Source organism: Myotis nattereri (assembly GCF_964212035.1).
Source record: "Myotis nattereri genome assembly, contig: HAP1_SCAFFOLD_127, whole genome shotgun sequence".
Classification (NCBI taxonomy): domain Eukaryota; kingdom Metazoa; phylum Chordata; class Mammalia; order Chiroptera; family Vespertilionidae; genus Myotis; species Myotis nattereri.
The window spans coordinates 48,526-120,245 of record NW_027669653.1 but is presented as its reverse complement, the minus strand read 5'-3'; the positions used below and the strand labels follow the sequence as shown (position 1 = coordinate 120,245).

General features: G+C 48.0%; 1 protein-coding gene and 2 pseudogenes across 3 annotated transcripts; all 3 read left to right on the top strand.

The window, feature by feature from the left end:
- Window positions 1-20,977: 20,977 nt before the first annotated feature.
- LOC308512553 (ATP-sensitive inward rectifier potassium channel 12) lies at window positions 20,978-22,315 on the top strand (the record flags this gene model as incomplete). Its single annotated transcript, XM_081115490.1, has 1 exon — window positions 20,978-22,315. The coding sequence occupies exon 1, from the start codon at window positions 21,032-21,034 to the stop codon at window positions 22,313-22,315; it is 1,284 nt and encodes a 427-aa protein (XP_080971616.1). The 5' UTR covers window positions 20,978-21,031.
- Window positions 22,316-41,121: 18,806 nt separating this feature from the next.
- On the top strand, window positions 41,122-49,081 carry LOC308512552 (ceramide synthase 3-like; annotated as a pseudogene). Its single transcript has 2 exons — window positions 41,122-41,155; window positions 47,946-49,081. The product of its transcript is annotated as a ceramide synthase 3-like (transcript).
- A 2,217-nt stretch (window positions 49,082-51,298) lies between these two features.
- Window positions 51,299-52,347, top strand: LOC308512551 (poly(rC)-binding protein 2-like; annotated as a pseudogene). Its single transcript has one exon. The product of its transcript is annotated as a poly(rC)-binding protein 2-like (transcript).
- The last annotated feature ends 19,373 nt before the right edge of the window (window positions 52,348-71,720 follow it).

The window sequence follows — 71,720 nt, the reverse complement described above, 5'->3', positions numbered from 1 at the left end:
TCCAGCTCCCACCCCAGGGCAGTGTCTGCCCCTGAACCTCCACGGTAGCCTCTGCTGTGATGAAGCCCTGGCTGCTCCACCTGCCGCTTCCCTGCAGGGCACATGCCCGCAGCCGGCCGCAGACTCCCAAAGCCACAGGCTGTGCCCAGGCCGTGCGGGGGCCAGTCCCCAAGGAGAGACACAGCTTAGAAGCACCTCATCCTGCCTGTGGGTCCAGACAGCAAGCTGGCTCACCTGCCCTGCCCTCCGACCCCCAGCCACCCCAGGGCTTTGGAGGAGGGGGCGGGGCTAACGGAGTCTCTGGACTTGCCTGGGCTCTGACACAGGGAAGGCTCCTGGGCACCTGGCCGGGTCAGGGAACTCACAACCGTCACTGCAGATACACACTCTCTCAGATGAATGAGCAGGGAGCCAGCCCGTCACTGTGTAAACCTCCCAGGACAGCTGGACAAGGTGTTTCAACGTCAATGAATTGTCCTTGTTCAAGTTTACTTTTTAGTCACTGCAGGTGCCAGATTCCCTGCCCATACATGATCCGCACACGCAGACACGGGCACTCTGACGGTGTCGTGGGAGAGGGCTGTCCCCTCCTTGGCTCTTGTCAGTCTCGTAAGAAAGATTTCAAATCCGTGGCGGACAGACAGACAATAGCATTGTTAAAAATACACCAGGCACAGGGCACAAGTGGGCCACCCTCAGCTTGTCTGAGCAGGTGCCCTCCCCTGTAGGTTTCAAGGCTCCTCTGCCAGGTACCCTGGGTGGCAGACTAGGTGTCAAAGTCCCCTTGTACTTGGGTGTCACTTTTCTTGGGATGTTTGTGCATACGCATGGCATCTTGTTTGGCAAGTCCTAAGATGGTGACTTCCTTGTGTAGTGGGTGAGATAGAACTTGCTCTTTTTCCTTCTCCACCACCCCCCACCCCCCCTTGGTTCCAGGGTGATTTACTCTGTGTCCTCTGGTTAGGGAGGAGCGGTATTAACCCTTTGCCCTCAAGTGTCCTTGGTTGGAGAAGACAAGGTCTTGCAATTCACGAGCTGGCTGCAAGCTCTCCAAACTGTTGGGTCTTGTTTAATGTTCTTGCCTCAGTTTCTCTATTCCACTTGCTTATTGGCCCCGCTCTAAAATGTTTAACGAAATTTCCATCAGACTAAAAGCAGCTCACTTTCCGTGTCCTTTCCATCTTCTTCCCACACCATGTGGCCGGGAAGCCCACCCTTTTGGCTTCTGTTACTCAAAACACAGGCATGTGGTTGATTCTACCTGCTTCATTTTGCAAGTCCAATGAAGGTGACTCATACTGTATTTTAATTTAAATATGTTTTTATTGATTTCAGAGAGGAAGGGAGAGGGAGAGAGAGAAACATCAAAGATGGGAGAATCATTGATCAGCTGCCTCCTGCAGGCCCCACACTTGGGATCAAGCCTGCAACCTGGGCCTGTGCCCTGACTGGGAACTGAACCTGGTTCCTAGGTTGACGCTCAACCACTGTGCCACACCAGCCCGGCCAGACTGCATTTTTAAATCATAGCAGACTTTTCTCTCTTTTTCTGGCACCAATCCAATCAGGGAGCCTTCGTTTTATTTCGTTTTCAATACTCCTGGGATATTTGGCCTCCGTGAACTTTCTGAGCTCACACCTGCTCACAGAGCCCCTCTCAATGGCAGTGAGACTTGGAGATGAGACTTGCAGGGGAGGGAAGCTGTGGAGTCCTATTCAAATGGCTCAGAGGCAAGACCAGCTATTCTTCCCACAAAGCCCCAGGCATAGAGCTCACACCATTGGCAGAGACCGGCCAGCTCCCCAGCCCAACCTCCGCCCAGGCAGAGTCCTTGGGACAGGCCCGGTGTGCAGCCGCTCAGTGAGCTGGTTCTTGTCATAGATGGTTGCTCTGCTGGGCCCTGCAGCACTGGGCCCTCCAGGCAGGAATCAGGATGCCCTGGAGGCTGGGCTGTGGTTGCAGCCATGACAGAGGGAAGCCCAGAGGCTGCAGGGGGCTGAGGGAGGCCCCAGCCCAGCCTGGGGACTGAAGGGCACACTAGAGGACAGCCAGGAGCTGGCCACCCTTTGTGGGGCAGGGTTGGGGGCACAGCCTGGGCAAAGGCATGGGGTGGGAGCAGCCGGGAGGGCAGTGCTGGGCCATGAGAAAATGCCAATTCATTTTCTTCCAGAAACACTTTCCAGGCTCTGCTGGGGCCACAGAAAAGGCGGCGCATGAGGAATCCTGGAGCTGGCAGGCTTGGGCTCTGACTGGGAGCCCGGGCCACTTCCAGCTGAGCTCTAGCGTCTGCACAGAAATGTGAATCGTGCTAATGGCAGTGACAGTGCTAAAGCTGGTAGGGTTTCACTCCGCTGGGTATAGTTCTACACAATTTATGAAGCCACTGATCCTCAACAAGAATCACAGCTTAGCACCCCATGTATAGATGGGGAAACAGGCTCAGAGCAGTGGTGACCTGCCCGACATCTCGCCAGGTCTGAGCTGTAGGCCTGTGCTTGAACCCGCTGGTGCCCGGCAGGCAGTGTGGATTGGCTTGGAGAGAGGGCAGTGTTCTGATTCAGAGTGAGTGGGGGCTACTCCCTGCCCTGCCTGGTCCTGGGCCCCTGCCACCGGCCCGGGACACCCCCCCAGGCTACATTTCTGCTGCTTCTGGGTCCCTGCCAGGCCTGACACAAGGTTACTTTGGGTCCTCAGCTGCCAGAAGTGCCAGCTGCCCTGCCTCAGTCGGGCTGGTGTGAGGGCTGGTCAGCTCTCAGTGCTTATTGAGCGGGAGGCGAGCGCTGTGCACACCCTACAGCGCTCAGCCCACAGGTCAGGAAGCTGAGGCTCCGCGAGGGCTGGCTGGGTGCCTGAGGTATAGAACCAGGTGTCACAGAACTAGGGTTTGAACCCAGAGCCAGCTGCAGCCAAGCCCGTGCAGACTGTACTCAGGCAGGTGTGCTGCCTCGGGCTTTGCAAATGCCATGGACACCAGTCGCAGCAGCCACTGTGGGGCCATCGCTGCCTGCAGACCCTGTCACTGCCACCAAGTCCTCCCACACCCAGCCTGTGCTTGGAGGGGCGTTCAGTGCCCATCCTACAGACGAGGACACTGAGGCCTCAGGATGGGGTTCTAGCGGGCTGTGTTGCCAGGAGTCTGAGAAGAAGCTGGAGTGATTGGATGCCCTGGGGGCTGGTGGGGGGATCCCAGAATACCCAGCCCAGTGTTGATGTGACTGGGCCCCGTCCTGCTGGGTGAGGCCCTTCTCTGTGGCTTGAGGGCCCTTCACACTGTCTCTGTGCAGACAGCTGGGTCCGTGGAGCTGGCATCTGGGCCTCTGAAGCATTGAAGAGGTGGGGTGAGGGGGCCCATGTGCCGTGTCTGCAGGTAACCGTGTGGGGGGTTGGGGGGGCAGGGGGAGACTCACGGCCTGAGCCGTTCTCATCCTCCCAGGGCTGCTCTCTGGACACTTCGTAGGTCACCCAGGCCCTGGGTGGGAGCACATTGTCAGTCAGGCCATCTGTCTGGCTGCAGTTCCTGGCTGTGTAACCCTGGGCCAGGCACTTCGCTTCTCTGAGCCTCAGTTCCCTTATCTGTGAAACGGGTCACAATGGGGCTACCTCAGAGGGTTGCTCTGGGACTCAGCCAGGAGGCCACAAGCTGGGCAGTAAAGGCGCAGGCCCAGGGCCACCTGCACAGCAGTAGTCCCCACCGCAGGCTCTTTTAGGCTGTTGGCTTTGGGTAAGTCACGGCACCTTCCTGAACCTCAGTTTCCTCACCTGGCAAATGGGAATAGCAGCAACTCTCTCCTACAAGACTTTCTCAGGACACCGTGAGGCGCTCAAGGTAAAGCCCTCGTAACGAGGAGCAGAGGGCCTCCCAGGCTCTCCAGCACGGACTCTGCCTGGAAAGCCGGAACCTCGGGGCGCGCAGCAGGCACAGCGCTCTCATCCTCGCGCTCTGTCTGATGACTGTAAACACGCAGTGTTTTCAAGTGAGATGAAGGGGGTGGGTCTGTGGGTCTGGCCCTCCCGGCAGAGGCAGCGCGGCTGATGAGCTGGCCGTGGGGTCGGGGAGATGGGAGCTCGTGAATAAATCATCGCGAGGTCTGGGCTAATGGACTAGCCAGGGGGCAGCATGGGCAATTAGTGCGTTAACTGTCCAGGGAAGGTGACTTCGGGTTACCAGGAGCCTGGTGTGTGGGGTGCCTTTTTCTGGGGCTCAGTGAGTCTGGGAATAGGCCCTCCTGCCGAGTCAGGGAGATGGAGTTGGGGGAGTGTTGGGGGCACCCCAGCCCTGCTTGTTGTCCTCCGAGGTGGATTCTACACTGGGGACACTCAGCCAGTCAGGCCTGTGCCCCAGCTCCCAGCGACCCTCAGCTTGAACAGAAATGGCAGGGGCTGGTGGGGGTCGGGGGGCAGCATGAGCATAGTCAGGGGCTGAGCCTGCCCCGCCCGCCCCGCCCCGCCCTCCAGCACCTTTTCTTTCTCAGCCTCGGTGGGTTCTGGGGTTTGAACCAAAGCCGACCCAGCCTAGCCAGCTCCTGCCTTATTGCCAAGGCGACCAGACCATCTCCACTGCCAGGTTGGGTGAGGGACTGTGGTACATGCACATGCACACAGCCTGGGCACGTGTATTCATGTGCCATACCACATGCGTGTATGCGTGTGCCAAGCTATATACACACACAGGTTGAACATGCACATGCATGTGTGCAAAAGCAGACACACAGACCTGGCCCAGAGTGTCTGGCACCAGGGACTAAGGCAGGTGCAGATCTGTCCTGGTGGACACAGGCTCAGCCCGGGTGCACACGCACATGCCCCATGTGTTTCTACAGGAGCACACAGCTGGCACTTGCTGCACATGCAGACACACACCCACACACCACACATGTGTGATGCCAGGTGGCCACCTCACCCTGCACCCTCATCTCTGCACGGCACCTCCTCCAGCTGCCAGCACTGCCTGCCTTCAGCGGCCCCCGGGCCACCGTGCCCTCCCTAGCACCGTGGCTGCTTCACTCTGAGGGGTAGTGAAGATGCGCAGGTGCGGGCACCAGGGGGCGGGAGGCTCAGTGAGGAGAGGCACTCCCAGCACACCCCGCCTGACTGTCACCGTCCCCTGCCTCAGTCTCCCTGGGGTCACCTCCCAAACGACCTGCTCCCAAATCTTTGACTCCCAAGTCTGTTTCTGGGGAAGTGCACACTGGGGCCAGGTGCACACACACCCCTGGCCCTCCTGGCCGAGCAGGAATCGCACCTCCGCGGCGTGCTCGTGCAAGGACGGTGCACACGTGAGCACCTATTGGGCGCAGGACCTGACCTGGTCACCTTGCATCCGCCACCTCCATTCATTCCCAACAGCACCAGGGAGGCAATGGGATCAAACCCACTGACCAGCGTGACACTGAGGCCTCGGTTAGCAGCACAACTGTGTGCCTCTGCATGGAGGCAGGGCGGGGAGGAGCACACGGAGCCGGGACCCGGTCCAGGAGGCACCACGCCTGCCCCATACCTCCCCGGAGAGGAACCCACGCCTGCCCCATACCTCCCCGGAAAGGAACCCACGCCTGCCCCATACCTCCCCGGAAAGGAACCCACGCCTGCCCCCATACCTCCCCGGAAAGGAACCCACGCCTGCCCCCATACCTCCCCGGAAAGGAACCCACGCCTGCCCCCATACCTCCCCGGAAAGGAACCCACGCCTGCCCCATACCTCCCCGGAGAGGAACCACGCCTGCCCCATACCTCCCCGGAGAGGAACCACGCCTGCCCCATACCTCCCCGGAAAGGAACCCACGCCTGCCCCATACCTCCCCGGAGAGGAACCACGCCTGCCCCATACCTCCCCGGAGAGGAACCACGCCTGCCCCAAACCTCCCCGGAGAGGAACCACGCCTGCCCCATACCTCCCCGGAGAGGAACCACGCCTGCCCCAAACCTCCCCGGAGAGGAACCACGCCTGCCCCCATACCTCCCCGGAGAGGAACCCACGCCTGCCCCCATACCTCCCCGGAAAGGAACCACGCCTGCCCCCATACCTCCCCGGAAAGGAACCCACGCCTGCCCCCATACCTCCCCGCACAGGACCCATGCCTGCCCCCATACCTCCCCGGAAAGGAACCCACGCCTGCCCCCATACCTCCCCGGAAAGGAACCCACGCCTGCCCCCATACCTCCCCGGAAAGGAACCCACGCCTGCCCCCATACCTCCCCGCACAGGACCCATGCCTGCCCCCATACCTCCCCGAAAAGGAACCCACGCCTGCCCCCATACCTCCCCGCACAGGACCCATGCCTGCCCCCATACCTCCCCGAAAAGGAACCCACGCCTGCCCCCATACCTCCCCGCACAGGACCCATGCCTGCCCCCATACCTCCCCGAAAAGGAACCCACGCCTGCCCCCATACCTCCCCGAAAAGGAACCCACGCCTGCCCCCATACCTCCCCGAAAAGGAACCCACGCCTGCCCCCATACCTCCCCGCACAGGACCCATGCCTGCCCCCATACCTCCCCGAAAAGGAACCCACGCCTGCCCCCATACCTCCCCAAAAAGGAACCTACGCCTGCCCCCATACCTCCCCGCACAGGACCCATGCCTGCCCCCATACCTCCCTGCAAAGGAGGAACCCGTTTGCCCCCCTCACACCTCCCTGTCCCTCCACTGGCAGATGTACATGTGCGGGAGGGGGAGGTGGTCCGTGCCCTGCCCACCCCCAGGTTGCCCAGCTTCTTGAGGAGGGTTATCTCTCGACCCTGTCTCTTCCTCTTGGGGCAGGAGGCAGCCTCTCACAGGGTTGTTGGTGCTAAATAAGCGCTGCAGGCTTGAGAAAGGTTTCCGGGGCCTTTCAGCAGTGACCCCAGCTGCCCGGGCCAGAGACCTGCTGCTCAGACCCCTTGTTCCAGACCAGTGACCCCAAACTTACCTTATTCTCCGGGGCACAGGCACAGAGAGTCCTGTGGCTCAAGGCCACACAGCACAGCAAGGACAAACAAGGTCCAAACACCAGGCTGTCGCCCCACCAGCCTGGCCTCTTAGATTCCAAATACAAATTAAGATTTTAATTTGGACAAGAAACCACATTAAAATGACCATGGCACTCTTTTTTCAGTCTGATTTAAAAGAGTACCTTTTATTATTCCAACTTCTTTATAATTTGGCCTTTTTGCACAGGTGAGTCTGTTAACGACGAGTTAAACATTTCAGGATTAGGACATGGAGGTAGAGGGAGCCATGAAGGCCATTCCTCCCATTTTTTCTTTTCTTTCTGCTGCTCTTAAGGAGCGGAGGGTGCAAGGGGAGGAGATTTATCCTCCTTGGCCTCTCTTAAAGGCTGTAGCAAATGTAATACCGTGTTCCACAAGGGAAAACAGTTTTTGGAGGCAAGTTTTTCCCTGCTGCTGACCTTTTTTCAAGTTCTGACTAACTTTTTGGCAAACATTCAAGATCTAATGTACCTTCTTCAAGAAAACAAGGGTTATGTTCTATAACATCAAGCAAAAATTATAAGAGATTACCTTCTGAAGCTTTAACTCTTTAAAGCATGCAAAGCAAAAGTCTATAATAAAGTTTCTTACTTTTTAAGCCGAATCCTGCCCTATTAGCCTGGCTAAGAAAGACGTTCCCACCCTACTTCTGCAGCTGATGATGGGCTTTGCATGCGGTGAAATATCTCCGCACCTTTACACTGAATTCATCCCCACCTTTATGGTGAAACTTTTTTTTTTCACTCTAGGCGAAGCCTTCACTTCCAGATTTTCCGTCGGGCGCCAGATGTTGTAAATGTTTCCCTCCAAGTCCCGCGTGGTTCAGGGTTCAGGATCTGGAAGAGGAGCCGCACACAAATGAAAGAGAAAAGAGATAATTTGGGAATATTGGGGGGCCAGACGGGTAAGTCCAACTCAAGAGGAAGGACTTCCCCTGGTGCTCAGGCCGCACAGACCTTTTAAAGTCAGAGGTAAACAAGGCAGTGGTTACCATAGTTACAGTTCTTGTGAGTTTCACTTGTTTTGACCATAGTTACACTCCCTGCACTTCCCTCAGCCCATTAGCTTCCCAGATAAGATCTAGGGAGTGTTATAGGTCAAGCCTAATTATGCTAAGAGGACTGTGCTCTCTAAGCTGGGACTTGTTTGTGACTTTGCCAACAGGTCAGTCCAAGGCTTAACCCTATATGGGCTCTCCACAACATATATATTTGATTTCAGAGAGAAAAGGGAGAGGGAGGGAGAGAAATATCAATGTTGAGAGAGAACCATTGATCAGCTGCCTCCTGCTTGCCCCCTACTGGGGATCGAGCCCACAACTTGGGCATGTTCGAGGTGGGGTTGAAGGAGCGGAGGAACCTGGGGGAAGGCGAGGAAGAGAGGGCGTTGGGTCCACTGGGAGGCCCTTGACCAGAATCAAACCTGGGACCCTTCAGTCCGCAGGCCGACACTCTATGCACCGAGCCAAACTGGCTAGGGCCTGACCTGGGACACTTAGAAGGGTCACAGGTGAGACCCCATCCTGCCCCTCTCAGACCTCATCTCCCCTGTTTCCTGCTCGCTCTCTCCCCTTGGACACAGCTCCTCCCCGACAGCCTTTGCTGGAGCCGCCTCCTGCTCCAGGCCCGGGCCCTTCCCGCCAGCAGGACCCCACTCCCCCGTGGTCCACATGCCCCTTCAGCCCGCATCTTCTTCATCTTCTCATTTTCTTCTGAATGTCCGTCCTGAGGTGTGGCCAGGAGCCCCTTCGACCTGTCCTGCACCCTGGGCTCCCCAGGACTCCGGGGGGCTCTGAGGTGATGAGCAGTGACTAAGGGAACGAGGTCGTGGACATCCAGTCCCCCAGCCACGGCCTTTTCCCGGTGCAAGTGGAACAGGGCCCAGAGGCGACTCTTGTCAGACAAGGGAGACGGCCCGGGCAGCACGAGGCCCACGACAGGGTGAGCCTGAAGCCGCCTGGGCCGGCCCACAGCCCCTCCACCGCCTCGCAGCCAGGCCGCGGGGCTCTCGGGTCAGAGGGGCAGGATCCTGCGGGTTTCAGACCCGGCCCTGGGCCCTGGGGGAGACTCGCAGGGATAGGTGATTGCTCCCCAGAATGACCTGGCCTAAGACCGGGGCCAGCACAGGATGGGGCTTGGAGGTGGGGTGGAGGGAGCGTAGGAACCTGAGGGAAGAGAGGAAGAGAGGGCGTTGGGCAGGGGCTGGCATCGGGCAAAGCAGGAAGGGGGCGGCGTCTCTTCTGAGTGTGGTGCCTGGTGCACAGCAGGCCCTCCAGCACCTGCTGGCTGTGCGTCCCACCGTCCTCTGGGCTGGCGCTGCTCCCTCACCTGCTCTCCCCTCGCGGGCACCCTCAGCTCCAGCCATTGCTCTTTCTTCAGCTCCTTGAACACAGCGGCATCGCAGCCTCAGCGCCTCCATCCCTGCTGTTCCAGAGGCACTTCCCACATGCCCTCGGGAGCTCTCCTGCCCCCAGAGTCCCTTTGGTTCTTTCCTCCTCAACATGCTTCTGTCCATCTGGCCCCATCGAATATGGGCCCGACACCATGTTCCTATAGAGCGGAGGCTGTTGGGCATCTGCTGAGCGCGTGGCTGAGTGTGGCTCTGGTGAGCAGGTGGAGGCCTTGGCCGTTCTCCCGGGAGCCCTGGGGAGCGATGGGTCACTCTATTTCCTTGGACTCCTCATGGCAGAACTCAGCCTCCTGCCCAAGCAGGTGGGCCCAGGGCCCTCGGAGGCCTGTCAGCTCTCCCAGTGGATTTCCTGGTCCCCAAATGAAGCCAAGTTTACAAAATGAGAAGGAAAGGAACAGGGAACTTGAAACAACTGTCCCTGTGTTCCTTCAGCTGAGCTTCGGGGTCACTGGGGGGCAGAGGCTGGGCCTCAGGCCTGGTCCTGCCTGACCTTGGCCTGGACGGGTCTCCCAGTGGGTCAGGCCCATTATAAAGACACTAGAGACCCAGTGCATGAATTCGTGCACCAGGGGGTTCCTCAGCCTGGCCTCTGGGATCGGGTGGAAACCGGCTCTCCGACATCCCTGGAGGGGTCCCAGATTGTAAGAAAGAACAGGCCAGGCCTAGGGACCCCACCTGTGCACGATTGGGCCCGGGAGGGACAAGGGAGGGACCAGCTGGGGAGGGACCACAGGAGGGCTCCAGGGCATTTCCAGCCTGTCTCACTCAGTCCTGATCAGCGGACCCCAGCAGCAAGCTAAGTGACTGGTCATAGTGTCTGCCCCCTGGTGGTCAGTGCATGTCATAGCGAGTGGTTGAGTGACCTTAGCATATCATGCTTTGATTGGTTGAACGGCTGACCAGAGACCAATTAGCATATTAGCCTAATTAGCATAATAGGCTTTCATTATATAAGATGCAGCCCGAAGGGCAGGGGCTTTTCTTATCAGGGACAAGGCAGGCCTGGCAGGCTCCTTAGGGAGGAGGCAGCTGGAGTGTGGAGGGACCAGAGGTGGGACACCTGGGCAGGGGGAGGCCCTCAGGGGTGGCTCACAGACTGGAGGCCTTGGGGGCACCATTCCATCGCTGTACCTGATTTTCTCCTCTGTTCAAGGTGTTTAGGCCCCCCCTCCCCCACCTCCCTGAAACCCGGGATAATCTCTGATGCAGTGCCAGGTACTCACCGAAGCCAAGCACTGGTTCCAGAGGCCCAAGAAACGTATTGTGGGGACTTAGCAAGGAGTACTGGGGAACCAAGGAAATCCTAGAAGGCTTCATAGAGGAGGCGTCCTTCACGCTTGAAGGATGCATGGAGTTTCAGAAGGCAGAACAAGGCATTTCCGGTGAGGGACTAGCTTACACCGAGGCTCTAAAGCAGGGGTCCTCAAACTTTTTAAACAGGGGGCCAGTTCACTGTCCCTCCGACCGTTGGAGGGCCGGACTATAGTTTAAAAAAAACTATGAACAAATTCCTATGCACACTGCACATATCTTATTTTGAAGTAAAAAAACAAACGGGAACAAATACAGTATTTGTATTTGCGTGTGGCCCGCGGGCCGTGGTTTGAGGACCCCTGCTCTAAAGTGTGGCTGTTCTGAGACGTCGCTGCCTGAGGACACGACCCTCAGTGGGGGGCCCAGCCCTAGCCTCTGTTCATTTCTGCGTGTCCTTTTCCCTCACTGATTTATAAGAACCCTTTGTCTATTAAGTTCATCAATCTTTTTTTTATAACACATCAAACAAACAAAACATTGATACCTTTTATTTTGTTTATGGTGGGTTTTGATAATGATCATTGTTACAGAAGACCGGAGAAAAACCAAGCCACGCTTAGAGAACGGGAGTTACATTTTAATTATGATTCTGTGCAGGCCCAGAGAAAAACATGTCTTTCAAATTCTGGGCCCCCCAACATGGAGGAAACTCTCCGTATTTATACTTTTTCCAGCCCTTTGTCTCCCAAATTTGGAATGAGACTTCCAGGCCTTCTGAGAAAGAAGGCCTGTGAGCTGGGAAGGGGCCGTAAGACCATATCTCAAGGGCTGGCCTGGTGCCAGCACTGGCAACTCTGTCTGGGGCAGAGTTTACGGCCTCTCTGGAATGGGAGTAGTCTTATTTTCTGTATTATTTAAGCAAGCAAGCATTAACAGAAGTCAAAATATCAGGGTTAAAATTTCAAACAGCAGTTTTTATATAAGATGGATGCTTCAACATCATACGTATTTTTATGCTGGCAACTTTTCTAGCCTATTTACTCATGGTCTTTGGTTCAGGACGTTTCTAGTTACTTAATCTCATGTTTTTGCTCTCCCAAGCACATGCTGGGTGCTTAGGAAATGTCTGAGGCTCATATTAGGTTGAAGCTTGAAAAATTGCTACCGTAAGGGAAATAGGAGCCTCGCTGCCTTTGCTCACTGGGTTCCTCCCCTGGAGTCCTCTGTCCATCTGCTCATCCCTTCCTGCCTGGAGGGAGGGTCAGCTGAGGCCTCCAGGGCATGAGCCAGGCTTAGAGATGAGATGATGCGAGGGGGTGGGGGCCAGGAGGTTCCCAGCTGGTCAGCTTCCTGTATTAATTGCTGCAACTCCATCGTCACCTCTGAGATATGTACCATGATTGATCCCATTTTACAGGTAAGAAAACTGGCACTCGGAGAGGCTGTGTGACCTCCCCAGGGTCACACAAGGAAGAGACAGAGACAAGAGGGGACCCCCAGCCATATTGCCCCAGAGCTCACACTTTCAGACTTTCCCTGGGATTAAGTTCAAGCTCATGAACGCATCCAGGGCCTCTTGGAGCCTCAGCTCCTTTCCCTGTCTGTAAGCCTCAGCCCCAGGGCCTGTGCATGCACTCAGTACACCTCCTCCTTCCGTTATCAGGATGGCAGGGTGCCCCCTCTGTGTCTCTAGTCCCTCTCGTCCCCTAGTCCCTTTAAGTCCTGAAATGTTGGACTTGGAAGGGCCATCCCCTCGTTGGCAAATAGGAACAGGACGGCCCAGAGGCGGGGAGACACTGCCACAGCCACTCAGTGGAGAGCACCCAGCAGCTCTGTCCTCTGCTGCTCCCAGAGGCCTGGGGCCAGGGACACCCTGTCTCCCCCTGCCCCGCCCTCAGAGTAGGATGTTCTCAAGATAAAAATACTCCCGGAAACATTCCCTGGTGCCTGGCCCGACCTGCCGCCTGCCCTGGGGCCAGACCTGGCTTCCCCGCAGGACTCAGGGTAGATGTCCACCCTCCTGGCCACGTGGCACAGCCTGTCACTGGGTTCATATGTCCAACCTCGGTCCCCAGACCCCAGACGGTGCAGGGCCCGGGGGTCGTGGGCACTGTGGTTGCGTGGCCCGCACCAGCCCAGGCGCAGGAGCAACTGGCGAGGCGGCCGCTGAGCAGATGGAATTACGGCTCTGGCTTAGCTGCTGCCGTGGCGTTTGGAGAGCATCGCTGGGGCTGGTGGGAGCCAGGCATGTGCCCGCTTCAATTCCGTTGGGAATCCTATTTCTGCTCGGAGCTGCCTGTGCCAGTGTTAGAGCGGAAACCCCTCTCGGGGCACGGAGGCCCTGGCACTCACTCTGGGTCTGCTGCGTGGCACCCCCTAGGACCGGGCCTCGGTTTCCCTCCTTGACAGTCTCCTGAGGTGGGTGGGGCCTCTACATTCTGTAGATGAGGCTGGGGCACAGGGAAAGGCCTACAGGAGCCGGGGCGGGGGGTGGGGTGGGGGGGCTGAGAGAAGGGTGACAGGTCTTGGATTTGGGACAAGGACCCTCTGGCCCCTTGGGCCCCGCCCTCCAAGAAAGGTTGGTGTCGTGATGCTATGATGACAGCTGCCTGTCCTCGAAGCTATGCTGTGCCAGGCCCTATGCCCAGAATACCCGCCCTCCCCCATCGCAGTGAATGGCACGGGTGTCCCCTGGGAGGCCAGTCATCAGCCCATTTTGTGGTGGAGGAAGCTGGGCCTCCAGAAGGGGAAGTGCCTTGCCCTGCCCCCTGGGGTGTCGTCCCAGCCTTGCTGACAGGTTGGTGCTGGCAGGGAGGCACAGGGGCTCCAGGGCCCACCCAGGCCCTGCCCTCACTGCTGAGACGCCAAGAGCCAGTCTGGTCCGTTGTGGCTCAGGCTGCCCTTCTGTTGTCTGCAAGCCTGGTCCCACACCCAGACCACCCTGTGCAGGACGGTGGCCATGACCCAGAGGTGCCAGGAGCTGAGTGCACACACGCAGTGGGCAGGGAAGGCACCAGGCAGGGTGTCCAGAGGCCTGTATTCTGTCTCCAAGCCTCCACTCATTCATTTGCTTTGTGATCTCGGCAAGTCACTTCCCTGTGCCTCAGTTTCACGGTAAGGACAGACCTGATGGACGGGGTTTGTGTGTCTGGAAACTTGAGGAAATGGAGTCAGGAATGGGTTTGAGAGGCAGGTAACCAGTCTGAAGTGGGGAGAGGCAGGCTGTCCATACCTCCACCCTTGTCCCTTCTCCCTGACCTGGACAGACAATCCTGCACAAAGTTCAGGCACTCACTCTGGGTCGGCTGTGTGGCACCCACTGGGGCAGGGCCTCGGTTTACCTCCTTGACAGCCTCCCGAGGTGGGTGGCGTCTCTCCATTCTGCAGACGAGGAGGCTGAGACACAGGAAGAGGACCACAGCGAGCCGCTGGCGGGGTGGGGGTGGGTGGGTGGTGGGGAGCGGGAGGGGACAGGTCTTGAATTTGGAGCAAGGACTCTCTGGCCCCTGGGCCCCCCTCTTTCTCTCCCATTACCTTGTGAGGGACACTTCCTCTGCTCAGAGTCCCCGTTCCAGGTGACCTGGGGCAAGTGGCACCCTCTCAGCCTCAGTGTCTCCCTCTGCTCAGTAGGGAGACTCACCTCTCCTGCAGGGCGGGGCCGCGAAGGTTGGAATAACTAAAGCCAGGAGCTGAGCTCCCAGGGTGGGGCACAGTGTGGGCCCACTTGGGGGGGGGGGGGGTAAGGTTATTTATCTATCCCAACCACCTCATTCATCCATCCACTCATTCACCTAAAAATATATTTACCTACTCACCTCTTCATATTTGCCTACTCATCCACCATTATCAACTTATTTCTACCCACCCACTTATTTATCCATTCACACACTCACATACCCATCCATAATTTATCCATCCATGTACCCATTCATCCATCTACCCATCCATTCACTTATCCATCCACACACCCACATGCCCACCCATAATCTGTCCATCCATTATCTACCCATCCATTTATAATTCATCCATCCATTATCCATCCCTCTTCATCCATCATCCATCCAGCCATCCATCCATCCAGCCATCCTTCCATTCATTTACCTATCCACATACCCACCTAGCCATCCATAATTCATCCATCTATAACAGGGGTGGGCAAACTTTTTGACTTGAGGGCCACAATGGGTTCTTAAACTGGACCGGAGGGCTGGAACAAAAGCATGGATGGAGTGTTTGTATGAACTAACATAAATTCAAAGTAAACATCATTACATAAAAGGGTACGGTCTTTTTTTTTTTTTTAGTTTTATTCATTTCAAACGGGCCGGATCCGGCCCGCGGGCCGTAGTTTGCCCACGGCTGATCTATAATCACCCATCCATCCATTTATACACCCACCTACCCATTTATAATCCACTCCCTTGTCCACCCATCATCCATCCATCTAATCCATCCATCCATTCACCCAACTATTCATCCACTCACCCTCTCATTTATCCATTTACACATGTAGTGATCCATCATCCATCCATTCATAATGCATCCATCCACTCATCACCCATCCATCTACCCATTCAACATCCATCCAGCCATTCAGCCATCTGTCTATTCATCCATCCATCAATACATCCATCTATCCATACATCCATACATACATAACATATCCAGCCATCTATTGGTAGGTCAGCCCTGTGACTGACTTTGGGAAGACCCTTCAGGTGGTGGCTAGGGGCGCAGGCTAGGGACCCGAGCTCCTCTGTGACTTTAGGAGTGTTCCCACATTAACTGCCTCTCAAGTATGGGAACAGCAATAGTGTCCACCTTGGGGGGTTGTTGTGAGGATGACATGAATTGATGTCTGCAAATCACCTACCACAGCGTTGGATGCCATAGACGCTCAACAGTTATCGGCTGTCATTGTGGTGGGACCTGTTCTCTTCTGCCTTCTCTGGTTCTGACAGTTTGTCATGGACAGGCTGACCTTCTGGGAAGGTGTGGGGCACCAGAGGTATGGGAGGCCCCTCCTCCTCCCAGGGGCCCTGGGGGAAGCAAGCAGGAATGTGGGTGCATGTGGAAATTCCTGACTTTGGAGCCTCTCTGGGAAGAGTAGCACCATCTATAGTAAAGTGGCTTTGCTTTGTTACCTTTAGGGTCTTCTAGCCACTGACTCATCTCTAGCTGATGCTGGGGAAATGGCAGCTGCTGCTAATGCGGCCTTGGAGATAGCACGTGTCCACTCAGCACTGTTACTTAGAAGATAGAACCAAGAGGTAAGATTAAGGTCACTGATGTGCACCTGTCCACCTAGTCCTCCCAGCCCAACACTCATCTGTGCACCCACCCATCTATCCATCCATCTCCCTCCTCTCCCCTCCACATACCTGCTCAGCCTCTCATTCCTCCATCATCCATCCACTAGTTCCACATGTCCTCCCTCCATCTGCCATCTACCCACCTATCCACCCAGCCCATCCGGCCATCTTTTTATCCATGTGTTCACCCATCTCCCAACTATTCATTCCCCACCATCCCCCAGCCACTCCTCAACTCGCCCAACCACCCATGTATCCTTTCATCCATTGACTCTTCCACCTATTTCTCCACTCACTAATCTATCCACCCAACCCATTCAATAATTTTCCACCCACCTAACTCCTCCATCTCTCTGGTTACCACTCACCCGCCCATCCACTCATCTGACAATCCCGTTTACCCATCCATATGCCCGGCCACCTGTCTTCTCATTCATTGATCCATCCATCTCCTCATCTGTTTCTCTATTCAGCTGCTTACCCCCTCATTCCTTTGTCTAGTCCCGTGGTCAGCAAACTGTGGCTTGCGAGCCACATGCGGCTCTTTGGCCCCTCGAGTGTGGGTCTTCCACAAAATACCACATGCGAGCGCGCATGTACAGTGCAATTGAAACTTCATGGCCCGTGCACACAAGTCGGTATTTCGTGGAAGACCCACACTCAAGGGGCCAAAGAGCCGCATGTGGCTTGCGAGCCGTGGTTTGCCGACCACTGGTCTAGTCAGTGAGAATTTCTTGGATTCTCTCTCCATGCCGGGCCTGCATCAGCCCCTCTGGGCCTCTGAGATTGGCCAGAGATGGGACCTTCGGACCCTAACAGGAGAGCCAGGGCCAGAGCACTCAGAGGGCTTCATGGAACTAGTAGCTTTCGGCCGAGCACTGGTGGATGGGAAGATTTTAAACATCCCCTTTAGCTGTGGTTTGGGGGTTCGGTGACATGGGGCAGAGGGTGGCTACAAGGAAATCCATCAGGAGCCTGTTGCTGTGTCCTGGCAGGGGTGGCTTGGGCAGGAGGGTGGCCGTGGGCCAGGAGATGGTGGGTGCCTTTGGGAATTCAGGAGGTAAAATACAGAGGACCGACTGGGCGAGGGAGTAGATCTGGGGACTGAAGGAGAGGGAGGAGGCAGGCTTCTGGCTGGGCAATTGGAGAAGGGGTCAGGGTGCCAACGGACCCCCATGTGGAGTGGGAGGAGTAGGGGAAAGGAGAGGGTGAAGAGAGGAGGGGAGTGAAGAAGAGGTGAGGAGGGGAAGAGAAGTGGGAGAGGGAGGAGCGGCGGAGGTTTGGAAGAGGAGAGGAGCTGCGTGGGCCGTTGGTGGTGTGCGGCCTCCTGGAGGGGACACTGCCCGAAGCCTGCGAGGGAGAGCCCAGGGACCAGGTCCGTGCAGGTGGCTTAGTGGCCGGGGACCCTAAGAAGCACCCGAGGGGAGTAAGGCAGTGAGACCGGGAAGGGCAGGAGTCATTCGGGATGTGTTTTGACCAAGTCATGGCTGGTGCAGGGGGAGCTCAGCCTGGCTGAGGAGCCAGTGTGCGTGGAGGCAGGGAGCTGCCTGCCAGTTGATGGAAGGCTGTTCCGGGGCATGCCTTCCCACCTGCTGAGAGCTGTTGGGCAGAAAGACTGGTGGAGGTTGGCTGTTGGGCAGTGGCCCTGGAATGGTGAGGCCCAGGAAGTGGGTGGAGCCTGGCCCCCCAGCCTCCGCGTATGCAGCTCCACGTTGCTCCTCCTCTCCTTGGGCACCAGGCCTCGGCCCAGGAAGCCTGCACTATGCTCACCTGCACATCTGCAGGACGTGGGGGCGCACGGCGGGCGGGCATGTGGCTGCAGAGGTGCTTCTGTGCAAGGGCTCATCGTCTCCCAGATGTGAGGATGGGAATGCCCCCTCCAGCCTCTGTCCCCTCCAGGCCCGCTCCTGGCCATCCCCAGCCTCCTCACGGCCCCCTGAGTGGCCAGCATGTCCCTGCCTGCCCCTTCTCCCACCTGGAATGCCCTCCCTGCCTCTGCACCCCCAGCTCCCAGTGCCTGTGGTGCACCCGTTGGCCTCACTTCCTGTGTGACTGGGAAAGGGAGCCTCTCTCAGAGCCTCAGTCTCTCCGTCTTCAAATGGAAGGTTGGATTTTTTAAGCTCTTGGGCCAACTCTGATACCCATTGAATGGACCAGCAGAGTCTGAAGTTGCTCCAGGACCCTGAGAGGTCTGCGACGGATTGGTGATGTACAGGCTGGAGAGGTGGTGTGTGAGCCACACTCTGGCTTTCCCTGAACTCAGTGGCCTCTAAGGGTTCCTCCAGTTGTAGGACTTGAGGCTGTGAGTGCCCCATCCCCGGACACTCTCAGGGCTGCATGGCTGGGGGTGGGGGTGGGGGGCTGGTGTGGGCCTCCCTGCTGGTCAGTGCTGAGCTTTGGGCTGTCTGTGTGTCTCATCCACATGGGATTTCAAGGGAGCACTCTGTGTGAAGGCTGTAACCCTGGGCAAGTGGATTCATCTTTCTGAGTTTCGGTATCCTCACCTGGGAAATGGGGTGATAGTCATAATGTTGCTGTAGGGATTAGCCCTCTCAGAGCAGTGCCTGGTGGGTAGTAAACACTGGGTAAGCATTGATGACTCTGCCTGCACCTCTGAAGGGGCCCTGAGGGTGGGGACCTTGAGCCTGCCCCCTGAGGGCCTCCTCCATTGGTCCTTACAGTCACTGCTTTCTTGGCATCTGAGAGTGTGGGCCCAGGCCTTGTCCTGGTCTCCTCCTGGCTGCCATCTAACCTGAGGGAGGTGTCTGGAGCCTCAGGGGATGAGGCGTGGCCTGATCTGCTCTGTCCAGAGGCCCCTCCCAGTGACTCTCGGGCCCCTCCCATGGGTTGTGGTAGCTGCCTCTCTAAAACCCCAGCTCAGGCCAGAGCAGTAGGTTGAGTGTGCTGGGTGCTCAGAGGCTGTGTTCTGATGCTGACCCTGCTGGGGCCTCACCTCCTCAGGGCTCTGGGCTCGTGTCCTGCACTGCCCACTCTCTGCCGGCTAAGCTCGCTTCACTGCTGTCTCTGGTGTGGAAGTCACCCCACCTTTTCTGGTCCAGGTATCACACCCCAGTGTCTCGCCCCCATTTTCTCCCAGCAATGCCCTGACCCTCACTGACCAACCTGGGCATCTGCCGACAATGGCTCTGGTCCTGTTCTCTTTACCATCTCATCCCAGTCTGTAAGTTGCTTTGTGACTTGGGGTGAGTCTCAGCCTCAGTTTCCCCATCTGTAAAATGGGAAGCTGGCTTCCTTGTTTGCCAAGGCCTTTTCCAACAAAACACATATAATTCCATTTCTTATCTGGTTTAACTAGGTGCCCCCGCTGAGCCAGTGCCCACAGGCCTGCATGCCCGGGCGAGGACCGCCTCCTACATTTCGTTTTGTTTTGGTTAATCCTCACCCAGGGTAATTTTTCCATTGATTTTTTTTAGAGAGTGGCAGGGAGGGGGAGAGACAGAGAGAAACATCGATGTGAGAAAGACACATTGATTGGTTGCCTCCCACACACAGCCCAGTGTGGGCCAGGGATGGAGCCTGCAACTGCAGTACGTGCCCTTGACTGGAATCGAACCTGAGACCCTTCAGCCGAGGGCTGATGCTCTAACCACTGCTCAGCTGGCCAGGGGATCATCCCACATGTCTTTTTTTTTTTTTTTTAAATATATTTTATTGATTTTTTACAGAGAGGAAGGGAGAGGGATAGAAAGTTAGAAACATCGATGAGAGAGAGACATCGATCAGCTGCCTCCTGCGCACCCCCTACTGGGGATGTGCCCGCATTCAGGGTACATGTCCTTGACTTGAATCGAACCTGGGACCCTTGAGTCCGCAGGCTGACGCTCTATCTACTGAGCCAAACCAGTCAGGGCAATCCCACATGTCTTGAATGGAGTCCCTAACGACCACAGCATGGCCCAGCCTTCTTGCCAAGCCAGTGTCTGTGTATGAGGAGTGCCCTTGGGCCGTTGGGCAAGTGTGTGGTGCTGGGTTCTCTTCCTAGGTCCTCTTCTGGGGCTTTGTGTGCTTGTTTACTGAGAGCCTGTGAGGGGCTCCCCGCTGAGCATCTCACACACGTGTGCTCCTGTGCACACACACGGCACCAAGAGGGCAGGGAGGCTGAGGACCGGACTGGACTCCGGGATTCCATGCTGTCTCTGTTCCTTAGTGTCAGGGTGACTTTGGACAGCTCTGAAAGGGGGGTGGGTGTGAACAGGTTTTCTCTGTATGGTTTTAGGAGGAGCGTCAGCAGGTGAGGGTTACCAGGCCTGTGTGGCATGGCTGAGGTGGGTCCCAGGTGCCCACCTGCCTGGGCGCAGGCCAGGTGTGAGGCCGCTCAGTAGCCAGGAGCAGCGCCAGGCCAGGCTCTCTGGCCTTTGTTCTTGTGATTCCGTCCCACCTCAGAGCCCCAGGTGGAGTCGCCATGACCCCCTGCACGTCCTTCAAAGTCTCTGGGCCACAAAAACACCCCCCCAGCGATCTGGTAGCCTCCTGCTGGAATCTGTGTACCCTGACCCTGGCACTCCCCCTGGTGTCCCCACCCCCGGCTTCCTGCCTCCTGGCCCAGACAGAAGCAGCACCTACCATTGTGGCCTCTGGCCGCAGCTCCTCAGACCCATGTGAGGTGGCGGGTGGAGCACCTGGGTGGGGGGTGGGGGAGAGGAGATGAGGCCCCAGCAGAACCTGGGCCCGTGACGGGAGGCCCTGCGTTAGACAAGAGTGGTTTGAACCTCAGCTCTCCTGCTTATTGGCTGCGTGGCTTAGGGGAGGCCAGGCGGCCTCTGAATCTCCATCAGAGGGAACAGCTGCTCCTGGGGCTGTTGACTGGATGACTGGGAGCATCTGCTGAGCGTGAGGCCTGCCCTCCCTGTGTGTGAGGAGTGGCTCGCGCAGGCAGTGAGCACCGTGAGCGCCTTGCATGTGCCAGCTCAGGCGGGGTCCAGCAACACCTGGGGACCGAGTGGGGCGGGGGAGGTGGTAGGTTCCTGGGCCCATGTGGAACGTCCTCTGTCCTCTCTGTTGCAGGAGCCGCCCCTCTGGGAGCGGGCGTGGGGCCGAGGAGCCAGGACCTCCCCCCGCCCGGGATGACCGCAGCTGGCCGGGCCACCCCCTACAGCATCGTGTCATTGTCGGAGGACGGGCTGCACCTGGTCACAATGTCGGGCACCAATGGCTTCGGCAACGGCAAGGTGCACACGCGGCGCAGGTGCCGGAACCGCTTCGTCAAGAAGAATGGCCAGTGCAACATCGAGTTTGCCAACATGGACGAGAAGTCACAGCGCTACCTGGCTGACATGTTCACCACCTGCGTGGACATCCGCTGGCGCTACATGCTGCTGCTCTTCTCGCTGGCCTTCCTCGCCTCCTGGCTGCTCTTTGGCGTCATCTTCTGGGTCATCGCCGTGGCGCACGGCGACCTGGAGCCGGCGGAGGCCCGCGGCCGCCCGCCCTGCGTGCTGCAAGTCCACGGCTTCATGGCCGCCTTCCTCTTCTCCATCGAGACACAGACCACCATCGGCTACGGGCTGCGCTGTGTGACGGAGGAGTGCCCCGTGGCCGTCTTCATGGTGGTGGCGCAGTCCATCGTGGGCTGCATCATCGACTCCTTCATGATCGGCGCCATCATGGCCAAGATGGCCCGGCCCAAGAAGCGGGCGCAGACGCTGCTGTTCAGCCACCACGCGGTGGTGGCGCTGCGGGACGGCCGGCTCTGCCTCATGTGGCGCGTGGGCAACCTGCGCAAGAGCCACATAGTGGAGGCCCACGTGCGGGCCCAGCTCATCAAGCCCCGGGTCACGCAGGAGGGCGAGTACATCCCGCTGGACCAGCTGGACATGGACGTGGGCTTCGACAAGGGCCTGGACCGCATCTTCCTGGTGTCGCCCATCACCATCCTGCACGAGATCGACGAGGCCAGCCCGTTGTTCGGCATCAGCCGGCAGGACCTGGAGGCGGACGACTTCGAGATCGTGGTGATCCTGGAGGGCATGGTGGAGGCCACGGCCATGACCACGCAGGCCCGCAGCTCCTACCTGGCCAGCGAGATCCTCTGGGGCCACCGCTTCGAGCCCGTCCTCTTTGAGGAGAAGAACCAGTACAAGATCGACTACTCGCGCTTCCACAAGACCTACGAGGTGCCCGCCACGCCCCGCTGCAGCGCCAGGGACCTGGCGGAGAACAAGTTCCTGCTGCCCGGCACCAGCTCCTTCTGCTACGAGAACGAGCTGGCCTTCCTGAGCCCTGACGAGGAGGACGCGGCCGAGGACGACCCGGCTGGCGGCCCTCAGGCCAGGCTCGGCCTCGCCAGGCCCCCGGCCAGCAGCAGTGCTCTGGAGCCGCGGCCCTACCGGCGGGAGTCGGAGATATGAGTGGCCGTGGCCACGGGCAGCTCTGAAAGGTGGCCAACGCAGCCGCATGTTAGACGCTTCAGCTTCGCAGTGGTCTTGGGAGGCAGGCAGGAGCGTGGGTGGCGGGAGCGGATGCCCCTGGCCTCAGAGGCCCACGCAGGCTCGGGGCCGCGCCGCAGGGGCTGGTGCGTCTGCCTGAGGGAAGGGCTGCAGGCCGCCCCCACCGGCTCCACAGCCGCCCCCCTCGGTGCAGGCCGCTGGCTGCAGGCTCTCACTTGTCTTATCTCGGGGAGAAATCAGGGGTCTCCACTTTCTCAGTCTCAGTTTGAGGAAGACTCTTTACAAAAGAATTAACATGGGATTAAACCTTTTTTTAATTCATGGGCTACAAAAAAGGACACATAGAATTCCACTGTTTGCCAGGATGCGGGCAGTGGGCGGAGGCTCCGCAAGGCTCCCCGGGGCTGGAGGGCCAGGGCCGCTTCCGGCCAGTGCAGCCCTCGCTGTGGCCCCGTGCGCACGGCTGGGTTAGGTCCCTTTCGTGGTGGAAAAACCAGGGCCGTGTTAATGCTCACGAGGCCCCTGGGTCATGGAGGCGGCGCTGGGACAGAACAACTGGTTTCTGGAGTTTGACTTTGCACTTAGAGGCGCCCCTCAGGGTCGGATGTGAGCCCCGCCTGCCACGGAGGGTCCCCTCCCCCAGCGCCCCGGGGTGCCCTTGTTTGCTGCTCTCTCCTTTGCTGCCCGTGGCTCCCACCCTCCACAGAGAGGGGCCGCTGCAAACATGCAGGAGTGGGTGCTCCTGGGGAGGGCACCTGGCAGCCCCACCCTGTGAGGCCCAGAGGAGTGGTGCCTTATAGACTCTGTGGGTCTGGCTCAGTTCCTCATGGTCTAGGACTCCCCTGTACCCCTCCCATGCAGTCCCCACAGCCCCTCTGTCTGCAGAGGCCAGGCTGATGGTGCTCCCCCTGACTCTGGGCAGCAGGGTGGAGCCCATGAGTGGCAGCCAGGCTGCGCCCTGCCTGAACAGAGAGGACCAGTGTTCAGAGAGGTGCGACCTCTCGCTGAGTCAGGAGCGGCACACACACCCCGGGAGGGTTTGGGCTGTGGGCTCTGCTGGCCCAGAAGCAGCACCAAGACCAGCAGCTGCCCAGTGCAGGCTGCTTCTTGGCGGAGAAGCCAGCTGGGCTAGGGGGGTGGTGGGGAGGGCAGAGCAGCCTGGACCCCGGGGCAGCCAGGTGCCTTCCCAGGACAGCTCAGTGCGCTGCCCTCCAAGTGCCCGGGCCCGTGAGGAAGTCCGTATTAGAGAGCCAGAGGCTCTTGGGCTTGCCTGCCCTGGCTGCTCCAACCTGTGCCCCCACGACAGCTCAGCCTGAAGGCACCAGGGACTCGGGCCCAAGTGGGAAACTGAGGCAGCGTGCAAGGTCATGCAAGTAGGGAGTGGGACTCTGGAGACAGGGAGAAGCCTGGGCCTGGGTAGGCCAGCCTTCCATTCACTCCATCCAGCGCCGAGCCCAGAGGCTCTGGAATCCAGGCCCTGGTGGTTTGGGGTGACCAGGTGCACTCTGCTCAGCTGTGACCTCAGGGGCCCATGGCAGGCAGCTTAGCTCAAGACCCTGCAGGGAGCAGCCCCTCACAGCCTGTCGTGTCTTGCCAAAGGCAGAGGCTGTGTTTTTACTCGTCTGCCCTCTCCTCCCTGCCCTGTATTTATTTACTTATCGCTTGTGCTGAAGACCAAAATAGTCTCCCTCTAATGCACTTGAGGATGGAGGGTGGCTGGGTGGGGCTATGGTATGTGCAGAGCACGGTTCACATGACTCCTGGGAGAGTGCGAGGGGGTGTGCTCACTCTTGGTGTGTGGAGAGCATGTTAACCCACTGAACGTTCCGCACACAGGTGAGTGGGGGTGTTTGTGCACATGTGAGTGCATGTGGCGTGTGGCAAGTGTGTGTGCGTGCATGCATGTGTGTGTACTTGGTGTGTGGTCTGTGCTGAGCAGGTGTGTGTTCCAAACTGCTCCTACCCTCGCCCTCCCAGGCAGTGGGATTTCCAAGAATTTTCTCAGTAGCCTGGACCAGGAGGCCCAGAGTTGGGGGTGGCTGAAGACTTGGCCTCGGGCCTCCCGTGGGAAGGCCACGCCGGCAGGAGTGTGTGTGGCTGAGAGAGTGGGCGTCAAGTGTGTGGGTTCATGTGGGATGTCTCATCTGTGTTCAAATGAGACACGCAGCGATTGCTTTGCCGGTAAGTGCATGAACGTGTGGGTGCATTATACACGGCGCTGTTGTACAGATGTGTGCATAGGACAATCTGTGTGTGGATCTGGGATGATAACATAGATACATGGTATGTATGTGTGCAGGCATATACACACACGCACATAGTTGTGTGTGTGCTTACCTGTAGGGGAGTATTTGTGTGTTTTATATGAGGGCGTTGGTTTGAATGTTCACCAGGCTGTATGGCTGGGCACAGTGCTCAAGATGGACCCCAGCCAGCAACGTCAGCAAGCTGGCTCAGGAGTCCCGTGGACCCTCAGCTCAGACCGTGTCCACGTGGAGTGTGTGTGGGTGAGGCTTCCGGGTGCCTGGGTGTGAAATGATGTCTACACACGTATGTGAGTCCTTGACCTCCAGCAGTGAGTGATTGTGTGTGCGAGGCCACGTGTGTATTTGTCCCTCTGAACATGTACATGCATGTGGTACGTTTGTGTGGCAGCTGTGCCAGGCTCTGAGCAGGGCTGGGGCCTGCCTGCTGGGGTGGTATGTATGTGTGTGCATGTGTCAGGAATGATGCGTCCATGCGTGTGCCTTGCATGCAGTTCTCTGCCCCACGGTGCCGTGCCACCCAGTTCCTGCCTGCACGGGGTCCCGGGGGGTTGGGGCCTGGTAGGAAGGAGCCCCCCTGTGTAGGGGTGTCTGCCCTTTGTAAGATAAAAAAATGTCAAATATATTTTAAGTGGCAAATTTCCGTGATTTTCAATACCGAGCGGTGTCTGAAGACATGGGCCTGGGGACTAGCCCTCATTAAATGCGTTTTGGCCTCCTTGAGTGCCACCCTGTGGAGACGTGTGTTTGAAGGACCTGCTCGGCTCCCCACGTGCGCTGTTCTGTGCTCCTTCAGCCCTGTGTCTGCAGCAGTGGGGCTCCCGGGGCCGTCCAGGAGGAGGTGAGTGGACAAGGCAGCAGCTTGTGGACAGAGGATAGACAGCCTCCTCGCAGCCTGGTGCGTCCTTCCAACAGCCCCTCCCCTCCCCCAGACCCTCTCCCATGTGGGCCTAGGAGCCAGACCATCCACCTCAGACTATGCCACCCTCCCCCGCTGGGCGACCTTGCCATGCCCTTGTCCCCTCTGGGCCTGGGCCTGCCACCTCTCCTTCCTTCTGCAAAGATGTGATGTGCACGTCCTGCAGAGAGCAGAGGCTCACTCGAACCCACAGCCCTGGGAGGCCCCAGTGAGACTGCAGTCTTGTTTTTGCCGATGTGACGAGAGGAAGCTGGGACCGACGGGGACTGGATGCCCCTGCTGCGGCCGAGTGGGAGTGTAGGACAGACGAGGCTGCTGGCAGGGCCCCCATGAGCGGGAGGAAGACGTGGAGGCCCAGTGGTGGGAGAGACTCATCTACACCAGGGCTCAGCCTCCAGCTTTCAAGGCCACGGGGAGAGAACCCTCGCTCACACTGTCCCCACAGCTGGAGAGCTGTGTCAGCAAAGAGCCTGGGTGTTGCCTTGGGTTGTACCTCGGCCCTTACCCCAGGATTTGTCCCTGGAGGCTGCTCTGGCAAACAGTTCGGCTGGAAAAAAGGAGCAAGTGAATGACGGGGCACCTAGTCCATCCTTCCTGACTGTCAGCCGCAGCCCTGCCCTGGCCTCTGTTCCCCATGTGCAGTCTGGCATGAGAAGTGATACTCTTCGAGGGCCGAGTGCTGGGCAGGTTTGCGGGTCCAGGTGTTAGAGAGCCTCCCCTCCCCTCCCCTCTCCTCCTCTCCCCTCCCCTCCCTTCCCTTCCTCTTCCTGGCTGAGGTGGTGCTTACCCCCGAGGAAGCCTGGGACAGGGTGAGCCCACTCAGGGCCCAGGCAAGGCTCTGGGCAGTGCAGGGGCCCTGACTGTGTACTGTACCACCAGGGGGCCCTCACCATCCACCCCATCATGACAGCAATGGTGACCTCACAGCTCAGGCCTCTGGAGAAGAGCTGCCCAGCCTCAGTGGGAAGGGGCTCCCATGCAGGTGTAGGAGGCGCAGATGGGGCCGTGTCAACAGACACCCACAACTTCTTGTGAACCCACTGATGGGCCAGGACAGTGGTCGGCAAACGGCAGCTCGCGAGCCAAATGTGGCTCTTTGGCCCCTTGAGTGTGGCCACGAAGTTTCAATTGCACTGTACGTGCGCGCCCACACGTGGTATTTTGTGGAAGAGCCACATTCAAGGGGTCTCAGTTTGCCGACCACTGGGCCAGGACAACGAAAGGGCTGTGTGCCTCATACTAATAGACACACAGCATGTACACAAACACACATGCACCTCAAGTGCACACACACAACATTGTATAGAACACTGTTCGGCCACGAAAAAGAATGCAGGCAACACTGGGAGAATCTCACAGCCACAATGTTGAATGAGAGGGTCCCGACACCGAGGGCCCTGCCGGGCAGCTTTGAAGAGTTGCCTGGAGTTCATGCCCCACGGGGAGTCCAGAGCAGATGCCCTGTTGAGGACAGAGGCTGCCTGGGGGAGCAGGTTGGCCCGAGGCTGGATGTCCCGGGACAGACTGTCCCGTTCGAGCAGGGAGCTGGGTGTGGGCTCAGAGAACAGGCAGCTCTTGGCCCGGGAGGGAGGCCTGACGGGGGGAGGGCCTGAGGACAGTCTCCACAGGAGAGTCCAGGCTGGGCTGGGCCCGGGCAGACTGACTCCAGGTGTGTGGGAGCAAGAAAGACCTGGGGAAATGGTGGGCTTCTGATGGTCACTCCGGCTGCTGTGAGGATGGGCACGGTGAGGCCTGGGTGGTGACCAGGAGGAGAGGGGGGACTTGGGCCTGACAGGCAAGTAGGGGGTTGAGCCCTGTCCAGGCAAGAGTGGGTTTCACAGCTGAAGTTCAGAGGGGAGTGACTTGCCCAAGGCCACAACACCCTGCCCTTGTAGCTGGCCACCCTGAGGTCCATCGCCTGCAGGCAGAACCCTAGGGGGGCAGCATAGAGGGCAGAGAGGCTGGGTGGCTGGGAAGGAGGATGGTGAACTGGTGACAGGAGGGGAGATGGGAGGCACTGGAGGGTGGTGGGGCCCTCACTGAGGACGGTGGCAGGCAAGGGGCACGTGACAGATGTCAAGCCCCTCGCTGTTTGGACACTCTGAGGCTGCTGGCTGCAGGCTCTGGGCCCCCCACCTGAGCCCCTCAGACTCAGGCCCCACATGCCCCCCCCCGCCCCCCATTTGCCTGTCTGGCCCACCTTGGGCCAGGCGGGAGGCTGAGTACACAGCTGGGCTGAGGGGTGCCGTGACAGCCGGGTGGGTGGGGGACCAGAGCCTGCCCTCTGTGCCTGCCTCAGAGGGCTCTGCCTGCAGGGAGCTGAGTCCCAAAGGGCAGCCAAAGGGCGGGCAGTGTGGCCTGGGTCAGAGGCCGACAAGGGACACTCCCCTATGGAAGTCAGTGTGGCAGTTTCTTGTGACGTTAAAACGCTCCCCATAGGCTCAGGCCAGTGCACGCCTCCATGCTGCTCCAGAGAAACGGAAACTCCTGTCTCACACAGGACCCTGGAGGTGGGTGTCTGGGGCAGCTTAGGTGCCATTGCTCCAAACCGGAGGCGGCCCCGTATTCCTCACCGTCCGTGGGCGGCCTGCCCGCGAGGGAGTGTGAGCAGCGGGCGGGGCTGGAGCTGCGGACTGACCGTGGATCCCACCGACATGGCACCGAGCAAGGTCGCGGGCTGGGAAGCCTCGCATTGCCCGGCTCCGAAAGGCCTGCGCGCGGGTGGGGCATCGTCAGGGCCCGTGGGGAGGGTAACACAGCGTCCTGCCCATGAGGACTGTCGCCCAGACAGCACCCAGATGGTGCCCGCGTAGAGGCGCCCGGGACTCCGCCACAGAGATAAACAGGCCATCGTCCCTTACCTTTTACCAAGGTGGGAGGGGTGTTGCCATCACCGTGCACGTGCAGGGTCCAGGGGTCCAGGTTTGGGGAAGCGCCAGGTCCGAAGGCCAAGGCTCTGAGTCGCTGGGGCCAATGGGCAGAACGTGGGAGGGAGCTGATGGTCTCACCCACGATGGGCTTCTGCCGACAGAGGGCGCACCGAGGCGCCAGGTGACCACCAAGCAGCAGCTCCCGGGCTGCCTCCCCATCTGGAGGCAACATTTCAGGGGAAATGGGTCCAGCAGCCTCAGCCCCGGCCAGGGCCCTCCAGGCCCCCCGGCTTCTGGGGGAGAGGCTGAAGGAGGCCCCGCTCTGGCCCGCCCCCCGCAGAGTCCCCAGGACCCTGGAAAGTGGCTTAAAGACAAGGGTGGCCTGTGATTTCCAGCCCAGTCCCCTGTGCAGCGGAAGGAGCAGGGTTAATACTAACTCCATGGGAAATGGGGTACAGGGGCCCTGGCAGGCCAGCGGGATCCCGTGAGAGGCCGCTCGGTGGGAGTGAGGCTCTCGCCACTGCCCTGAACACACCGCTCTCGTCTGATTCCTGTAGCTGAGCAGGGCCAGCCTGGCTAGTGGTCGGATGGAGACCACCTGGGCACACCGGGTGCTGTAGGCTTTGTGCCCCAGAGACGGGCAGTCCTGGGTCCTGGGGTGCTGCTGCAGGCCATCTTGCTGCCCCTTCCTGTCCTCTGATACTCCCCCACCCCCACCCCTACCACCAATGCCGGTGAGCGTCCTGCCTGTACTCTCCTCTGCGTGGAGGTGTGGAGTGAACCCCAGGAACGACTCTTGCAACAGGTGAGCCACTCCCCAACAATGGCCCCCAATCAGGAAACTGTTGCCATCTTACAGAGGGCCCCCCTCGATTAGAGAGGTGACTCTCATCCAGGTGGAAGCCCCCAGCGTGCCTCTGGGGACCCAATACCCCAAAATAGGGGGAATTGAAGAAACCTTGGTGCTGAGGAGGGACCAGAGGAGGCAGGGTGGGAGGAGGGGGAGCACGAGCTCAGCAAGAGGCCAGGGCAGTGGGCCACACCACCCTGAACGCGCCAGAACTGCGCTGATTTGGGAGGCTAAGCAGGGTCGGGCTTGGCTAGCACTTAAATAAGAGACCACCTGGGCACACCGGGTGCTGTAGGCTTTGTGCCCCAGAGATGGCCGCCTGCAGCCCGCCAGAAGCACATAAGCCCACACACCTGGTGGCTGGGTCAAACATCCTTCCCTCGGAATTTTTCCATGCCTCCCACCACCCCACCGGCTGTGGGCCACTTCCAGGAACACTCTGGTGCACTGTTGCCCACCACCTGCCTGCCCCTTCCTGCCCCTTCCTGTGACACTCCTTCTGCCCCCTAACCCCCCGCTCCCAGTGAGTGCCCCATCTCTCCCCTCCTCCCCTGGGAGGTGTGGAGGGAACCCAAAGGCTGCTCTGGGAACCCAGCCCCTGTGGGCTGCCTGGCAACCACCACCCATCATCAGGAGAGTATGTCACCTGCCTGGCAGAGGACATCCCATGATCACAAGGGGGACAGTGTCCTGAGCCTGCCTCCTGTGAGCTTTCCTTAGAGGCTCAGACCTCACACTGGTTCCACGCCCTGCACAGCTCATTGAAAAGTTACAGCAAACCTCTCTCCACAGATTCTGCTGGCGGCATTTACAGACAGCATTTATGGAGGGAGCATGTTAGCACACTCTTTCCACACCTAGGAGGAGCTTCCTTTAATAGAGTCTTTGCTAAAACTGCTTGCCAAGTCCCACGTGGTATGAATGAATTCTGAGAGTGATCCCTCCTCCATTGCAGGTTCTACACCAGGGGTGGGCAAACTTTTTGACTCGAGGGCCACAGTGGGTTCTTAAACTGGACTCAGAAGAAGGAGCTGCGGCCGTATTTCCCGACGTTGCCATGTTAACACTGCTGCTGGTGAAGGAGCGGAGGGGAGAGCAAGAGCACCCTCCGTTCTTTCGGCTCCGCGGGCCGGATAGAACAGCCGAACGGCCGGATCCGGCCCGCGGGCCGTAGTGTGCCCACGGCTGCTCTGCACAGTGTTCAGCCCTGTGAACGCTAAGACTGACTGTTCCGGGGGAGCTGGCTAGTAACGTTTGCACGTGTGTTGGTTGTATTGTCTGTCACAGAAGAATACATGCGTGACCTGCAGAAGCATGTCTCACCCCTTGGAGGAGACAAAGGTGAACGGGTGTGTGGAATGCTGTTGCCTTCCATTGGGCATCATATAATAATATTTCACCAATGATTTTGGCAAACTGTTTCAGCTCAGGCTTTCATTGCTAAATGAGGTTCCTGCTCACTATGTACTGAATGTTCCAACATGATCCATGCAAATGGCATGACATTATAATATTTTACAGAAAGCAGCAGTGTGTATTCTTTTCAAAGAGTGGAACAAATCCTATATAATAAAAGGCTAATATGCAAATCAACTGCACAGTGGGACGACTGGTCACTGTGACACGCACTGACCACCAGGGGGCAGACGCTCAATGCAGGAGCTGCCCCCTGGTGGTTAGTGTGCTCCACAGGAGGAGTGCTGCTCAGCCACAAGCCAGGCTCATGGCTAGTGAGTGTGGTGGCGGTGGGGGGAGCCTCTCCTGCCTCCACGGCAGTGCTAAGGATGTCCAACTGATGGCTTTAGTGGGGAGTGGGCCTAAGCCCTCAGTCAGACATCCCTTGAGGGCGGAGGCAGGGCTGAGCGACCCTCCCAATCCAGTGCACGAATTTCGTGCACCAAGCCTCTAGTTTTAAATATTTAATGCATGCCTTTGTCTATGACATCGTGTATAATCAATAAAGCTGTAAATGTTACAAGCACACTCTGCCCAGAATAGTCACCCTGTAGTTTTCCAATAAGCTGCGGATTTTGGAAAACCTGTAGAAAAGTGTTTTACCCCTCCTAGAATGTATATGTACCAAATGCAATTTTGGCAAACTATCCTTAGCACAATATCATGACTACAAGAAATTTCTTCTAATATGTAATGAATGTTCCAAAATGCTCCCCCCGGAAATGGAATGATAAGATTCCACAAAGGATACCAGCATTCCACATGCGAGGTTCGCCTTTGTAATTGACCTGAGACTGAGACATAGTCCCAATAGGTAATGTAAGTGTGAAGCTGGGGCCTAATGTACACACAGCATGCACACGTGGTTTTTGACCACGGATTATAATTCTTAAATGGAACTCCTACTAAGGAAATGATGAATCCTCTGCAAATAAAAAGCCCTCTAAGGTCCAGAGCCCCTAGGTGTGTGTGGACCTGCCCCTCTAGGAGCTGGCCTTGATCCTGAAAGTCATGCAGCAGAGGGTAGAAGCCCTGACGGACAGGGGAGCAATCTGAGGAACATGGAGACCCAGGGGGAGTGAGCGCTTCCTACTGGAACTCTGCCCGCAGCCAGCAGCACCACAGAGGAGCGTTTCTGGTAGGTTTTGATGTCCTAATAACAACTGCTGAAAGCGATGGAGCCCTTGCCTGGGGACATCGAAGTCATCAGACCCAGTGTTGTAAAACACCCTCTGACCCAGGAAGCAGAGGAGTGTGAAGGGATTGGCCCGGTCCCACTTGAAGAAAAACTGTTCCATAGAGAAGACAAAATGAGTATTCTCCAGATCTTAGCCTTCTACTCAGTCTCTGACTTTTGAGCATCATGGATGAATAATCTACAAGCCTGACCTTTACATAAAAGTGTGTCAGGTGCCATGGAAGGTTCTGGCCATTTTTAGCTCTTGACCCCTTTTGCTGGGAGAGGTGGGAGTGGCCTTCTTGGAGCCACTGTGGAATCTGCCTGGTACCAGCATGTTCTGGATTTTGTGAAATTAAATGTAATTATTTTCCCTACCACACTAACACCATTTTGAAGAGCAAGATGTATAAAGCTATCTTGGATTGTGAGCTAATCATTCATACTATATAACCATTCCAAGTAAACTGTCACTCAGATTGTACAGGAAAGGGGCTACACCACCGCACAGAAGATACAGCTGAAGCACACGGGAGTCCCTAGCGTAGTTGGGAAAGGGTGAAACCTTTCCCAATGAGTCTGTAGCAGAACAGGGAAACCAAAGGTGTAAATGCTACTAGGAAACTGTCCAGAAGAGCCCCTTTTACTGTTTCAGGGAGCCGCACAGGGTGCACAAGTTTTTGTCATTAGTGGGAGTTGCCTTTGCCAGTAATAGTCTGTGATAGAAGCAGTTTGCCAAAACCCTGCTCAGTGTGAATTCACGCACGGCAGTGATCACACACTGCCCCGTGGCCACACAGTGCGCAGAGAATGGAGACGCTAGGAGCAGACAGTTTGCTGGTAGGATTTATAAATACGCTAATTATACCATAAGTCAAAACTAGTGTGCATTAAAGTTTGAGACCAGGTTTCATTCTTTAAAGGAATACACAGGGGAATTCATTGATGTCTCCTGTCCAATGTTATAATGCCACCTACTGGGGAACATGTTCGAACATTCATGCACAATTAGCAGGAGTTACTTTTAGTAAAGGTGGTAAGTGTGGAAAATAGTTGAATAAAATCCTACTTGCTATGATTTAATTCCGAGAGTTTTCAAACACTTTGCTAAAGTCTTACAGAACACACACAGGTCACTGAAACACTCCCTCTGGACGATGTTAGCAAGTTCTGCAAGTGGACATTTAGAAGTGATGTCACAGCCCAAAATATGCAACCGATTTGGGAATATGTTTCATTCTTTGAAGGAATACACACTTAAATCGAGTGTGTGGCATGCTGGTAACCTCTTTGGAATATTGCCATGTAATACCATTTCCTTGAGGAGCATGTTGGAAAATGTATTACATAAGAGGCAGGGTTTTCCTTTAGGAATGATACCCTGTGCTGAACACGGTTGGTCAAAATGCAGCGTTGTATGACTTAAATCTAAGGGACCAAACCCTTCCCTACAGCATTTACACAATGCACAGCTCATTGAAATACTAATAATAGACAACTCTAGACACAGCGTGCTAGTAATGTTCACAAATACAATATTGATTATATGTTGTCAGAGGGAAATACATGCTTTATCTATTGGTCAATATGGTTCACACTTTGAAGGAATACACAGGTGAAACCAGAGTGTGGACCCATGTTAATCTCCATGCGATACTATTATACTACAATGCCATTCACTTGGGGAGCATGTTGGAACATTCATGACACAATTAGTAGATGTATCACTTAATAATGATAATCTGTTGTTATTAGGAGCAGTTTGCTGAAATCCAACTGGGGAGGAATTAATTCCGAGGAGAATCACAGTTTTTCCACCATGCACAGCTCCTGAAAACATGAGCACCAGACTCTTTCAGAGAGTTTGCTAGTAGCATTGACAGTAATTGGATTATGTCTTATGTCATAGATGAAATCCTGCATGGCCTATGGGGAATATGTTTCATATTCTGAAGAAATACATAAGTGAACCTAGTTTGTTTAATACTGATATGAATGTTATTACATTTCATGTTGTCCCAAAGTTCCCTTAGACTCTCCCCTTGCTTTTTAGTTTTTTTTTTTTCTCCCCATTTGCTGCTCTGAATGGATGTTTTGTTTTTCTATCTTGCCTTCCAATTCGTTGATTCGGTCCTCAGCTTCTTCTACTCTACTGTTGAATCATTCCAGGGTGCTCTTTACTTCAGCTATGTCATTGTTCATTTCTGATTTGTTCTTATTTACGGTTTCAATCATACTTTTTATGCTGGTGTAGTTCTCATTAAAACCCCTATAATTCTCATTGGGTTGCTTGTAGTTCTCACTGAGTTATTTGACCACTCATTACCATGGCTTGGACTTATTTATCTGACAAGTTGCTTGCCTTAATTTCATTTAGTTTCTTTTCTGGCAATTCCTCATTTTCTTTCATTTGGGGGTTGTTTGTCTCCATATTTTTGCTGCTACTTTGTATTTGTTTCTATGTATTAGATAACAATCCTATGCCGCCCAGACTTTGTGGCATGTTCTTAAGTTGTAGGTGTTTTATGGGATGCAGTGGTGCAGTCTTTTAGATCTCCTGAGCTGTGTGCTCTACAGATGCTCCCTTTTTGTGTGTTATTTGGTTTCTCCTGTTTTAATTGGGTCTTGAATAATGTTGTTGTCCAGTCCATGAATTGAATCTGTGAGGCTGTCTGACGATGTGGCTCAGCCCCAACCACATCATGTGAGCCTTTGTGGAGTTGCTGATAGAGCAGGACAAAATTAAACACAATAAAATATGAAACAAAAATAAGGCATACAAAGACCCCTGCAGCAACAAAAGCAACCAAAAGAGAAGAATGAATTAGGGAAGATTAAAGAAAGCAAGAATGATAGAAGAAAAGGATGATTGGAAAAATACAAGAAGAAAGGAAAACAAAACAAACAAACAAAACAAAAATGGGTGGGCAGAGATGAAATAAAGAAAATAAAATAGAGGAGAAAGCAGAGAGACCCCAAAAATAAAAGGAATAAAGATGAGTAAGCAGTAGAAAAAGAGAAGAAAAAAATTTGAAGAGGAAAATTGAAAAGTCAAATAAGATATATGAATGAAACAATAGAGACTAAAATAATAACAAATCAATAAAGCAGAAAGCTAAAGAAAATAAAGAAATTAAGGAAATAGAAAGGGAAGAGAAGAAAAGAAAAAAGAAGACAAAAAGTAAAGTGGCGTTCATTTCCGAGAGTTTAATGCCTCCTGGGAGCGTCCCTGAAATCTTGCTCTTTTCATGACTGTGGCTGAGTGTTCTGTCTGCCAATTCTGAGCTTCCCAGGAGGTGCCAGGTGCTAAGACCCATCCTCCTTTGTCTTTCAGAAATTGTCTGAAGCTTCACACGATCCACAGTTTGGGTCTGCCTCCACAGGACCAGGCTCTACTCAGGAGGACACAACCTGACCTCTAAAGCAGGTTTGTTAGCAGCCTGGTCCTAGGGCTGGGCCAGCTAACTTCCCCAGGGTTGCAAGGTCCCAGGGTGCCTTTGCCTGCCACCCAGCTGTCAATTTTAATCACTCAAAAGTCTGTTTCTGAAAGGGACTTAGGCAGAATCAGGAGTTGAGAACTCCGGGCCTACCATGAGGGGAGCAAGTCTAAGCTGTCAGTTGGACATCCCCCAAGGGATCCTGGTCTGCAAGAAGGCGCAGGCCAGGCTGAAGGACCCCCACATCCAAGTGCATGAATTTTCATGTACTGGGCCTCTAGTTTGTTAATAAAGAACTGTAATTTTTTCATATAACTTTTACATGTTTAGCTTTATTTAAACACTAGAGGCCTGGTGCACAAAAATTTGTGCACTCGATGGGGTCCCTCAGCCTGCTCTATGCCCTCTTGCAGTGTGGGACCCCTTGGAGGATGTCCACCTGCTGGCTTAGGCCTGCACCCTGGGGGATTGGGCCCAAGCTTGCAGTCAAACATCCCTCTGGCAGCCTGGCAGCCTTTGGGGGATGTCCACTTGCCAGCGGGGAGCAGACCTAAGCTGCAGTCGGACATCCTTAGCGCTGCTGAGGAGGCGGGAGAGGCTCCCACAACCACCGCTGTGCTGGCAGCCATCAGCCTGGCTTGTGGCTGAGCAGAGCTCCCTCTGTGGGAGCTCACTGACCACCAGGGGACAGCTCCTGCATTGAGCATGGTGGTCAGTGTGAGTCATAGTGACCAGTCATTCCTAATTGTTCTGCTGTTAGGGTCAATTTGCATATTACCATTTTATTATATAGGATAGAGGCCTGGTGCACAGGTGGGGGCTGGCTGGTTTGCCCTGAAGGGTGTCCCAGATCAGGGTGGGGGTCCCCCTGGGGTGCCTGGCCAGCCTGGGTGAGGGGCTGATGGGTGTTTGCAGGCTGGTCACACCCTCTTCAGGGTGGGGATCCCCACTGGGGTGCTTGGCCAGCCTGGGTGAGGGGCTGATGGCTGTTTGCAGCTCGTCACACCCCCTTCAGGGTGGGGGTCTCCCCGGGATGCCTGGCTAGCCTGGGTGAGGGGCTGATGGCTGTTTTCAGGCTGGCCACACCCCCTTTAGGGTCAGGGGTCCCTACTGGGGTACCTGGCCAGTCTGGGTGAGGGGCTGAGGGCTGTTTTCAGGCTGGCCAAGCCCCCCGGCAACGTAAGCTCCCAGCCTCTCCTTTTTTTCTTTCTTTTTTTATTCAGGGATTTATTTACCTTCTATAATTGAAACTTTGTTGCCTTGAGTGGAGCTCAGAGCCAGCCGCAGCAGGCAAGAAGCTTGGCTTCCTCCACCACTGGAGCAACCAAGCCTCCTGCTTGCTCCAGCTCCGTGGCTGCTGGCTGCCATCTTGGTTGGGTTAAGTCTACCAGACATGAGGCCCTGAACCTAACTGTCCCCTATACCTGGGCTCCTGAGCATTAAAGAGAAAAAAACCAACATGATATAGAAAAATGTTAGTTACATGCAAACAAGTGGTTAGAATAAGATGGAACTTGGAGACATTGTAGAAAATAGGTCTACCTTTCATCTACTGCCAATATTCCACCTTTGTGTGCCAATCCACCCAGCAGGATGAGCCTTGTTTCACACAGAGGTACTTCTTGCAAAGTGAGCACCAGATGTTGCTCTTCACCTTCTTGCATGGATTGTCTTTGTAAGACACTCCAGGATTTTGCTTGTTGTACCTGGAGTGCTTTTCCATGCACACAACACAGATATGATTAAATGATGTCCCAGGGGGAATCTCTGGAAAATGATTGCCTGGGGTCATCCTTTGAGGGCAGGGTTCCTTTTGTGGGTGGCGGTGGGCTGCTGTCCTGTATCCACCAATAAGTTGCAGGCACAGTTTCTGAATAAACTGAAAAGCCAGTGAAATAAACTGGTTTTTTTGAAGCAGCTTGCTGCTTTGAAGCATACAAGATATAAGAATTATAACTGGCCCACATAAAAAATTTTATGAAAAGCTGCCAGGGCCAGCGGTAATGACAACGAGACCAGTGAAGGCGGGTCATCTGGTAATTTTTGTCACAGCCACCCATATATTTATTATAGTCCTTTACCAGCTGTGGCATCTGTATTTCTTGCACACTGCCATCTTTATTTCTTCTGTTTATTGCTACATTTTGGGCTGGATCGTGGTAGTTCGAAATAAATGTGATGGGCTTTCTATCCTGCCAAACTAAGCATGTTAGTTACACTTTCTTGACATAGATAGTGACTGTCACCCTTAGCAAGTTTTTTTTTACACTTTTCAGAAACTTAGGAAACTGCTTCCTGTTTTGCTGTAGGGTTCCCACAATTCCTGTGTGTAATTCTGACAGTGCATATTTAGCAAGGGTTACAGAGTTGTAGAACCGGTCCATGACAAGCACATGAGATTTATTTTCTTTTGCACATGAGGTCAGGAGACGAAAGACTGTATTTCCTCCTGCGCCCAAGTCTTTTATAGGCATTGGTGCAGCACCAGTGTAGATTTCTGCATTCAAAATGTAGCCAGTCTCACCTTCACAGAGAAGGAAAGGCTTGATGCACCACTTTGTGGGCTTATCCTTGATATACTGCTTAATGGCCAAGCGGTTTTTTGTCGGGATCATCCCCTCATCTAGGCTCAAATGTTGCTTTGGCAGATAGAAGGGGAGAAACTTGGGGAGCAGACACTCCAAGAAAGGCCTAACTTTATATATTCTATCTGTCTTATCGATATCTGTGTCTTCCTCATCAATTATGTGTAAAAAGAATCTGTCTCGAGTCATAACATTTCGAAATCCGGGAGTAAACCCAACAAAGTCAGAGCCCTCATTTGTCCAATAATCCCGATAGCTGGACTTTATACATAAGTATTCCATATAGTTCCTCAGTCCAAGAAAAGCCTTCATTTCTTCCACTGTGGCATCCTTGAAATTTTTGGCATTGTAGGAGTTGGGCTTTGCTATATGCAATTGGTGGGCCCGGAGGTTGGTTTTTTCTGTCAAATTTTGCCAGAAAGTATCATCCAAAAACAAGGATAAAAAGTCAATCCGTTCACTCTCCTCTGTGATAGATCCAGGAATGTTCACTGGGCCTTTTCCATCCTCAGTGAAATTCAGATCTGAATTTGGTGATACAAACTTCCTTGTCCAACCTTCATCACCACCTAGATCTGCCCCATCAGCTGTTTGAGGGATACGCCCCCTTCTCTTACTATCGATCTAGCTCTATATCTATAAGGTTCAAGATTCTCCTCATCACTCGAGCTCTCACTGTCTGTGTCACTTGAACTGGAAACGTATTCTTGATGAAATTCTGACTCCTTCGAGTCTGAATCAACCAAAGTAGCAATCACTTGTTGGACTGTGATAAGCTTAGACCTACTTCGCTTTCCTGTTGAAGCTTGGTTCATCAGCTGCTCGTTTCATTGTGAATTTTCAGAATTTTTTCACGTCAAACCACTCAAAGGCAATTCAAACACATGGGGGCAGACATTTGCAATGGCTAACCATGAGGTTTGACCACGATTGGTTGGTTATTTTTAGTTTGCGACGCATTTTTTTCACGTACTAGGCAAAGTACCGAAAATTAGGTACAGTGGTATAGCGGCAGATTCAGAAATTACCAAAAAATTGGTACAGCAGTCTGGTAGGGTTAATTTGCATATAGTTGCTCTGATTGGCTGGTGGGCGTGGCTTAAGGCATAGCAAAGGTATGGTCAATTTGCATGTTTGTCTCTTATTAGTGTAGATTACATTATGTGTTTTTTTTTTGAGTAATTTTTAATTATATTTTCAGAATAGAAATTGCTGGGTTGAAACTGCCATCACCAGTTACATTTTATTTTGTAGGTTAATTTTTGTATATTTTTATTGTTGATAGTATTGCAGATGTCTTCCATTTACTCCCCTTTACTCCCCTCCTCCCAGCCCCTACCCACCCCACCCCAAGATCTGCACCACCCTATTGCCCATGTCCATGGGCTATTCATATCTATACTAATAAAAGGGTAATATGATAATTAGACTGGGTCGACCGGCCATCTTCTGGACATCCGACTTCCTTCCGGATGTCTGACTTCCTTCTGGACAAAGTCATGGTGGTGGGCGCTGAGGCAGAGAGGGCAGTTGGGGACAAAATCAGGCTGTCAGGGGAGGGCCATTGGGGGTGAGATCAGGCCTGCAGGGGAGGGCAGTTGGGGGCAAGATCAGGCCAGCAGGGGAGGGCAGTTAGGGGTGATCAGGCAAGCAGAGGCAGTTAGGGGTGATCAGGTCAGCAGGGGAGGGCAGTTAGGGGCAACCAGGCAGGTAGGCAGGTGAGCGGTTAGGAGCCAGCGGTCCCATATTGCGAGAGGGATGTTCCCAATTGGAGGGTACAGGCTGGGCTGAGGGAACCTCCCCCCCTCGTGTATGAATTTCATGCACCAGGCCACTAGTAAGTATATAAGTTCTTTGGTTTAATTCTTCTCATCCCCTCTACCCACACATGGAGGTATGCAGTCTGTTCCATGCCTCCATGCTTCGGGTCTTATTGTATTGGTCAAATAATTTTGTTCATTAGAGCTCACAAATAAGTGAAATCAGGTGATATTTATCTTTCTCAGATTGGGTTATTTCACTGAGCATAATAGTCTCCCAGTTGATCCATGCTGTCCCAAAGGTTAAGAGATCCCTCCTTTTTATAGCTGCATATATTCCATAGTATAAATGTCCCACAGCTTTTTTATCCACTTGTCTACTAATGGGCACTTGGGTTGTTTCCAAATATTAGCAATTGTAAGTAGCACTGCTATGAACATAGGAGTGCATATATTCTTTCTGATTAATGTTTCAGGATTTTTAGGATATAGTCCCAGAAGTGGGGTCACTGGGTCAAATGGCAGCTCTATATTTAATTTTTGGAGGAAACTCCATACTATTTTCCACAGTGGCTGCACCAGTCTGCATTCCCACCAGCAGTGCAAGAGAGTCCCTTTTCTCCACATCCTCAACAGCACTTGTCAGTTGTTGATTTGTTGATGGTAGCCATTCTGACCATTGTGAGGTGATGCCTCATTGTTTTAATTTGCATCTCTCTGATGATCAGGGATTGAGCATTTTTTCATTGTCCCTTGGCCATCTGTATGTCCACTTTGGAGAAGTGTCTAGTCAGATCTTCTGCCCACTTTTTAATTGAATTGGTAGTCTTCCTTCTCTTGAGTTCTATGAGTTTCTTATATATTTTGGATATTAACCCCTTATCAGATATATCATTGCCAAATATGTTCTCTCATATGGTGGATTCCCTTTTTATTTTGATGTAGTCCCATTTATTTATTTTCTTCTTAGTTTCCTTTGTCCTAGGAAATGTATTAGCCTCCTGCACCACCAGGTCCCTCCAGGCTCCCACCACTGCTGCCTCCACCTGGGGCCCCACCAAACCTTGGGAGCTTCCTGAGGGCTCTCACTTCACACCTCACTCTCTAGTCCAGCCCACCAGCGACTGCAGCAAGCTAACCTACAGGTTGGAGCTTCTGCCCCCTGGTGGTCAGTGCACATCATAGCGACTGCTTGAGCAGTCGAACTCCCAGCTGAACTCCGGTAGAGGGGACAATTTGCATATTAGGCTTTTATTATATAGGAATAACCTGGTTACCCCTGAAAATTTAATAATGAAATAATTTTACAGATAAATTTTGTCAGCCCCGTGCTTGTTCAAGAAATGAAGAGATATTTTTCTATGTTTGAATAATATGAGCACATTTTTGTTTACCTATAAGTTAGTCAATAAAAATCAGGTGAATAATCTGTTGAGACTGGGCAGTAGACATGGTGCTGGAGGGCATTAGCCATCAGCCAGTGAGTGAGGAACGGTGTCTTTGAAATGGAAAGAAAGTCAAGGGTTAAGTTACAAAACCCAGTTTTGATTCCAGGCCCCGGCCATGCAAGGCAGTTTCTAGACATGGGGCTGCAGCGTCACTAGATGGAGGTGTGAGGACTGCTGTGGGAACCCAGTGGAGTTCCTGCATCCAATTCCCATGTCTCTGGTGATGGCACACAATCTGAAATAATTCTGAGTGTTCCCTTCAGCACACATGGACATGCATCTTATCATCACTTGAGATCACCTGCTGAGCTCATGTCCAGGCTCTAGATGCAGCTGGAGGAGCTTCAGGACATGAGCAGATTCTTTCCCCATGCTAGCCAGATGTGAAAAAATTGGAAAGTTTCCCGGTAGAGTTGTGAATGACATGGGAGGAAATTTGAATACTTCAGGGTTTTTCACGGACTGGAAAAAAGCACTGACAAAGAAGAGACACACAAGGGTGATAACGGTGGTGCCCTCTCCTGTGGCGGTTGCTACCATGACTAGATGCAAATCACAGCAGGACACAAAAGATGAAGGACAAAGTGTGACCCTTGAAAATGTGTGCTGCTCTTTAGAAGAACTATGTGAGTTCTATAATATCCACAAGCAGAAAAACATAAAATATAGGTGTAAATAATTAATGGCGGGGGACAATGTTCAAAGAAAAATACATTTGGATGACAGGGAATTTATTAATCTTGGCCACCAGACAGAGATTCTTCTGCATTCATATCTGCAGCATGGGTCATTAGAAAGGCTCTAAAAGGTTATTGGGATGGTTTCCTGACAAGTGCATCCAACAGTGGCCCAATAAGTGCTACCTGGAAATGCCTGCTTTTTCTTGTTTTAATAAAGAAGAAGCAGTTAAAAAGGGAGGTAAGAATGTTGGAGTAGATTGGTTCATGCGAGTCCCATTCCCCACTCTGGGAGTGTCCACATGGCATACCTTGATCAATTACATGCAGAAATATATTGATGGGAGACAGCATATCTGTTGAGCTGCTTGATGACTCTTCTCTGAAGGCCAAACCTTAGGAAGTGAAGATCTCAATGGGGAATTCTCAATGTGGTTGGAGACATTTATCCCCAGGTGGCAGGGCCAATGGGCCTTGTCCTTTCACTATGCACATGGTAGATCTAATCACCCAAAAGACAGAAAGTCCAAGTGGAATCTAGTGAGTCTGTCTGGCACTGACTAGAGTGTTGGCTAATCCATCGTGCTGTTCCTAGAAGTGAAGAGAGAAAGCCCACTACCTACTTCTTCCATCTCCTGAAGCAAAACTGTCCAAGCGCGTGCCATGGCCTTAGCAGCCTAGGCCAGCGGCTATCTCTCCAAGAGTCAGAGGGAGGCTTGGCTTCCTAACACAGGCCAATTATATGAAATTCACACTCTATTGTCCACAGATAGGTATTGATTCCAATAGAGCCACCTCTATTTGTTTGCATATAGTCTATGCTGTCAAACTATGAGGAGAGAATGGAGTTTCAACAAGACCGTAAGCCACTGGCTCTCTGACTTTTACAAAAAAGCTTGCTGACCTCTAACCCAAGATCTTGGATACCTTTATAATCTATGCAGGGCTGTTTAAGACATTTGGAGAAGTCTGTTTCAGTAAAGACGATCTTTTCCATGACAGGTAGCCATTATTTTTACATTCTGGTTATAGAAACACTATGGAATGTCCCAAAATATGTTTTTATACTTCTGTGTGAAGTTGGTGTTCACTCAAATGGAACTAGTCCGTGGCAGTTGTGCTCTGTAAAGGCCATGATGGAACTCAGCAGCATTGGGTAGTGGGGGTGGAATGAGTGTCTATTCCCTGCAGGCCAGTCTAGTGTTCAGACACTTTAGACTAATTGTAAGTTGCCACTGCCAACACATGAACAAAGCCTGGGAATTGTCAATGTGCAGCATGACATCATTAAAGACTGATGCTAGTGCCAGGCCGGTGTGGCTCAGTGGTTGAGCATAGACCTATGAACCAGGAGATCACAATTCGATTCCTGGTCAGGGCATGTGCCTGGGTTGCGGGCTTAATTCCCAGTGTGGGGCATGCAGGAGGCAGCTGATTAATGATTCTCATTATTGATGTCTCTCTCTCTCCCTCTCTTTCTCTCCCCCTTCCTCTCTGAAATCAATAAAAAAATATATATATTTTAAAAAGACCGATGCTAGTCTCAGAATCTAGCCTAGCCTCAAAGCCTCAGAGACTTGGAAATCCTAGCCTAGACCTAAAGAGCTGGGCCTGGCCATGAAGTGCTGAATTCTGCCCCAAACATTGCAGCCTTGCCTTAAAGAGCCTGGCCTCTCTCTGAGACTCCTAGTGAGGCCCAAAGCTCTGGTGGCCCAGGCCCTGTTCCCATTGCTCAGAGAGTCCACCTGAGCCCTGAGATACAGGCAGCCTGGGCCTGGGCTTCTAGGTCAGAGTCCAAAATGTCTTGCAGCCAACATATGTCAATTATAGGAAATTCACATGTTGGGTCCACAAAATAGGTTTATTCAAATGCACCTGCAGCTGTGTGTGCATATTGTCTATGACGCTGTCAAACTGATTAGAAATTGGAGTTTGAACAGAGACTGTAAGCCATTTACTCTCTGACTGTTTCAGAAAAGGCCGCTGACCTGTGATCTAGCATCTTGAATACATTTTATCATCTTTGCATCACTGTTTAAGAGCTTTTGAGAGGTCTGTTTCACTATGCTAATCAGCATTCTTCAGACATTCCTGATTATGGGAACACGATGGAATGTCTTTACACATGTTGTATGTTTCGGTGTGAAACATACAACTTCACGACGAAACCAGTCCACGGCAGCTGCTGCTCAAAAGGAATGACGCGGAGAAGGGTTGGAGAGAGTGTGTTCCTGCAGGTTGGTCTGGTGCTCAGACCCATTAGACACATTGTAGGTGCCTCTGCCAACACGCAAAAAGCCTGTGACTTGCCCTAACGGTTAGGGGCCTCACCAGTTTGGCTCAGTGGATAGAGCATTGGCCTGTGGACTGAAAGGTCCCAGGTTCGATTCCAGTCAAGGGCATGTACCTTAGTTGCAGGCACGTCCCCAGTAGTAGATATGCAGGAGGCAGCTGATTGATGTTTCTCTCTCATCGATGTTTCCAACTCTCTATCCCTCTCCCTACCACTGTTTAAAAACTAATTATATATATATATATATATATATATATATATATATATATATATTAAAAAGCCTGTGACTTATCTGTGTGCAGTGCGACATCACTGAAGACTCAGAATTTAGCCCAGACTCGGAGCTTGTGAGCCAAGTCTGGGAGCTCCAGAGAGCTGAGCCTACCCGGGAAAGTTGAGTCCCGCTACAAAGAGCTGAGCCTCTGCCTGGTAGAGTCCAAGTGAGGCCCAGGGCCCTGAGTCCAATAGATGCCTTGAGCATAGTTCATGTCAATTATATGACATTTAAACTCGGGTGTCCACAAATGCAGTTTTATTTGAATAGAGCTCTACCTATTGCTCATGTATTGACTTTGGATGCTGTCAAACTATGAGGAGACACTTCATAGTTTCAACAGAGACCTTAAGCCATTGACTCTCTGGCTGCTACAGAAAAGGTTGCTGACCTCTGCTGTGGGATCTCTGATGTCCTTTCTAATCTTTGCAGACCTGCAGGAGAACTCTGGAGTGGTCTGTTTCACCAAAGGTCATCTTGTCCATGCTAATTAGCCATTCTTTCCCCTTTATTGATTATAGGAACACTCTGGATCATCTGTAAATATGATTGATAATTTCATGTGATGTTGGTGTACACTCAAATAAGCCAGTCCATGGCAGCTGCTGCTCTATGACAGGCTCATGATGAGGATAAAACTTTAGAATACAAAATGATAGACCCTGGAGTTTTTTAAGCACCCTGCATAAAAGCCTTAAGAATGCAAGCATTTAGAGCTCAGAACGCTATGTTCAAACACTGACAACTGACATTCAAACACCTGTGAAATGACGAGTATACTGCTTACATTTATAATTCCGGTTAAAGGAGTTGGCGTTTTTTAAGGAATCTGCTTAAAACCCTTAAGAATTCAAGCCTATAGAGCTCAGAACACTATGTAAGTTAGATGAAAACTTTTAGAAGTCAAAATGATAGAACCTGGAATTGTATAGGAATGTATCTGAAATGCTAGGAATACATGTAAATAGAGCCTTACTGTCTGTGGGCCGTGTTCAAACACTGAAAACTCACGTTGAAACAGATGTGAAGTGATGAGGATACAGATTACATTTCTATTTCTGGTTTAATGAGTTGGAATTTTTAAAGGACCCTGCATAAAAGCCTTCAGGAATACATGTAAATAGAGCTTTAATGTTTATGGGGCTGTGTTCAAACAATGAAAAGTGACATCCAAACAGCTGTGAAATGACGAGTACACTGTTTACATTTATAATTCCGGATCAATGAGTTGGCTTTTTTAAAGGAACCTGCTTAAAAGCCTTAAGAATTCATGTCTATAGAGCTCAGAACACAATGTTAGTTAGATTGAAACTCTTAGAAGTCAAAATGATAGAACCTGGAATTGTATAGGAATGTATCTGAAATGCTAGGAATACATATAAATAGAGCCTTACTGTCTGTAGGGTCGTGTTCAAACACTGAAATCTCACGTTGAAACAGCTGTGAAGTGACGAGGATACAGATTACATTTCTATTTCTGGTTTAAAGAGTTGGCGTTTTATAAGGACCCTGCATAAAAGCCTTAAGAATTAAAGTCTATAGAGCTCAGAACGCTATGTTAGTTAGATTAAAACTTTCAGAAGTCAAAATGATAGAACCTAGAATTGTATAGAAATGTATCTGAAATGCTAGGAATACATGTAAGTAGAGCCTTACTGTCTTTAGGGGCGTGTTCAAACACTGAAAACTGACTTTCAAACAGCTGAGAAATGATGAGAATACATGTAAATGGAGCCTTAATGTTCATGGGGCTGTGTTCAAACACTGAAAACTGACGTCCAAACAGCTGTGAAGTGATGAGGATACTTATTACATTTCTATTTCTGGTTTAAAGAGTTGGCATTTTTTAAGGACCCTGCATAAAAGCCTTAATAATTCAAGTGTATAGAACTCAGAAGACTATGTAGTTAGATTGAAACTCTTGGAAGTCAAAATGATAGAACCTGGAATTGCATAGGAATGTATCTGAAATGCTAGGAATACATATAAATAGAGCCTTACTGTCTGTAGGGTCGTGTTCAAACACTGAAATCTCACGTTGAAACAGCTGTGAAGTGACGAGGATACAGATTACATTTCTATTTCCGGTTCAAGGAGTTGGCGTTTTTAAAAAACCCTGCATAAAAGCCTTAAGAATTCAAGTGTATAGAACTCAGAACACTATGTTAGTTAGATTAAAACTCTTATAAGTCAAAATGATAGAACCTGGAATTATAAAGGAATGTATCTGAAACGCTAGGAATACATGTAAATAGTGGCTTACTCTCTGTGGGGCCGTGTTCAAACACTGAAAACTGACTTTCAAACAGCTGTGAAATGGTGAGTATACTGTTTACATGTATAATTCTGGTTCAATCAGTTGGCTTTATTAAAGGAACCCACTTAAAACACATAAAAATTCAAGTCTATAGAGCTCAGAACACTATGTTAGTTTGATTAAAACTTTTCCAAATCAAAATGATAGAACCTGGAATTGTAGAGGAACGTATCAGAAACGCTAGGAATACATGTATATAGAGCGTTACTGTCTGAGGGGCCATGTTCAAACACTATACACTCATGTTGAAACAGATGTGAAGTGATGAGGATACTGAATACATTTCTTTTTCTGGTTCAAGGAGTTGGCGTTTTTAAAAAACCCTGCATAAAAGCCATAAGAATTCCAGTCTATAGAGCTGAGAACACTCTGTTAGTTAGATTAAAGCTCTTAGAAGTCAAAATGATAAAACCTGGAATTGTATAGGAACGTGTCCGAAATGCTAGGAATACATGTAAATAGTGGCTTACTCTCTGTGGGGCCATGTTCAAACACTGAAAACTGACTTTCAAACAGCTGTGAAATGACGAGTATACTGTTTACATTTATAATTCCAGTTCAATCAGTTGGCTTTTTTAAAGGAACCTACTTAAAACCCTTAAAAATTCAAATTTATAGAGCTCAGAACACTGTTAGTTAGATTAAAACTCTTAGAAGTCAAAATAATAGAACCTTGAATCATATAGGAACATATCAGAAATGCTAGGAATACATGGAAATAGAGCCTTAATGTATGAGGGCCATGTTCAAACACTGAAAACTCATGTTGAAACAGCTGTGATGTGGCAAGGATACTGATTACATTTCTATATCCGATTTAAGAAGTTGGCATTTTAAAAAACCCTTCATTAGTTGAAGGAATGAACATCCCATGGAAGGAGGAAGAGCAGCTGCACAAGTGGTGAGACAGGAAAGGACATCCCGTCTGGAAGAACCTGCAGGTGCCATCCAGTCACTCTGCCTCACGTCACGGATCGCTCTCAGTCAGAAATCTTGACTTGCAACTTTGGAGGGTGGGTCCCTGCAGGAATACCAGTGCACGCAGCGATGAGGAGCGCCGCCCTGTGGTAGGAGGTGCAGGGCTGGAACTTGGGCAGTCGGCTGGGTGGCTAAGGCTGGGGGCGCCTTCTGTGGACTGAAGCTCCAGACAGGGATGCTGTGACACTTTGATATATATACACACACACACACACACATACATATATTTATACTGTACCTGAGTTCGTTGGAAGTGAGCTATCATATACACTCAAGAATTTTTCAAGACTGGTTTTGGTTGAAAAGATTCTGGCTCCCTCCAGCAATAAAGTGGTCAGACCTTCGAAGATCACAATGGACTCGTCTTTGTAAAACCCTCTCATCTGTACATGACCATCCCATATGCCTTTGGATTGCTGATTATCCAGCATTTCTTTGAAAAATTTATCACCACACCTCTAGCAAAGACTTTTGGTATTAAAGAGGAAGTTTGGAAGATTATACCAAACACTGTCTTAGAGAGTTTTTACAAACACTCTACAAGCAAACCATCTGAAGATGTTTATGGCCTGGCAAAGAAGTGCAACCTGACAGAGCGCCAGGTTGAAAGATGGTTTCAAAGTTGGTGGAATCAGGACAGGCCTTGCAGGATGAAGAAATTCCAGGAGGCTTGCTGGTGATTTGCATTTTACTTAGCGATTACTGTGGCTGGGATCGCGTTTCTTTATGATAAACCTTGGGTATATGACCTCGGGGAGGTGTGGAATGGCTATCCCAGACAGCCCTTGCTGCCATCCCAGTACTGGTACTACATCCTGGAGATGAGTTTTTATTGTTCTCTCTTACTTAGCCTGGGCTCTCATGTGAAGAGGAAGGATTTTTTTGCTCATGTTATCCACCACCTGGCTGCTCTCAGCTTGATGAGCTTCTCCTGGTGTGCTAACTACATATGCAGTGGGACCTTGGTGATGATTGTGCCCAATGTGGCCGACATTGGGCTGGAGTCTGAGAAGATGTTTTCTTACGCTGGATGGAAGCAAACTTGCAATACCCTGTTCTTCATCTTTTCTGCCATATTTTTCATCAGCTGCCTCATCATTTTCCCTTCTGGATTTTGTATTGCACACTGGTGATCCCAATGCTCTACCTCGAGCCCTTCTTTTCCTACATCTTCCTCAACCTGCAGATCATGATCCTGCAAATCCTTCACCTTTACTGGGGTTACTTTGTCCTGAAGATGCTCAAGAGATGTATATTCACGAAGAACATCCAGGATGTGAGGAGTGATGATGAGAAGGAGTACGAGGAAGAGGAAGAGGAAGAGAAGAAGGAAGAGGCCACTGAAGACAAAGAGAGAGGCTGTTTGAAGAACGGACTCGGGCCCGACAGGAGCCTTCTTCCCAATGGTCAGCATGGCCCTTAGTGGGAAGCCCACGTGGGTCCTCAGGCCAGTGTGACCAGGGCCACAGAAGCCAGGCTGCCCTCTATCACTGCAACCCAGGACCCACAGGGACCCCAGACCCGCCCTCCCTCTTCCCAGTGCCCCCTCCAGATGTATCTAACAAAAACGTTGGAATGTGTTAAAATGTTAAATATAAGCGTTCCCATGGATTTACTGCAGTTAGGACTGAGACTAGTCAGAGATTTCAAAGATTTCTCCAGGGAACCATGTTGGTTCTCATTGTCATTACACCACCCGCCTCGCCCATCCCTAGCGAGTGCCAGCAGTGCTGTTAACCCACTGTCTCCGCTGGGCTTGGCCACAGAGAGAGCTCCTGCCCAGGAACGACTGAGAGGTAGCGATGGGACAGAGGCTTGTTTTAAACCTCCCAAGCCTTGTCGCTCTGTCTGTCCAGGGGAAGAATGCCTGCCCCTCCTACCTCACAGGCTTGAAGGAAGGATCCAGCAAGAGAAGGCAACTCTGGTGTTATTGTCACTGAACCTCGTCCCCTGTGATTCCAGCTCCGTTTGGGAGAGAGAACCTGGCTAAGCTGGGCATTGCATGGGCCTGAAGGAGAGACACTAGCCTAAAAACTTCCCCATTCAGCCTGCCTGGAGATAGCTGGAAATGCAAATACCCAGCAGGCCCTTTCCATTTACCCTGAAACTATTTATTTGTTAGTTTCCCAAGGGTAATTTCTGAATTCCCTGGGAATTCTCCTCTCTCAGGCCCAGTGGCCACTGGGAGGGAGTTTAGGTCCCATTCAGTCTTGCTGTGCTGGTCTGTCCTCCTTTTCTTCTCTGAAAGGCCAGCAGAGCTACCCAGCAGGCCCTGGGGGAGTGGGACAGGTCAGGCTGCTCCCTGAGCCACTATCACCTGGGAAACCGGGCCTCTGGGCATGATATGCATGTGAGCTCCTGACCCAGAGAAGACCTGAGGAGGGTGTTACCCATTCATCTCCCCTGCAACCAGTCAGACTTCCAAATAGCCAAACAGAACAAAAGGCAGCCTGGCAAACACCCCAGGTGGTCCAAGCACAGGTGCTAGCTCAGCGACAGCTCCCGGACCAACTGCGTCTCTGGGAGGATGGAGGGGGCTGGGGGCTCAGGGGCTGCTCTTGGTCCCCACAGGGGCATGTCTCATGAGCCCAGCATGCAGGAAAGGCCCGGGGTGTCTTAGATGATTGCTGGCTGAGGAGAGACCACTCCTAGCAGAAGGAAAACTGGGCACCATGTGCACCCCCACCCCACCCCTGTCTCTCGGACAGTTTTGGTCACACTGTGCACCTTTGTCTCATTTCACTCAGGGCCCGTATTTAAGCCAAGGGACAGCTAGGACTGTGGGCATTGTTCACGCGTCCACATAGGCCCCACCGACCGGGCCGGGAACAGAACGGCTCTGTGCACAGGACAGGTACCTGAATTGTGTTTTACTTAAAAGATGTTTTTGTTGTTGTCTTTTTAAAAAAATTTAGTTCTTTTTAACTAAAAAGATGTTTTTAAAACCTTCAGGTTAAACCAAAACCAAAACCATTCAGAATTCTTCCCCCAATGGAATCTCCTTTTGAGAATTCATTAGGACAATAGAAAAGCATGGGGCACGTGTTCTCTGCACAGTCATGTTTGCCACTACGAGTACCATGTATTGTCTGTATAATGTTATATTATAACCCAAAGTGCCCACACTCCCTTACAGGCACAGCTGGGGAACTATTATTACTATTATATTATTATTGTTTTGGTGGAAGAAGAGCTTGCTGAGATATTGTTTTTTAATGTTTCTAGCTGGCAGAGTACTTTTTCTTTGTTTTATTTTGGTGTTGTCTCTATACCAAGTATCTCCTTGCTTACAGTAAAAAATTGTTTATTGGCCGCCCTCAAAAAAAGAAAAGACCACCAGAGGCAGCAGCTGGAGCAGCTGCAGCCTGCGCCCTCTCCAGCCCACCTGCCTGCCTGCCCTCTGCTGCCCTCCACCTGCTCCAGGGTCTCTTTCCCCCTTCCTCCTCCACCCCCACTTCCTCCTCCACCCGCCCTCGGGAGGGCCCCTTGCCTTCCTGCCCGCCCCTATTGTTCCGACCCCGGCCTCCAGCCCTTCGCCTTCCCCTTCCCGCCTGCTTCCCTTTTCCCCTCAGTCACCTGGCGCCTGCAGTGACCAAAGACTTGACCACTCAAAGTACAGCTCCCCAGAATACTGCTTGACATGGACACCGGTGTGATTGAAGGTGGATTAAACGTCACTCTCACCATCCGGCTACTTATGCATGGAAAGGAAGTTGGCAGTATCATCGGAAATAAAGGAGAATCAGTTAAGAAGATGCATGAGGAGAGTGGTGCACATATCAACATCTCAGAAGGGAATTATCCTGAGAGAATTATCACTTTGGCTGGACCTACTAATGCCATCTTCAAAGCTTGCTCTATGATCATTGACAAACTGGAAGAGGACATCAGCAGCTCTATGACCAATAGCACAGCTGCCAGTATACCCTCAATCACCCTGCGGCTGGTGGCACCTGCTAGTCAGTGTGGCTTTCTCATTGGGAAAGGTGGTTGCAAGATCAAGGAAATAAGAGAGAGTACAGGAGCTCAAGTCCAGGTGGCAGGGGATATGCTCCCCAACTCAACTGAGCAGGCCATCACCATTGCTGGCATTCCGCAATCCATCATTGAGTGTGTGAAACAGATCTGCGTGTTCATGTTGGAGTCCCCCCCGAAGGGCGTGACCATCCCAGACCGGCCCAAGCCGTCCAGTTCACCAGTCATCTTTGCAGGTGGTCAGGACAGGTACAGCACAGGCAGCGACAGTGCGTGCTTTCCCCACACCACCCTGTCCATGTGCCTCAACCCTGACCTGGAGAGACCACCTCTGGAGGCCTATACCATTCAAGGACAGTATGCCATTCCATAGTCAGATTTGATCAAGCTGCACCAGTTGGCAATGCAACAGTCTCATTTTCCCATGATGCATGGCAACACCGGATTCAGTGCACGTTTGGATGCATCTGCTCAGACTACTTCTCATGAACTCACCATTCCAAATGATTTGATTGGATGAATAATCTGGCGTCAGGGCGCCAAAATCAATGAGATCCATCAGATGTCTGGGGCGCACATCAAAATTGCAAACCCAGTGGAAGGATCTACTGATAGGCAGGTTACCATCACAGGATCTGCTACCAGCATTAGCCTGGCTCAATATCTAATCAATGTCAGCTTTTTTTGGAGACGGGTGGCATGGGGAGCAGCTAGAACAATGCAGATTCATCCATAATCCCTTTCTGCTGTTCACCACCACCCATGATCCATCTGTGTAGTTTCTGAACAGTCAGCGATTCCAGGTTTTAAATAGTTTCAAAAATTTTCAGTTTCTACACACTTTATCATCCACTCGTGATTTTTTAATTAAAGCGTTTTAACTCCTTTCTCTGTTCAGGTGTTAATGCTGAGATCCATATTTAGTTTTATCAGCTTCTCCCTGTTTTTTTTGTGTGTTTTTTTTGGCTCATGAATTTTTGTTTGTTTGTCATGGAAATGTAAGAGTGGAATATTAATACATTTCAGTTTACTTCTGTACTGTCAGGGATTTTTCAAAAAAATTAAAAGATGGACTGGAACTTTTCCTTTGTGAATAGAAAAAAAAAGAATTCAAGTCTATAGAGCTGAGAACACTACGTTAGTTAGATTAAAACTCTTAGAACTAAATGGTAGAACCTGGAATTGTATGGGAACGTATCAGAAATGCTAGGAATACATGTACATAGAGCCTTACTGTCTGTGGGCCGTGTTCAAACACTGAAAACTCAGGTTGAAACAGCTGTGAAGTGATGAGGATACTGAATACATTTCTATTTCCGGTTCAAGGAGTTGGCGTTTTTAAAAAACCCTGCATAAAAGCCTTAAGAATTCAAGTGTATAGAACTCAGAACACTATGTTAGTTAGATCAAAACTCTTTGAAGTCAAAATGATAGAACCTGGAGTTATAAAGGAACGTATCTGAAACGCTAGGAATACATGTAAATAGTGGCTTACTCTCTGTGGGGCCGTGTTCAAACACTGAAAACTGACTTTCAAACAGCTGTGAAATGGTGAGTATACTGTTTACATGTATAATTCTGGTTCAATCAGTTGGCTTTATTAAAGGAACCTACTTAAAACACATAAAAATTCAAGTCTATAGAGCTCAGAACACTATGTTAGTTTGATTAAAACTTTTCCAAATCAAAATGATAGAACCTGGAATTGTAGAGGAACGTATCAGAAACGCTAGGAATACATGTATATAGAGCATTACTTTATGAGGAGGCCGTGTTCAAACACTGAAAACTCAGGTTGAAACAGATGTGAAGTGATGAGGATACTGAATACATTTCTTTTTCTGGTTCAAGGAGTTGGCGTTTTTAAAAAACCCTGCATAAAAGCCATAAGACTTCCAGTCCATAGAGCTCAGAACACTCTGTTAGTTAGATTAAAGCTCTTAGAAGTCAAAATGATAAAACCTGGAATTGTATGGGAATGTATCTGAAAAGCTAGGAATATATGTAAGTAGAGGCTTAATCTTTGTGGGGCCATGTTCAAACACTGACAACTGACATTCAAACAGCTGGGAAATGACGAGTATTGTTTACATATATAATTCCGGTTCAATCAGTTGGCTTTTTAAAATGAACCTACTTAATACCCTTAATAATTCAAGTCTATAGACCTGAGAACACTATGTTAGTTACATTGAAACTCAGAAGTCAAAATGATAGAACCTGTAATTGTATAGGAACGTATCAGAAATGCTAGGAATACATGTAAATAGATCCTTACTGTCTGTGGGTCTGTGTTCAAACACTCAAAACTCACGTTGAAACTGCTTTGAAGTGATGAGGACACTGAATACATTTCTATTTTGGTCCAATGAGTTGGCATTTTTAAAGGACCCCCCCATAAAAGCTGTAAGTAATCAAGTCTATAGAGCTCAGAACACTATGTTAACTAGAAGTAAAAAAGATAGAACCTAGAATTGTATAGGAATGTATTAGTTGTCTTTCCTTCTAGTTGTAGACTTTACACTCAGCCACCTTCCTGTAGTTCTGGATGATGTCCGTATTGTATTTTCATTGTATTTCTGAAGTAGTTGTAGGAGGCAGCAATTTCTGGTGTTTACCTATGCCGCCAACTTGGTTTCTCCTATAAAGGCTTTAAATGATGAGAATACTTTTTATATGTAAAATTGAGGCTTAATTGGTTGTCGTTTTTTGAAAAAAATAGTTTAAATTCTGAAGATTCAAGTATATACTGCAAAGAAAATTGTCTAATTGTGGTAAAACTCTTAAAATACACAATGATAGTCCCTGGAAATGACTAGGAACGTGTAAAAAATGCTTGAAATACAAGTAAATAGAGCCATAATATATCTATGGCTGTGTTCAACACCTAGATTACAGGTAGAAAGCTGTGAAATAACGAGAATACTGATAATATTTACAATTCCAGCTACATTAGTTGGCGTTTTCAGAAGAACGTGCTTTCAAACGTTAAGAATTCCTGTTTACAGAGCTCAGAATTTGTGTATAAAGCCTTTAAATGATGAGAATACTGTACAGTGGGGCATTGACTTATGAGTGTCCCGACAAAAGAGTTTTTTGAGATACCAGCTGTCTCTCGGCCAATTTTTTGCATTGAGTTGACAGAATAATTTGAGTTACCGAGCTCCTTAACGAGCTCGGTCTTGGGATGAATTAATCTCATGAGTAAAGGCCACCCTGTATATATTTAAAATTGAGGCTTAATTGGTTGGCATTTTTTGAATAAAGTAGTTCAAATCCTGAAAATTCATGTATATACAGCTAAGAAAACTGTCTAATTGTGGGAAGACTATAAAAATACATAATGCTGGCCCTGGGAAATTATAACAAACGTGTAAGAAACACTTGAAATACAAGTAAATTGAGCGGTAATATCTCTATGGCTGTGTTCAATCACCGAGACTACAGGTAGAAATTTGTGAAATGAAGAGAACACTGATAATATTTACAATTCTGGCTACTATATTTGACGTTGTCTGAAGAAAGTGCTTTCAAACATTAAGAATGCTTTTTTATAGAGCTCAGAATTTGTGTATAAAGCCTATAATGCAAGAATACAGTTTATATTTACAATTGAAGCTTAATAGGTTGGCGTTTTTTGAATAAAATCCTGAAAATTCATGTATATACAGCTAAGAAAGCTGTCTAATTGTGGTAAAACTCTAAAAATACACAATGCTGCTCCTGGGAAATGATTAGGAACGTGTAAGAAACACTTGAGATACAAGTAACTAGAGCCATAATATCAGTATGGCTGTGTTCATTCTCTGAGATTACAGGTAGGAAGCTGTGAAATGATGAGAATACAGATAATATTTACAATTCCGGCTATATTAGTTGGCAATTTCAAAAGAACGTGCTTTCAAATATTAAGAATACCTGTTTATAGAGCTCAGAATTCATGTACAAAGCCTTTACATGACAAGAATACTGTTTATATTTACAATTTAGGCTTAATTGGTTGGCGTTTTTTTGAATAAAATAGTTTAAATCCTGAAGATTCATATATATACAGATAAGACACATGTCTAATTTGGTAAAACTCTTACAATACACAATGAAAGTCCCAGGACATAATTAGGAATGTGTAAGAAACACATGAAATACAAGTAAATAGAGTGGTAATATCTCTAAGGCCATGTTCAATCACCAAGATTTCAAGTAAAAAGCTGTGAAATGACAAGAATACAGATAAGATATACAATCCCAGATACATTAGTTGGTGTTTTCAGAAGAATGTGCGTTCAAACATTAAGAATTCCTGTTTATAGAGCTCCAATTACATGTATTAAGCCTTTAAATGACGAGAATACTACTTACACACTTGAGATTTAATTGGTTGGCGTTTTTTGATAGAATAGTTTAAATCCTAAAGATTCATGTATATACAGCTAAGAAATCTGTCTAAGTGTGGTATAACTCTTAAAATACAGAATGGTAGCCCCGGGAAATGATTAAGAACGTGTAAGAAACACTTGAAATACCAGTAAATAGAGTGGTAATATCTCTATGGCCGTGCTCAATCACCAAGATTACAGGTAGAAAGCTCTGAAATGATGAGAATACAGATAATATTTACAATTCCAGCTATATTAGTTGGCGATTTCAGAAGAACGTGCTTTCAAACATTAAGAATTCCTGTTTATAGAGCTCAGAATTCGTGTACAAAACCTTTACATGACGAGAATACTTTTTATATTTACAATTGAGGCTTAAGTGGTTGGCATTTTTTGAATAAAAGACAACATTTAAGTTGTCTTTAAGTCCTGAAGATTCATGTATATACAGCTAAGAAATCTGTCTAATTGTGGTAAAACTCTTTTTAATTTTTTTATTGTTTAAAGTATTACAAAGGGTATTACATATGTCACCTTTTTTCCCTCACCCTTGACAATCCCCTGGCCTCCCCTACCTCCCAGTGTCTTATGTCCATTGGTTATGCTTATATGCATGCATATAAGTTCTTCAGTTGATCTCTTACCCCCCCCTCTTCTGACCCCCTGCCCTCCCTGGCCTTCCCGCTTCAGTTTGACAGTCTGTTTGAGGCAGCTCTGCCTCTGTATCTATTTTTGTTCATAAGTTTATAATGGTCTCTATTATCCATGAATGAGTGAGATCATGTGGTATTTTTCCTTCATTGACTGGCTTATTTCACTTAGCATAAGGCTCTCCAGTTCCATCCATGCCATTGCAAATGGTAAGAGTTCCTTATTTTTTACAGCAGCACAGTATTCCATCGTGTAGATGTACCACAGTTTTCTAATCCATTCATCTGCTGATGGGCACTTAGGCTGCTTCCAGATCTTAGCTATGGTGAATTGTGCTGCTATGAACATATGGGTACATATATCCTTTCTGATTGGTGTTTCTGGTTTCTTGGGATATATTCCTAGAAGTGGGATCACAGGGTCAAATGGGAGTTCCATTTTAGTTTTTTGAGGAAGCTCCATACTGTCTTCCATAGTGGCTGCACCAGTCTGCATTCCCACCAGCAGTGCATGAGTGTTCCTTTTTCTCCACATCCTTTCCAGCACTTGTCGTTTGTTGATTTGTTGATGATAGCCATTCTGACAGGTGTGAGATGGTACCTCATTGTTGTTTTGATTTGCATCTCTCGGATGATTAGTGACTTTGAGCATGTTTTCATATGTCTCTTGGCTTTCTGAATGTCCTCTTTTGAAAGGTGTCTATTTAGGTCCTTTGCCCATTTTTTGATTGGATTGTTTATCTTCCTTTTGTTAAGTTGTATGAGTTCCCTATAAATTTTGGAGATTAGGCCCTTATCAGATATGACATTGGCAAATATGTTTTCCCATGCAGTGGGCTTTCTTGTTGTTTTGTGGATGGTTTCTTTTGCTGTGCAGATGCTTTTTATTTTGATGTAGTCCCATTTGTTCATTTTCTCTTTAGTTTCAAGTGCCCTAGGAGCTGTATCAGTGAAGAAATTGCTTCGGCATATGTCTGAGATTTTGTTGCCTTTGGATTCTTCTAGAATTTTTATGGTTTCTCAGCATACATTTAAGTCCTTTATCCATTTTGAGTTTATTTTTGTGTATGGTGTAAGTTGGCGGTCTAGTTTCATTTTCTTGCATATAGCTGTCCAATTTTCCCAACACCATTTATTGAAGAGACTTGACTCCATTGTATGTTCTTGCCTCCTTTGTCAAATATTAATTGAGCATATTGGTTCGGGCAGATTTTTGGGCTCTCTATTGTATTCCATTGATGTATATGTCTGTTCTTGTGCCAGTACCAGGCAGTTTTGAGAACAGTGGCTTTTTAATACAGCTTGATATCTGGTATTGAGACCCCACCGACTTTGTTCTTTCTCAAGATTGCTGAAGCTATTCGAGGTCTTTTTTTTTCCAGATGAATTTTTGGAGAGTTCATTCTAGATCTGTGAAATATGCCGTTGGTATTTTAACGGGAAGTGCATTGAGTTTATAGATTGCTTTGGGTAGTACGGACATTTTAATGATGTTGATTCTACCAATCCATGAACACGGTATGTTCTTCCATCTGTTTATGTCTTCCTCTATCTTTTTTCAACATCCTGTAGTTTTCTGAGTAGAGGTCTTTTACCTCTTTAGTTAAGTTTATTTTTAGGTAGCTTAATTTTTTTGGTGCGAGGGTAAATGGGATTGTTTTTTTAGTCTCTCTTTCTGAAAGTTCACTATTGGTGTTAAGAAATGCCATCGATTTTTTGGGGTTAATTTTGTATCCTGCTACATTGCCAAATTCATGTATTAAGTCTAGTAGTTTTTTGATTGAGTCCTTAGGGTTTTTTATGTATAATATCATGTCATTTGTGAATAAGGACAGTTTCACTTCCTCTCTTCCAATTTGGATGCCTTTTATTTCTTCTTCTTGTCTAATTGCAATGGCTAATACTTCCAGTTACTATGTTGAACAGAAGTGGTGAGAGTGGGCATCACTGTCTTGTTCCTGTTCTTAGGGGATATGGTGTTAGTTTTTGTCCATTGAGTATTATGTTGGCTGTGGGCTTGCCATATATGGCTTTTATTATGTTGAGGTATGATCCTTCTACTCCCACCTTGCTGAGAGTTTTTATAAAAAATGGTGTTGGATTTTGTCAAATGATTTTCTGCTTCAATTGATATGACTATGTGGTTTTTTTCTCTCAATTTGTTTATGTGATGTATCACGTTTATTGATTTTTGGATATTGTACCACCCTTGCATCCCTGGGATAAATCCTACTTGGTCATGGTGTATGATCTTTCTGATGTACTGCTGGATCCAATTTGCTAAGATTTTGTTGAGGATTTTGGCATCTATGTTCATGGCGGATATTGGCCTGTAATTCTCTTTCATTGTGTTGTCTTTACCTGGTTTTGGTATTAGGGTGATGCTGGCTTCATAGAATGAGCTTGGAAGTGTTCCTTCCTCTTGAATTTTTTGTAGTAGTCTGATGAGGATAGGTTTTAGTTATTCCTTGACTGTTTGGTAAAACTCCCCTGTGAAGCCGTCTGGTCCTGGGCTTTTGTTTGCTGGAAGCTTTTTGATGACTGCTTCAATTTCTTCCATAGTTATTCACCTATTAAGATTTTTAGTTTCTTCCTGATTGAGTTTTGGAATGTTGTATTTTTCTAGGAATTTGTCCATTTGCTCCAGGTTGTCTTGTTTGTTGGTGTAGAGTTGTCCATAGTATTTTTTAACAATCATTTGTATTTCTGTGGGGTCTGTTGTTATTTCGCCTCTGTCATTTCTGATTTTGTTTATTTGGGTCCTCTCTCTTTGCTTCTTGGTGAGCCTGGCTAGAGGTTCTTCAATCTTATTTATCCTTTCAAAGAACCAGCTCTTGGTTTCATTGATTTTATGTATTGTGTTTTTGGTCTCTATGTCATTTATTTCTGCTCTAATCTTTATTATCTCCTTCCTTCTGCTCACCCTGGGGTTTTCTTGTTGCTCTCTTTCTAATTCTTTGAGATGTAGAGTTAGATGACTTACTACCATTTTTTCTTGTTTGTTGAGATAGGCCTGTGGAGCTATAACCTTCCCTCTCAGGACTGCTTTCATTGCGTCCCATAGGTTTTGGATTGTTGTGTTTTCATTGTCATTAGCTTCCAGGATGTTTTTAATTTCTTCTTTGATCTCATTGGTAACCCAATCAATATTTAATAACATGCTATTCAGCTTCCAAATGTTTGAGTATTTTGGGTTGTTTTTATTGTAGTTTATTTCTAATATTATGCCATCGTGGTCTGAGAAGATGCTTGGTATGAATTCAGTCTTCTTGAATTTGGGGAGACTTTGTTTGTGACCCAATATGTGGTCTGTTTTTGAATATGTCTTATGAGCACTTGAGTAGAATGTATATTCCGTGGCTTTGGGGAGAAGTGTTCTGAAGATGTCAATTAAGTCCATTTGATCTAGTGAGTCATTTAGGATTGCTGTTTCTTTGCTGATTTTTTGTCTAGAGGACTTATCCTGTGATGTCAGTGGTGTATTAAAGTCCCCTACTATGATTGTATTGTTGTTCTCTCCTTTGATATCTTCCAGGAGTTTTTTTATGTATTTGGGTGCTCCTGCAATGGGTGCATATATGTTTACCAGGGTTATATCTTCTTGTTGTATTGATCCCTTTAGTATTATGAAGTGGCCTTCCTTATCTCTTGTTATGGCCTTCACTTTGAGGTCTATTTTGTCTGATATAAGTATTGCTACCCCAGCTTTCTTTTCATTTCCATTTGCCTGAAAGATATTTTTCCATCCCTTCACTTTCAGTCTGTGTGAGTCCCTTCTTCTGAGGTGGGTCTCTTGTAGACAGCAAATGTATGGGTCATGTTTTTTTATCCATTCAGCCACTCGATGTCTTTCGGTTACAGCATTTAGTCCATTTACCTTTTAAGTTATTATTGAAAGGTATTCGTTTGTAGCCATTTCTTTTTTTGTGTGGCTGTTTTCTTTCTGCGCTTTTTATTTCTTCTTTTTACGCAAGTCCCTTTAGCATTTCTTTGCATTGCTGACTTGGTGGTGATAAACTCCCTTTGCCTTTATTTGTCTGTGAAGCTTCTTATTTCCCCTTAATTTTGAATGATAGCCTTGCTGTACAGAGTATTCTTGGATTCAGTCCTTTGCTTTGCATCACTTTGTAAATTTCCATCCATTCTTTTCTGGCCTGATGTGTTTCTGTTGAGAAATCAATTGATAATCTAATGGGAGATCCCTTGTATGTAACTTTCCATCTCTCTCTTGCATCCTGTAAGATTCTCTCTTTGTCCTGAACATTTGCCATGGTAATTATGATGTGTCTTGGTGTTGGTCTTTTGGGTTCACCTTGTTTGGGACTCTCTGTGTTTGTGTGACTTTTTTCTTCCCTACCTCAGGGAAGTTTTCTGATATTATTTCTTCGACTAGGTTTTCTAATTCTTGTACCTCTTTCTGTTGTTCTGGCACCCCTATTATTTGTATGTTGTTTCAGTTCATGTTGTCCCAAAGATTCCTTAGGCTCTCCTCCTGTCTTTTAATTTTTTTCTCCTATTGCAGTACAGTTTGGGTGTGTTTTGCTTCCTTGTCTTCCAATTCATTAATTCGGTCCTCCGCTTCTCCTAGTCTACTGTTGAGACTTTCAATGGTGTTTCTTATTGCAGCTATATTGCTCTTCATTTCTTCTTGGGTCTTACATAATTTATTGATTTTTTCATCTGTTTCTTCTTGCTTCTTGCATAAGTTGTTGATTTTTTCCTCCATCCAGTTTATGCACTCTAGGACCCTTATTCTGAATTCTTTTTCTTTCATGTTGCATGCCTCTGTATCACTTAGCTGCTTTTCTGGTGAGTCCTCCTATTCTTTCCTTTGGGTATTTCTTTGTCTATCCATGTTTGATCTCACTGTCATATCTAGATGTTGAGTCATTCAGTGGCTGCTCCCTGGGTAGCAGTGGCTCCTCTGGCTGTGGTTGCTCCTCGGGTGGTTGCGGTAGCAGCTGGTCCTCTGGTGGGTGCTGTTCACAGCTGTGGTGGCTCTTCTGGCTGGTTGGGGGAGGCTTCACGTACAGCTTCTGATCCTCAGAAAGAGGGTGTGGTGATCAGGAGGCTGCTGTTTCTTGGACCTGATTTCCATGAGAAGCAGGACTCCACATAGTCGTGCTGTCCCAGATCCGGAGTCTCTAGGTTCATAACCAATCTCTGGATGCCAGGTCTTTGGGTGTACAGGATACATTTCCAAAAAAACAGCCACTCAAGATGGCGTGGTCTCCACAGCTGAGCCGGTGCTCCCGGAGAGATTTCAGCCACAGTCTCCAACTTTCAATCTGCTTTTTCAAGGATTCCTCCACAGTTCCCAGCTGGAAACTTTCTCTCAGCTGAATATCCTCTGCTTATTCGGGCTGTATATTACCCGCTTCAGCTGCTCACCCTAACAGCCCTGGGACAATGCACAGGACATGTCCGTCTATACCTCCTCCATTTTTTCTCTCTCATTAAAACTCTTAAAATACAGAATGATAGTCCCGGGAAATGATTATGAATGTGTAAGAAACACTTGAAATACCAGTAAATAGAGCAGTAATATCTCTATCCCTGTGCTCAATAACCAAGATTACAGGTAGAACACTGTGAAATGAAAATAACATAGATAATATTTACAATTCCGCTACATTAGTTGGCGTATTCAGAAGAACGTGCTTTCAAACACTGTTTATAGAGCTCTGATTTCGTGTATAAAGCCTTTAAATGGCAAGAACAATGTTTATATTTACAACTGAGGCTTAATCGGTTGGCGGTTTTTGAATAAAATAGTTTAAATCCTGAAGATTCATATATATACAGCTAAGAAAACTTGTCTAATTGCGGTAAAACTCTTAAAATACACAATGATAGTCCTGGGACATGATTAGGAATGTGTAAGAAACACTGGAAATACCAGTAAATAGAGCAGTAATATTTCTATGGCCGTGTTCAATCACCGAGATTACAGGTAGAAAGCTGTGAAATGACAATAATACTAATAATATTTACAATTCTGGCTACATTAGTTGGCGTTTTCAGAAGAACATGCTTGCTAACAATAAGAATTCCTGTTTATAGAGCTCAGAATTCGTGTATTAAACATTGAAATGATGAGAATACTGTTTACACTTGAAACTTAATTGGTTGGTGTATTTTGATAAAATAGTTTAAATCCTGAAGATTCATGCATATATAGCTAAGAAATCTGTCTAATTGTGGTAAAACTCTTAAAATACACAATGATAGTCCCAGGAAATGATTACAAACATGTAAGAAACACTTGAAATAACAGTAAATAGAGTGGTAATATCTCTATGGCCAAGTTCAATCACCGAGATGACAGGTAGAAAGCTGTGAAATGATGAGAATACAGATAATGTTTACATTTCTGGCAACATTAGTTGGCGTTCTCAGAAGAACGTGCTTTAGAACAGTTAGAATTCCTGTTTTATAGAGCTCAGATTTCGTGTATTAAGCCTTTAAATGATGAGAATACTGTTTATATTTACAATTGAGGCTTAATTGGTTGGCTTTTCCTGAATAAAATAGTTCAAATCTGAAGATTTCTTCATATACAGCTAAGAAAACTGTCTAATTGTGGTAAAAATCTTAAAAAATACATACAATGATAGTCCCGGACTGTGATTAGGAACGTGTAAGAACTACTTGAATTACCAGTAAGTAATGCGGTAATATCTCTATGGCCATGCTCAATCACCAAGATTACAGGTAGAAAGCTGTGAAATGACGATAATACTGATAATATTTACAATTCTGGCTACATTAGTTGGTGTTTCAGAAGAACGTGCCTACAAACATTAAGAATTCCTGTTTATAGAGCTCAGGATTCATGTATTAAGCATTTAAATGACGATAATACTGTTTACACTTGAGACTTAATTTTTTGGCATTTTTTGATAAAATAGTTAAATCTGAAGATTCATGTATATACAGCTAAGAGATCTGTCCATTAGTGGTAAAAGTCTTAAAATACACAATGATAGTCCCAGGAAATGATTACAAACGTGTAAGAAACACTTGAAATACCAGTAAGTAGGCAGTAATATCTCTATGGCAGAGTTCAATCATGGAGATTCCAGGTAGAAAGCTGTAAAATTAAGAGAATACAGATAATATTTACATTTCCGGCAACATTAGTTGGCGTTCTCAGAAGAATGTGCTTTCAAGCATTAAGTATTCCTGTTTATAGGGCTCCAATTTGTTGTATAATGCTTTTAAATGGAGAGAATACTATTTATGTTTGCAATTGAGGCTAAATTGCTAGGTGTTTTTTGAATAAAATAGTTTAAATCCTGAAGATTCATGTATATACAGCTAAGAAAACTAACTGTCGTAAAGCTGTTAAAATACACAATGAAAGTCCAGGGAAATGATTAGGAACATGTAAGAAACACTTGAGATACAAGTAACTAGAGCCATAATATCAGTATGGCCATGCTCAATCACCGAGATTAGAGGTAGAAAGCTGTGAAATGAAAAGAACACAGATAATATTTACAATTCCGGCTATATTAGTTGGCGATTTCAGATGAATGTGCATTCAAACATTCAGAATTTCTGTTTATAGAGGTCAGAATTCGAGTACAAAGCCTTTACATGATGAGAATACTATTTATATTTACAATTGAGGCTTAATTGGTTGGTGTTTTTTGAATAAAATAGTTTAAATCCTGAAGATTCATATATATATACAGATAAGACACCTGTCTAATTTGGTAAAACTCTTAAAATACACAATGAATGTCCCAGGATATGATTAGGAATGTGTAAGAAACACATGAAATACAAGTAAATAGAGCAGTAATATCTCTAATGCTGTGTTCAATCACCAAGATTTCAAGTAGAAAGCTGTGAAATGATGAGAATACAGATAAGATATACAATTCCAGATACATTAGTTGGTGTTTTCAGAAGAACGTGCTTTCAAACATTAAGATTTCCTATTTATAGAACTCTGATTTCATGAGGAGAATACTGTTTATATTTGCAATTGAGGCTTAATTGGTTTGCTTTTTTCTTAATAAAATAGATTAAATCCAGAAGATTCATGTATATACAGCTAAGAAACCTGTCAAAGTTTGGTAAATCTATTAAAATACATAGTGATAGTCCCAGGAAATGATTAGGAACATGTAAGGAACACTTGAGATACAAGTAAAATGAAACATAATATCTCTATGGCCGTGTTCAATCACCTGGATTAAAAGTAGAAATTGTGAAAACGAGAATACTGATAACGTTTACAATTCTGGCAATGGAATTTGGCGTTTTCAGAAGAAAGTGCTTTCAAACATTAAGGATTCCTGTTTACAGTGCTCAGAATTTGTGTATAAAGCCTTTAAATGATGACAGTACTGTTTATATTTACAATTAGGTTGAATTGGTGGCGTTTTTTGAATAAAACAGTTTAAATCCTGAAGATTCACATATATACTGCTAAGAAAACTATCTAATTGTGGTAAAATTCTTATAATACACAATGATACTCCCGAGAAATGATTAGGAACGTGCTGGAAGCCGATCCACCATGGCTGCTTGAGGCAGTCCCTGCAGGGATGTTTCAAGGGACCTGGCATATATGCCATATTGATCTTAATATGTTTGCTCCCCTCTTAACAGCTATGTGTTTTAAACAGGATGACCTTCCTGAGAAAGGTTGTTTCCCCAGTGGGGTGGTTGGTCCCTTTGATCTTTGCTTAGAGTGACCTCCTTCAGTTACTTCCTTGTAGCTTAGTGGAACAATAGAGTAACCTTTGAATGGACATGGGAAGCCCCCTGGGATATTGTATAGAATGGATAGGATAGGGACCAAATAGTATGAATACAGATGTTAGATGACAATAAAAGGAGGAACCTGGCTATGATGATCACCTGAACACTGCCTCCATGTCATTCATTCTTCGCCAACCCTGTCCACACTTTTGGGAACCCCTGGACCTGCTGGGGCTGGACCCTAGGAGGAACATGTGAGAAACACTTGAAATTTGAGTAAATTGAGATGAGATATCTCTATGGCCATCTTCAATCACCCAGAGTACATGAGGAAAGCTGTGAAATGATGAGAATACTGATAATGTTTACAATTCTGACAAAGGAATTTGGCGTTTTCAGAGAAAGTGCTTTCAAACTTTAAGACTTCCTGTTTAAAGATCTCAGAATTAGTGATTAAAGCCTTTAAATGACGAGAAAACTGTTCATATTTACAATTGAGGCAGACTTGGTGGCGTTTCTTGAATAAAACAGTTTAAATACGGAAGATTCACATATATACTGCTAAGAAAACTGTCTAATTGTGGTAAAACTCCTAAAATGCCCAATGATACCCAAGAGAAATGATTAGGAACTTGTGAGAAACACTTGAAATTCAAGTAAATTGAGATGAGATATCTCTATGGCCATCTTCAATCACCCAGAGTACATGAGGAAAGCTGTGAAATGACGAGAATACTGATAATGTTTACAATTCCGGCAACTGAATTTGGCATTTCAGAAGAAAGTGCTTTCAAACATTAAGAATTCTTGTTTACAGAGCTCAGAATTAGTGATTAAAGCCTTTAAATGACGAGAATACTGTTTATATTTACAATTGAGGCAGACTTGGTGGCGTTTCTTGAATAACACAGTTTAAATCCTGCCGATTCATGTGTATACTGCTAAGAAACTGTCTAATTGTGGTAAAACTCTTAAAATACACAATGATACTCCCGAGAAATGATTAGGAAAGTGTGAGAAACACTTGAAATTCAAATAAATAGAGATGTAATATCTCTATGGCCATGTTCAATCACCAGATTACAGGTAGAAAGCTGTGAAATGATGAGAATACTGATAATGTTTACAATTCTGGCAATGGAATTTGGCATTTTCAGAAGAAAGTGCTTTCAAACATTAATAATTCCTGTTTAGAGAGCTCAGAATTTTTTACAAAGCCTTTTAATGATGAGAATTCTGTTTATATTTACAATTGCGACAGAATTGGTGGCGATCATTGAATAAAACTGTTAAAATACTGAAGATTCTTGAATATAAGGCTAAGAAAACTGTCAATTTGGGGTAAAACTCTTAAAATACACAATGATACTCCGGAGAAATTATCAGGAACGTGAGAAACACTTGAAATTCAAGTAAATAGAGATGTAATATCTCTATGGCCATGTTCAATCACCTGGATTACAGGTAGAGAGCTGTGAAATGATGAGAATACTGATAATGTTTACAATTTTTGCAATGGAATTTGACGTTTTCATAAGAAAGTGCTTTCAAACATTAAGAATTCCTGTTTACAGAGCTCAGAATTTGTGTATAAAGCCTTTAAAGGATTACAATACTGTTTATATTTACAATTGAGGCTGAATTGGTGGCATTTTTTTTGAGTAAAACAGTTTAAATCCTGAAGGTTCATGTATATATTGCTAAGAATCTGTCTAATTGTAAAACTCTTAAAATACACAATGATACTCCTGCGAAATAATTGGGAACATGTGAGAAACACTTGAAGTTCAAGTAAATAGAGATGTAATATCTCTATGGCCGTGTTCAATCACCTGGAATACAGGTAGAAAGCTGTGAAATGATGAGAATACTGATAATGTTTACAAATCTGGCAACGGAATTTGCGTTTTCAGGAAACAGTGCTTTAAAACTTTAAGGCTTCCTGTTTACAGAGCTCAGAATTTGTGTATAAAGCCTTTAAAGGACGACAGTACTGTTTATAAAGGATGACAATACTGTTTATATTTATAATTGAGGCTGAATTGGTGGCATTTTTTTAAATGAAACAGTTTAAATCCTGAAGATTCACATATATACTGCTAAGAAACTGTCTAATTATGGTAGAACTCCTAAAATGCCAAATGATACTCCCGAGAAATGATTAGGAAGTTGTGAGAATCACTTGAAATTCAAGTAAATAGAGATATAATATCTCTATGGCCACGTTCAATCACCCGGATTACAGGTAGAAAGCTGTGAAATGATGAGAATACTGATAATGTTTACAATTTTTGCAACGGAATTTCGCATTTTCAGAAGAAAGTGCTTTCAAACATTAAGAATTCCTGTTTAGAGAGCTCAGAATTTGTGTATAAAGCCTTTAAAGGATGACAATACTGTATATATTACCAATTGAGGCTGAATTGCTGGCTTTTTAAAAAAAAACTTTTTAATTTTGAAGATTCATGTATATACTGCCAAGAAAACTGTCTAATTGTGGTAAAACTCTTAAAATGCACAATGATACTCCTGAGAAATGATTAGGAATGTGTGAGAAAAACTTGAAATTCAAGTAAATAGAGATGTAATATATCAATGGCCGTGTTCAATCACCTGGATTACAGGTAGAAAGCTGTGAAATGATGAGAATACTGATAATGTTTACAATTCTGGCAAAGGAATTTGGCGTTTTCAGAAGACAGTGCTTTCAAACATTAAGAATATCTGTTTACAGAGCTCAGAATTTGTGTATATCGCCTTAAACGACGATAATACTGTTTATATTTACAATTGTTGTAGAATTGGTGGCATTCATTCAATAAAACTGCTAAAATACTGAAGATTCTTGTATACATGGCTAAGAAAACTGTCAATTTGGGGTAAAACTCTTGAATCACAATGATACTCCTGAGAAATGATTAGGAACGTGTGAGAAACACTTTTTAATTCAAGTAAATAGAGATGTAATATCTCTATGGCCGTGTTCAATCACATGGATTACAGGTAGAAAGCTGTGAAATGATGAGAATACTGATAATGTTTACAATTTCTGCAACAGAATTTGGCGTTTTCAGAAGAAAGTGCTTTCCAATATTAAGAGCTCAGAATTTGTGTATAAAGCCTTTAAAGAACGAAAATACTGTTTATATTATCGACTGAAGCTGAATTGTTCGTGTTTTTTGAATAAAACAGTTTAAATCCTGAGGATTCACGTATATACTGCTAAGAAACTGTCTATTTGTGGTAAAACTCATAAAATACACAATGATATTCCAGAGAAATGATTAGGAACATGTGAGAAACACTTGAAATTCAAGTAAATAGAAACGTAATATCTCTATGGCCGTGTTCAATGATGGGATTACAGGCATTTTCTGAAGAAAGTGCTTTAAAACATTAAGAATACTGATAATATTTACAACTCAGGCTACTTAAGATGGTGTTTTCACAAGAATGTGCTTTCAAACATTAGGAATTCAAGTTTATAGAAGTCAGAATTTGTGTATGAAGACTTTATATGAGGAGAATACTGTTTATGTTTACAATTGAGGCTGAATTGCTCTGGAGTTTTTGTGTAAATCAGTTATAATGCTGACGATTCAAGTATATACTTCTAAGATAATTGTCTAATTGTGGTAAAACTATTCAATACACAATCATAGTTTCCAGAAATGGTTAAGAACGTGTAAGAAACTCTTCAAATACACGTAAATAGATTCTTAGTACATTTACTGCTGTGTTCAATCACCGAGGTTACCAGTGGAAAGCTGTGAAATGATGAAAATACTGATAATATTTAGAACTCCGGCTACTTCAGGTGGCGTTTTAACAAGAATGTGCTTTCTAACACTAGGAATTCATGTTTAAAGAGCTCAGAATTTGTGTATGAAGCCTTTAAATGAGGAGAATACTGTTTATGTTTACAATTAAGGCTGATTTGCTCAAGTGTTTTTTGTGTGAATCAGTTAAAATGCTGACGATTTTAGTATATACTTCTAAGAAAACTGTCTAATAGTGGAAAAACTCTTAAAATACACAAGCATAGTTTCCAGAAATGATTGAGAACGTGTAAGAAACACGTCAAATACACGTAAATAGATTCTTAGTACATTTATTGCTTTGTTCAATCACCGAGGTTACCACTGGAAAGCTGTGAAATGATAAAAATACTGATAATATTTAGAACTCCAGCGACTTCAGGTGGTGGTTTAACAAGAATGTGCTTTCTAACATTAGGAATTCATGTTTATAGATCTCTGAATTAGTGTATGAAAAGTTTAAATGAGGAGAATACTGTTTATGTTTACAACTTAGGACGAATTTCTCTGGAGTTTTTTGTGTGAATCAGTTAAAATGCAGACAATTCAAGTATATGCTTCTAAAAAAACTACTTAATTGTGGTAAAACTCATAAAATGCGCAAATATACTTTCCAAAAATGATTAAAAACTTGTAAGAAAAACTTGAAATGAAAGTAAATAGATTCTTACTACCTTTCCGGCCTTTTTCAATCACGGAGATTACCAGAGGAAAGCTGGAAGTGTCCAAAAAACTGATAATATTTACAACTCCAGCCATTTTAGGGAGAGTTTTCACTTGAATATTCTTTCCAATATTAGGAATCATGTTTATACAGCTCAAAATTTCTGTCAAAAGACTGTAAGTGAGGACTATACTGTTTATGTTTACAATTGAGGCAGAATTTCTCTGGCGTCTATTGTGTGAATCAGTTAAAATCCTGACAGTTCCAGAAATTACTTGTAAGAAAAAAGGGTAATTGTGGTAAAACTCTTAAAATACGCAATTAAGTTTCCAGAAATGACTAAAACCTTATAAGAAACACTGGAAATCAAAGTAAATAGACTCTTACTACATTTGCAGCCATTTTGAATCACGGAGATTACCAGAGGAAAGATGGCAAATGACCATAAAATTGATAATATTTACAACACCGACCATATTAGGGAGCATTTTCACTTGAATTTGCTTTAAAATATTAGGAATTCTTGTTTATAGAGCTCAAAATTAGTGTAGAAAGGCTATAAGAGAGGACTATACTGCTTATGATTACAATTGAGGCCAAATTACTCTGGCGTCTTTTTATGACTCACTTAAAATCCTTACGGCTCCAGTACATACTTGTAAGAAAACTCTCTAATTGTGGTAAAACTCTTAAAATACGCAATTAGAGTTTCCAGAAATGATTAAAAACTTGGAAGAAACACTTGAAATAAAAGTCAATAGATACTTACTACATTTCCTGCCGTTTTTAATCACAGACATTACCAATGGAAAGCCGTGAAATGACCAGAAAACTGATAATATATACAACTCTGGCCACTTTAGGGAGCGTTTTCACATGAATTTGCTTTCAAATATTAGGAATTCTTGTTTATAGAGCTCAAAATTTGTGTAGAAAGGCTGTAAGTGAGGTCTATACTGCGTATGTTTACAATTGAGGCCGCATTACTCTGGCGACTTTTGTATGACTCAGTTAAAATCCTTCCGGTTCCAGTACATAGTTGTAAGAAAACTCTCTAATTGTGGTAAAACTCTTAAAATACGCAATTAGAGTTTCCAGAAATGATTAAAAACTTGGAAGAACCACTTGAAATAATAGTAAATAGATTCTTCCTACATTTCCTGCCGTTTGTAATCACAGACATTACCAGTGGAAAGCCGTGAAATGACCAGCAAACTGATAATATTTACAACTCCGGGCACTTTAGGGAGCGTTTTCACTTGAATTTGCTTTCAAATATTAGGAATTCTTGTTTATACAGCTCAAAATTTGTGTAGAAAGCCTGTAAGTGAGGACTATACAGCTTATGTTTAAAATTGAGGCCGAATTACTCTGGGGACTTTTGGATGACTCAGTTAAAATCCTTCCGGTTCCAGTACATAGTTGTAAGAAAACTCTCTAGTTGTGGTAAAACTCTTAAAATACTCAATTAGAGTTTCCAGAAATGATTAAAAACTTGGAAGAACCACTTGAAATAAAAGTAAATATATTTTTCCTACATTTCCTGCCGTTTGTCATCACAGACATTACCAGTGGAAAGCCGTGAAATGACCAGCAAACTGATAATATTTTCAACTCCGGGCACTTTAGGGAGCGTTTTCACTTGAATTTGCTTTCAAATATTAGGAATTCTTGTTTATACAGCTCAAAATTTGTGTAGAAAGCCTGTAAGGGAGGACTATATTGCTTATGTTTACAATTGAGGCCAAATTACTCTGGCGACTTTGGTATGACTCAGTTAAAATCCTTCCGGTTCCAGTACATAGTTTTAAGAAAACTCTCTAGTTGTGGTAAAACTCTTAAAATACGCAATTAGAGTTTC